The sequence below is a fragment of the Danio aesculapii genome, chromosome 19 (genome assembly GCF_903798145.1).
Source record: "Danio aesculapii chromosome 19, fDanAes4.1, whole genome shotgun sequence".
Taxonomy (NCBI): Eukaryota; Metazoa; Chordata; class Actinopteri; order Cypriniformes; family Danionidae; genus Danio; species Danio aesculapii.
This window is the reverse complement of record NC_079453.1, coordinates 13,508,936-13,581,024: the sequence shown is the minus strand read 5'-3', so window position 1 is coordinate 13,581,024 and position 72,089 is coordinate 13,508,936. Positions and strand designations below refer to the sequence as shown.

General features: G+C 35.0%; 5 protein-coding genes across 7 annotated transcripts in view; 4 read left to right on the top strand and 1 right to left on the bottom strand.

The window, feature by feature from the left end:
- The window catches only part of LOC130246683 (stonustoxin subunit beta), a 13,119-nt gene extending 12,680 nt beyond the window's left edge, over positions 1–439 (bottom strand). Inside the window, exon 1 of one of the 2 annotated variants that reach the window (XM_056479778.1) lies at positions 348–439. The gene's annotated coding sequence lies outside the window, so the exon portion shown is untranslated. The remainder of the gene's footprint in view (positions 1–347) is intronic. The other variant, XM_056479777.1, reaches the window with a different exon arrangement.
- On the top strand, positions 318–5,521 carry paqr7a (progestin and adipoQ receptor family member VII, a). Its single transcript, XM_056479776.1, has 2 exons — positions 318–523; positions 2,904–5,521. The coding sequence occupies exon 2, from the start codon at positions 2,966–2,968 to the stop codon at positions 4,049–4,051; it is 1,086 nt and encodes a 361-aa protein (XP_056335751.1). The 5' UTR covers positions 318–523; positions 2,904–2,965; the 3' UTR covers positions 4,052–5,521.
- A 7,540-nt stretch (positions 5,522–13,061) lies between these two features.
- On the top strand, positions 13,062–21,179 carry sh3bgrl3 (SH3 domain binding glutamate-rich protein like 3). Its single transcript, XM_056480017.1, has 3 exons — positions 13,062–13,203; positions 15,795–15,962; positions 19,252–21,179. The coding sequence occupies exons 1-3, from the start codon at positions 13,159–13,161 to the stop codon at positions 19,315–19,317; spliced, it is 279 nt and encodes a 92-aa protein (XP_056335992.1). The 5' UTR covers positions 13,062–13,158; the 3' UTR covers positions 19,318–21,179.
- Positions 21,180–25,156: 3,977 nt separating this feature from the next.
- On the top strand, positions 25,157–41,726 carry trnau1apa (tRNA selenocysteine 1 associated protein 1a). The gene is made up of 9 exons (XM_056480050.1): positions 25,157–25,358; positions 25,487–25,584; positions 25,665–25,764; positions 25,868–25,917; positions 26,829–26,960; positions 27,039–27,158; positions 32,679–32,847; positions 33,163–33,193; positions 40,298–41,726. Exons 1-9 carry the CDS (start codon positions 25,335–25,337, stop codon positions 40,501–40,503), a joined length of 930 nt encoding a protein of 309 aa, XP_056336025.1. The 5' UTR covers positions 25,157–25,334; the 3' UTR covers positions 40,504–41,726.
- Positions 41,727–42,352: 626 nt separating this feature from the next.
- On the top strand, positions 42,353–58,250 carry stx12 (syntaxin 12). 2 transcript variants are annotated; one of them, XM_056480239.1, is made up of 10 exons: positions 42,353–42,406; positions 45,755–45,932; positions 47,102–47,171; positions 47,261–47,360; positions 50,262–50,399; positions 51,931–51,974; positions 52,068–52,173; positions 53,929–54,001; positions 54,774–54,856; positions 57,286–58,250. In XM_056480239.1, the coding sequence occupies exons 2-10, from the start codon at positions 45,836–45,838 to the stop codon at positions 57,373–57,375; spliced, it is 801 nt and encodes a 266-aa protein (XP_056336214.1). In that variant the 5' UTR covers positions 42,353–42,406; positions 45,755–45,835; the 3' UTR covers positions 57,376–58,250. The 2 variants fall into 2 exon arrangements, with proteins under 2 accessions (XP_056336214.1, XP_056336215.1); XM_056480240.1 differs by having other exon boundaries at positions 42,356–42,411.
- Positions 58,251–72,089: the final 13,839 nt, after the last annotated feature.

The following is a 72,089-nucleotide window of genomic DNA, read 5'->3' as shown; positions in this document are numbered from 1 at the left end:
CGAAGAACGTCGAACTTTCACATATAAAATGCTTTATGAATAATAATGTTTTGAGAGAATACCAAATAGGCTAATATAAACAAATCTCTTTGAGGGAACTTTGCCAGAACGTTACGTTACGTGTTGAAAACCTTTCTACTAGCCTGGTGGAAGGTGATTTCGACAAAAACCCGAATAACGCCTCTTAGTTAAAACTATTAACGTTATTTTCATGCAGGCTAGCCTAGCAATCGAGGCTAACAATCGTCTTCGGGATTTCTATTTTTCGCCTTTTATCGCTTTAGTTTTTTATGTTTTCTCTGTGAACTTCAAAAAGTGTTTGTATCGAAACATATCAGCGAAATTACCTCTGCAACACGACGATACGCTGATGTTCTTCGACAGCTTTCTTATCGCATCCTTCAAGAGGCGTGACTTCAACAGACGAGGGAGAAAACAGCCAGTCGTCACAGAGTATCCAGTTTCCACTCGGAACTTACTTAACGTTACTGTGGCTGTCAGATTTGAGGAGCTCGCCACACAGGTACAAACTAACGTTTTCATAATGTGGTTAGATATAGAAGCTAAGTGGTGCATCTTTTACACTGTTTTGACATCTGATGATGAGCTCTTGTTTGAGCCAATTTAGTTCTTTATTTGACTGTAATTTAGGATATTGAAAGTGAATTATGTAACACCGCTTGTTACAGCACTATCATCCTATTGTTAACACATGAATGAAGGATTAACATGTTTTTTTTTTTATTACAAAAAGTTTTTTGTAGTACTCCATGTCCATCAGTATGGGACACTGAAACTTTATTAACCACATGTTGCTTGTCTAGAGTCATGTCATGTTTTATATATTTGTTTTATATATTGCAATAAAATGCATAATAATCCATAAATGCAAACTTCAAGTTTTGAATTCCATTTTATGATTTTTCTCAGCAACAAGCGAAGAGCTGCAAAAGTCATTGGGTGCAACAGCAATACCGTTAGAGCATTAGGTATTGTGAACTAGCATATCAAAAGGTCGCTGTTAGCTTAAGATACCTGATGTGTAACAAAAATGTGTGAATTTAATATTTTAGTAAAATATTAAAGTGATATTTCACCCAAAACTGTTGTCATTTACTCAACGTTAACTTTTTACATTTTTCTAAATATCTTCTTTTATGCTCAACAGAATAATGGGAGACTCATAAAGGTATGAAACCATATGAGTGTGTGTAAATGTTGAGTAAATCTTCATTTTTGGGTTAACTATCTCATTAAGTCATAAATATTTTTTTCATTGAAAGGATCAGAAAAAAATATTTAGAAATAGATTAATAGAGACAAATTTTTACTTTGTGGTGCGTTTGATCTTCAAAAAAGTACCAAAACGATCATTAGATATAAAACTCGTGATAATTAGCATAAAGCTATACAATATAGGTTAATGTGAGAAACAAACTGAGATGTATGCCTCAGCAATTGTCTTTATCAGCTATTAAAAGTCGATAGCTTGTAGCTATAAAAATGTTTTAAAGTGGCATTATGTGCTGTTTATGTGCATAATGCATAATCATATTTGATGTATGTGTTAAATAAAATGTGATTCAATAATTGATTATTAAATACATATTTAAATATTTTAACATGTAGTCGTGGGTGTCACGGTAGCGCAGTGGGTAGCACGATCACCTCACAGCAAGAAGGTCGCTGGTTCGAGCCCCGGCTGGGTCAGTTGGCATTTCTGTGTGGAGTTTGCATGTTCTCCCCGTGTTGGCGTTGGTTTCCTCAGGGTACTCCGGTTTCCCCCACAGTCCAAAGACATGCTGGATAAGTTGGTGGTTCATTCCACTGTGGCGACCCCTGATAAATAAAGTGACTAAGCCGAAATGAAAATGATTGAATGAATGATATTTAGTCGTGGAGGTGGCACAGTGGCTCAGTGGTTAGCACTGTCGCCTCACAGCTAGAAGGTCACTGGTTCGAGTCTTGGCTGGGCCAGTGGAGTTTGCTTGTTCTCCCCATGTTCACGTGGGTTTCCTCCACAGTCCAAAGACATGTGGTATAGGTGAATTGGGTAACCTAAATTGGCTGCAGTGTGTGTGTGTGTAAATGAGCGTATTTGGGTGTTTCCCAGTACAGGGTTGCGGCTGGAAGGGCATCCACTGTGTAAAACATATGACAGAATAGTTGGTGGTTCATTCTGCTGTGGTGACCCCTGATTAAATGAAAATTTAACTACTGTGCTTTGTAGAAAAACGTTTCACTATTGCCCTGTTAACAGCAGGTATTAAGATGTTGTTATTGTCGTTGTTTATTTTCACATTTACACCTGTCCACTTTTAAATACTTTTTGATTCCTTAAAAGGATTTCTCTCCAACGGTTTAAATTCTGTCTGCCTAATATGCTTCAACAAAATGTCCTGTAATGTGTTTACATCAGTATAGGCGAATATTTGGTCTTTTGTAGCCAGTAAACATTTAGACTTACAAAGCAATTTAATCAATTGTGTTTATAAATGGACAGTTCATCCAAAAAAAAAAAAAAATGTCCTCACCATTTACTCACACTCAAGTAGTTAAACTTAGGAATTTCTTTCTTCTGCTGAACACACACAAAAAAAGAATGAAAAATGTTTCAAACCAGCAACCATTGGCATTCATATTTGAAACAAAAAATACAAAAATCAATGGCTTTTTTCCCAACATTCTTCACTACTTTGTGTTCAACAAAATAAAGAAAACCGAACAGATTTGGAACAAGTGAAAGATAAGTAAAGGACAGATTGTTGGTTTTTTTTTGTGAATTTTTCACAAACTTTCAGCTTCTGTTTACTGTGTCATCTAATTGTAGCCAGATCAACAAATCTTAACACCAGATGTAAACAAAGCCTGACTCATATATGACATTTTTATTGATTTCCCAGATATACAAGCCTGTCCTCAGTTTAGGCCTGGATTAACTTGCATGTAAACTTCAAGAGATCACATGGCCACAATGTTTATGAAGCTTGGCAGACTCTTCTTTAACCTGCAGAAGATGATGCGAGTTCCTCAAATGCTCTCCGAGACCCTACCTTCAATGCCCGAGACCCTGAGCGACAAAGAAGCACCTTGTTTTTTCCGCGAACGCTACATTCACTCTGGCTACCGCGCAGTCCACCAGAAGTGGCGCTACTATTTCCTGTCGCTCTTCCAATGGCACAACGAATCCATAAATGTTTGGACGCACCTACTCGGAGCACTAGTGGTGCTTTTGAGAACTGTCCAATTAACTGAGACGGTAGATTTCATTAACGACATTCATTCCTGGCCACTTCTTATCCTTCTCTTGACGTCAATGGCTTACATGGGCTTTAGCACCGTAGCTCACCTGTTGGCAGCCAAATCAGTGTTCCACCATCATGCTTTTTTTTTCCTTGATTACGTTGGTGTTGCGCTGTATCAATACGGGAGTGCAGTGGTGCACTACTACTATGCAATTGAGGAAAGTTGGCACAAAAATGTGCAAGGAAGTTTCATGCCTATTGCAAGCTTTTTGTGTTGTCTGTCTTGCTTTGGCTGCTGTTACGGGACATATTGCAATTACGCCCTTCCTTCATGGGTACGTAAAGTAGGCCAAGTAGTTCCTTCAGCCTTAGCATATGGTTGGGACACCAGTCCTGTGCTCCATCGTTTGGTCATCTGGTATCTGTCCTGGGTGACAGGAGATTTCAGAAGCAGTCCTGCTCTGCTTTTTCACTTTGGCCAGGTGGCGTTCTTTCTTTCCAGCGCATTTTTCTTCACTCATCCTATTCCTGAGAGCTGGTTTCCGGGTCACTGTGACATTTTAGGTCAGGGTCATCAAGTATTTCACGTTCTGATATTTTTATGTACAGTCTGTCAGATTCAAGCTTCATATTTGGACTACCTCAACCGCAGAGACATCTATGTGAACCTGCATGCTGATGCAGAGGCATCATTCTGTGTTTTGCTGTTTATTTTGACCCTTGTCGTGTCTACTCTAATAGCTTTGTATATACTTGCAAAAGTAAAAAGAGCAGTCAGCAATACTGAAAAGCAAAGGAAAGAGTAATATTTTGACCAGCGTAATAATGGATGATCAACCTTTGGCCACTGAGTGTTACAGTTGTGGGCATTTAGGTTTATTTAGGACCACGTAGTCTTTAGATAACAGTGATTCTGCATGTTTCTGGATCAATATTCTTGTTGGTCTTGGAATAACATTCCTATCAACGATTCAGTTACAGTGTTATGGTTAGGGATCGGGGTATAGCGATATTTGTTTTACAGACATGCTGTTAAAGGACTGAACTTTGAGCATATTCTTAGTATTTAAACTGGTCATCATCTTTGCTAGTATTACTCTTCTTGAAAGTATTTTGAATTCAGGGCTTTTATTTAAAGGGATAGTTTATTGGAAAGGGAACATTCTATTTTCATGGTGTTGTAAACCTGCACTCAAAAAAAAATAACCCATTGGATGAACTCAATTTAATTGAGGGCAGGATGACCATCTAATAAATTTGTTTAACAGCAACTTAAAAAAAAAACTAGTTACACAATTAAATGCAACTGAGTTGGTCCAACATGATTTTATCAAATAAAAGTTTAAATACATTTGTATTTTTATTGAATTTAACCTCAAAGTCTGATAATATCATGTAAGTCTATTATGTGCCGTACATTTCGAAACCTCTTAGTTTTATTCAAATTTTTCCTAACTGAACTAAGAGAGCCATTTCTAAGCTTATTTCATGAGTTCTTATACAGTTGATTGAGACTAATCTCAGAACTAATTTTAGGACAGTTATTGCTCAATGAGCAAAGCAACAAACCGCATTTTTACTAATTAAGCTGCCAACACCTAAAGCATGGGTGCTTCTGCAAGGTGGTAATCTCAAAAGTCAAAACATTACATCAAAATCTTCTAAATCTTCAAACTAAAGTGAACATTAAACTCTAACAAGTCTTTCTATTAACTTTAAACACCTAAGATTACTTTTATTGTCAACATTTCCCTCACTTAATTCAATTCCACGCAAAGCATGCTAGGAACTACAATCCTCTAACTAGGTTGTTGGACCAACAAAATTCCTTCATGTTGTCCCTACACAAAACGCTTTAGTTAACTTAATAGTTTACAAATTTAAGTGGACTGAACGTAAAACAAAGAAATTAGACAAAGAAATTACAAAAATTGTGTTGTTTCAGCTTATTTTTAACAGGTAGTTTGAACAAGCAGCAGTAATCATTTTTGAGTGTGTAACTTTCTTCTATGGAACTTAAAGATATATAGTTTTAAGAATGTTGGTGATCAAATAATTGTGGTTACCACTGATTTTCCACAAAAGAAAGCTTTCATAGAGTTTTAGCTCAACATTAGGGTAAGTAAATACTTACAGGACCTATAATTGCAGAAAAAGTATGTTATTTTCTTCTTTTTTTTGAGATCAATAATTGTCACCAATAAACTATAATGCAGCCAACATACAGTATTTATAAAGTTAATTAAAATGTAAATTATTATTTTCTTAAAAAATGACTATACATTGTAAATTAATGACTACACACTGTTAAATTTTAAGTGGAATTCATTTAAGCTTTTGAGTAATTTCAACTTAAATTACATTATACTGACTTAAAACAGCTTGCATAACTTAAATATTTAAGTTACATTTGTTTAATAATTCATGATTAAAGTGTTGTGGTCCATAACTGACTAAAAAACTAGTCATATCAATTTTTCACATTTAAAAATAATCTAAATTCTGAATAAATAAGTTCTCCGTATATGCTTTGTTAGTATTGGACAAATATTTGGCTGAGATACAACTATTTGAAAAATCTGCTATCTGAGGGTGCAAAAAATTTCTAAATGTAGAGTAATGCACAATATTAATCAAAAATAAACTTGTTTATATATATTTATGGTTAAAAATGTACAAAATATCTTAAAGAAAAATTATCTTAGAAATTTCCAATGATTTTCCTCATAAAAAAGTCTATAATTTGGATTTAAACAATGTCCAAGATCACATATTATTTTTACAGTGTAGTTTTTTACCATGACTTACAAAAACAGCTACTAAAATGCTATTCAGTGTAACAATGGTTTATATACCATACTTTAAGGCATGTTTTGAACAAGAATTATTTGATGATGTATTAAAAGATGTATATGTATTAAAAGTGTATCACAGTGAATCCCTGTGGTTGAGAACGTGGTTGAGAAACCCTGTTTTAAGGTAAAAGGTTTGACAAATTTTCAACAAAATAATTGTAATAATTAAAAAAAAAGAAATTTTGAAATTGTAGACACTACTTGCAAATTAATAGGATTCTGTGTATATTAAATCACTATTATTTGTAATTTAATTTGATTATTTCTATAGAACGTTGATGTATTTTTAATTTTAGTTTAATTTAATTCTAAATTGAAGATTTGGTAAATGCTGAAATGAACACAACATTCATCAAATTGGTTATCAGACAGTGTAAAAAATGACAACCTATTTAAATTTCTGTATCTCTGTCCTTGAACCTCAATGATTTGGATCATGCATATCTGTTGGAGATAACAAACAGGAGCACAGTATTATTAAGATTATACTTTGAATGACCGGTATACTGATTTTCTTTATTGCACTTATCTGTTGTATTATATTATTGCACTTAACTAGAACAAACTAGTGCTTGTACAGTATAAGCTTCTTTTCTTTTTCAGGATATTACAGGGAAATGCAATATAGAAACACATTTATGCTTTCACCATGTCAGCATTTGTAATTGTTTCCAAATATCCTCCTTGGTGTTGCTCTGCTTATGTTTATGTAAAAGGGTGACACCGCAAGTGAGTTTCCCAATTGGGATTCTTAATTAAAGCACTGATATAATATTGTGTGTATAGTGCCTACAGCTGCAAAGAAAAGAAAACATGAACATGCAAATGTTTTGAAAGATAATTGAATTACTGAGGACTTTTGGGAATCCCTGCACTTTTAGAAATGTCCAATGTGTCAATCTGAAGGTATTTCTTCACAGTTGCTTTACAGTGTTGGGTTAGTTTACAACAAAAATAAAATTCATTGTTTTCAAACATCTCTTCTTTCTTTCTTTTTTGAAACCACAAAATCATACATTTTAAAAGTATATCCTGTTTTGCTCACCCATATAATAGTACGCAATGACAAACAAAAAATTTTTCATCATTTTTTCACTTTTAACTTGGGACTGTTAATGCTTTTTGTAAATTACACAGTATTTAACTGTAGTGAGAACTGTATTTTACTGTAGGACTGTTATACAGTATGTTACTGTATCTGTAAAAATATATGTGGTGGGGAAGGCATGATCAAACACCCAAAAGGGGGGGAGAGCATATCATGGTCCAATCATAAATAATCAGTAACACCTGTATTTTCCAGTGATTGGGCCGGAGAGACACCCTCATAAGCGGAGGAGGAGAAGCAGCCGAGGGAGAGGAGAGCCTGACAACAGAGACTCAACACGCACACTCATACACACAAATATTTGTGCTTATTTGATATCGCCGACCCTGTCTTCTTCTTCCCATCAAACAAACTTTACTACAATATACAATACTGTAAATACACATAAAGCAAGATAAGTGGCACTGTAAATGTAAATACAGTATTTTTGCTGCAATTGGTTTACAATTGGTAATTGGCGAACTCTTCCCAGTAACCCAGCAAGCACAGGACGTCAACATGACATCAGATTGACGTTGTACCCCGCATTTTGTTTGGAAATGAAAATCGGGTTGACGTTGGAATCCAACGTCAGGCCGACATCAATGTCCAACATTGCATTTTGGTTACTTTCTAATGCCACCTAAAAACAACAAAATATCAACGTGTAATGATGTTACAGCTTAAAGACGTGTGGACATTACCAATATGACGTCTATCAGATGTTGGATTTTGGTTGCCTGACAAATGAACACCTGTATTTGATGTCAATATGACGTTGGTTTAAGATGTTAGCTCGATGTCAGATGTTGGACGACTTTTGGTCACTTTACAACACAACCTAAAATCAACCAAATATCAACGTCATTTGACATTGTTATTGGACGTCAAAATAGCAGAAGCTGGGGACCTATATCTAACCTAATATTAACGATTTATGATGTGTGTCTGTTGGGAAGTTACTGTAGATTGTTAACACTGTTTCTTTTTTTTCTCTGCTGAACACAAAGGAAGATATTTTTAAGAATGTTAAAAATTGATAGCCATTAATTTCCATAGTAGCTTTTTTGACTAAAATTGCTATAAATGTCAATGATTATCATTACAAAATTCTTCAAAATATCTTCTGTTGTGTTCGAAAACTGATAAAGGTTTGGAACCACTTAAGTGTGAGTAATTTGTGAGTACATTTTTGTTTGTGGGTGAACTATGCCTTTAAGCATTTTAAATAAGACACAAAACTAACAAATAATCCTCCCATTTGACACCATATGGCACATATTCTAAGTGTTTGTTGAAAAACAAACATAATTGCATTTTTTTTTACCCATGACAGGTGGCGCGGTGGCACAGTCACATGAAAAATAAGTGAAAAATAAGAAGGTCGCTGGTTCGAGCCTCGACTGTTTTAGTTGGCATTTCTGTGGAGATTTCATGTTCTACCCCTTGTTCATGTGGGTTTCCTCCAGGTGCTCCGGTTTCCCACACAAGTCCAAAGACTTGCTGTATAGGTAAATTGATGAAGCTATTGACTGTAGTGTATGTGTGTGAATAAGAGTGGATGGGTGTTTCCCAGTGATGGGTTGCAGCTGAAAGGGCATTCGCTGCGTAAAACATATGCTGGATAAGTTGGTGGTTCATTCTGCTGTGGCGACCCCTGATTAATAAAGGGACTGAGATGAAAAGAAAATGAATGAATAAATAACCCAAGACAAAAATACACAACTATAATAAAGCAGCACAATCATACATTCATGAAACTACTAGAACCACAGTTTGCTCCATCAAGTGCACAATTTTGATAAATCGAGTTGAATATGATTATTTTCTCAGATTATAAACATGATAGCATTTGGGAGATAAACACTAACTTATGTTTCTTGTATTTCTCTGTATTCACATTTCTGTTAGCCTTAAATTTCTCACAACTTGTGTTTATCTTAGGACAAGTTATCAAGAACTCATGAATTTAGAGTCTCATGAGCATCATTGCACACAAAGATTAACAGTCAATTAGGATATGCATGAAATTGTACATTAAAGTAAAATTTCATGCAAATCCTAATTTGACTGTTAACCTTTGTTTAAAAATCATGCTGTTTTCTGTAAAAGTAGACAAAAAAGGCATATTTTTAAAAGCATAATTCTGGTTGCTGTTTACTTCCTAAATGGGTGCAAGTTGGACATTCATGAAACTTGAAAAAAAGAGGAAGTAGAAGGCATATGGCGTTATAAGTCATAGTGAGTAAACAAGATGCAGTTTAAATTTCTGGGTGTTAGAAATGTCCATAAACTTTATGACAACTATCCTGGCAGAGAGTAACCAGTAGTTTTTTTTTTTTTTTATGTAAAGCTATGCACGCTTGTGCATCTGTTTTCCTCTGGGTTTTAATTTTGTACATGTCCACACTTTTGCTGTTACTTTAAAAATATATGAATTGTGAAACAATAGCAGTATCCTATGTTGCACAACATTTTATTTCTTTCACAAGTTCTGCTTTCATCTGTATTTTGCAAAGCTCTAAACGCTACACAGCTAGAAAGTTCTGTGAAAGAAAGGCCACCTTGTTTAGAGACGGCGGTCATGTGGTTTGATTAAACACATTAAGCAACGCTACACTGCCCTCTTGTGTTTTCTTTGGAATGATCAATCATTGGTCAGCTTCATAAATAGTTTTGCTAGCACAAATGAGAAAAGGTCAGAAAACAGGCAGAACATGAATGTCCCATGTGTCCCAGCAGGAAACTGTTGACAGTTTCCTGGAAAATGTTTTGATGAAGAAAACTCCACTGACAAAACTCTGATAAACTTTATCTGAGGGAGGAACTTCCTCTACCACAGTTTTTGGGGTATTTGGGTCATTGTATTATTGTGATAAGATTTACAGTGTGTTATTTCAAAACTGTTGCAAACAATTTATTTGTGTTGAATTTAAACAAACAAATTAAATGTAATAATGTTCAACTTAATTTGTTTGTTTAAATTCAGGCCAAATAAATTGTTTACAACCACTTAACGTAAAAAAATTGAGTAAATCCAAGGAATCATCTTTGAATAATTTTTTTCAGGATTAAACAAGATAATTAGACATTTAAAAAAGTGAGCGATTGCTCCATATTTTAAATATCTATAGAGATAGGTTATGTTTTGATCTTCTATTGGTCTCACGCAGTCACGTGATGCAATTGGGTCACAGTTCAGCAAGCTTGATCTTTGCAATGCACTGAACGGCGAAACTTGTCGCGCAATCTTGCACTTCCAGTCTACCACATTCACATGTGTATGAATCTAAGTCTATAGGGCCGCAGCTAAAGTGAAGTAGACCAAAAGATCCTCAAACATCATGCAAAATTCAAAAACAAATGAGACAAAATTATTAAAATCTACCAGTTTGGAAAAGGATATAAAGCCACTACTTTAGTGTTGGGACTGCAGCAAAACACTACACAGGTATCTACACAGTATCTACAAATGACAAAAACATGGAACAGTTGATATGTTTCCACTCACCTATTTTAATGGGGATTTTGGATATGAAAAAAAAATGTGCATAAACTACAATGGAAACACTTTTACCAAACAAATTTGAGTGTGTGCATTAAAAAATTCATGGGCTTTTGTTATAAGAGATCATGTGGTTATACAGACCACATTGTAAAACATCTGAAATGTTGTTTTGGTCATTCTAAAACGCCTTAACCATTTCAGTATTAGAGTTATTACAATATTAATTACCTCCAGAATTATCAAGAGCGCCTGTGCGCCACGTTTCATGCCTTCAAATGCCACCACGCATTCATTGCATGTCGGCATTGTCTTCTGAGGTGCAAGTCATTTATTAAATAAGGAAAAGATTCACACAGCTTTCCCTACTGCAGCAAATTCAGTTTTTATTTTTGATATTCTTCAGGAAGTGGCAATTTGTCCTCTTTGACTCATTTGGTGGAAACAGTGCTTTATTCGCAAATATTTTTATGCAGTTTTAAATTTAATTTACATCTTTGAATGGAGACATAGCTAGTGAAGCCCCTTCACAGGAGTGGCTGGCTGACCATAATTACCCCAAGTGCACAGTCACAACTTATCCAAGAGGTCACAAAAGACCCCACAACAACATTTAAATAACTGCAGGCCTCACTTACCTCATTTAAGGTAAGTGTTCATGACTCCATCATAAAAAAGAGACCGGGGAATGGTTTGAATGGCAGAGTACCAAGACTGAGGAAAAAGAACATAAAGGCTTGCCTCAGTTTTGCCAGAAGACATCCTGATGATAATAATACTCTGTGGACTGATGAGACAAGTTGAGCATTTTGGAAGGTGTGGGGTAAAAGTAACACGACATTTTCAGAAAAAGAACATCAAACCAACAGTAAAATGTGGTCATAGTGTGATAGTCTGGGGCTTTTTTGTTTTGCTGTTTCAAGACCTGAGAGACTGTGATAAATGGAACCATGAATTCTGCTGTGTACTAAAATATCCTGAAGGAGAATGTCCGACCATCTGTTAGTGACCTCGAGCTGAAACGAAATTGGGTTATGCAGCAGGACAATGATTCAAAGCACACCAGCAAGTCCACTTCTTAATGGCTGAAGAAAAACAAAATGAAGACTTTGGAGTGTCCTAGTCAAAGTCCTGACCTGCATCTATTTGAGATGCTGTGACATGACCTTAAAATGTGGTTTGTGCTTAAAAACTCTCTAATGTGGCTGAATTACAGCAATTTTGCAAAGATGAGTGGGCTAAAATTTTTCAACAGAACTGTAACAGGCTCATTGCAAGTTACAGAAAAAGCTTGACTGCAGTTGTTGGTGCTAAGGGTGGCCCAACCAGTTATTAGCTTTAAGATGCAAACACTTTTTCCATACAGGGCTATAGTTTTGTATATTGTTTTCCCTTTATAAAGAAATTCTTCATTTCAAAATTGCATGATGTGTTAACTTGTGCTATCTTTAACTAATATTTAAACTTGTTTGATGATCTGAAACATTAAAGTGACAAAGATGCAAAAAAAAAAAATGAAATCATTAAGGGGCATACACTTTTTCACACCACATACACGGTATATACCGTATTATCTGTATATGTACATCTGGTACATAAAGGTGTATTATGTTAAATATGCTTTCTTACACAATACTTGTATTTTCATCTATATGTGTGTGTAACACAAGCATTTTTACATAATTATTGTTTATTCATATACAGATTGTATTTAAATGTGTATTGTCTTTAAACTATGTCATTGTATCTGCTCTGTATTATGTATATTTGTATCCTGTATATATTGTCTCAATGTGTGGCACTATATTTTGCTGCATCCTGCACCCTATCTTTCATTCATCATCGCACACATGCTGCTGGTGATGTGACAATAAAAGTGATTTGATAAGATATAATATTATGATCATATTTTTGTATATTCAATGAATTTATGGCATCAGTGTGTATTTATGTATAACAGAACACGGGGTGAAATGTATTATTGTTATACATATAAATTATAATTGTTATACATATAACTTAAATAGGCTACGAAAAAGTGTTATACTTAAAAAATAGCCTTTATTGTATATAAGGCTATAAGGCTATGCAAATAAAAAAAATCCTTCCAAGGTGTGCTAAAAATGCATGTAAATAAAAATATATACGTATGTACATGAGGTACACAGAAGACATTGAATGACTCAACATTACGCCTAGTCTAAAGAGTTTTTAAATAAATCTAATTGGATTCGACTGAGAATAAAAAGACACAAATATTTCTTGTGGATGAGTAAATAATAATAATCATATTTTTGGGGGGAGAACTACTCCTTTAATCCTCTTCCCTTTTTTCAGAAATGAGGCGCTGTCTCTTTAAATGAGTGAAAAGCGGGTGTCAGTGGCGAAACAGCGGCTGACTGTTGACCAAGAGAGAACGGGAACTGATCGCTTCAGAAACACAAAGGGACATCGCCATCCAGCACTATGAGCATCAAACTGTATTACACCACCGTCACTGCATCTCGAGAGGTGAGTATAAACCTGTGACGATGTGGATTTAGAAAGTACGCGACGCTTCTGAGGAATGCAGAGTTAAATGCATATGAAATGGAGGATTATAGGCTTGTAGACACACCCAGCAGCGACGTTAACACACACCCAGACACATTTAACCGCTAATGCGATGGAAAGAACGTGCATTAACTCATAAGTAATGTGTTATTGTATCATTCAGACGTTTTAAGCGATTGCAGAACGCGGTTAGTTACTGATTTGTGATTCGTAGAGATGCTGTGGACTCGATGGTGCGCACTGCAATTGTATTTGGAGCGGAAGTCATGTCTGTCTGTGTTGAATGTAGTTAGTTAGGCTTTCACTAATGATGCATGAAATGTAACCTTTTGTGAACTATTTGTTTTGCACGAACGTCTATTTAACGTGGCGGGTTAATAGAAACGTCAGGTATAAATCCTGTCCACATAAAATGTAATATCAGATTGATTGAACTGCTGCATGATGCATTGCTGCACATCGGTTATCAATAACGAGAGTGCGTTATGATTTACGACTAATTTTTGTATTTGGGTAGTCGTGGGCCTACGAATCATGCGAGTAGCTGGAAATTTCGAAAATGTACTATTTTAGTTTGGTTATTAAAGTTTCACACGCCATGAAACAAGCAGTATTTGTGAAATATTAGTTTTCAATTGTTTCCTCCAAGTGGAAAGCAGGTCGCACCTTAAGGAGGCTACCATGTTTGGATCACACGACTAGTCATTCCATAAAGTGTACTTTCAAATTACAAAATGCCTTTAAATACTAGTGTACCTTTTTTATTTGTACATGGTCAAACCTCTAGAAATATGAGATATGGCAATATGTACCAATTACATACATGACATACAAACTCATATTTGGATTTAAAGTATGGCATATATATATATATATATATATATATATATATATATATATATATATATATATATATATATATATATATATATTTTTTTTTTTTTTTTTTTTAAATGTCACTTTAGACAAGTCTTTGGTTTTTAACTAGGTAGATTTTCTTTTACGTCAAAACCAGCTAAATCCATGTCTGCTTTTTTTTTTTTTTTTTTTCAAAAACCTCTAAATCCACCTTTTGGGACAAGACATTGTAATTAGTTGAAAATCACTAAAGATGCAATTCGAAATTATTTTACCAAGCATAAAACACAAACCACCGAAAACTAAAAATACAGAAATCTGTCAAGTAAGTGGCGGTTCATTCCACTGTGATAAACCAGGGAAAAAGCAGAAGGAAAATGAATTAAATCTGTCAAGTGCATTAATCAATAACATTAAATTAGACATTAATTAAATCTTAACAATCTGTTGTCATTTCTGATATTTGGGATTTAGATTTAATGTAAGTAGAGCAATGTAAACATTGTAAACACTTTAAACTAAGCTACGTCCCCCTCAATTTTAGAGACAGACCATTTATAAACAGGTGACTTAGTAAATAATTCTATTAACGTAAACTTTTGGATGTCATACAGCTCACCCCCCACTCATAATCGAGTTCATCCTACTCGATTATGCGCATGTTTTATATGCGCATTTTCAAAATGTATGCACATCTTGGCGTTTCCATCAACCAATTTTTTTTATGCGCATATCCAAAATGAAAAAATAGGTAGATGGAAATAAAGCTTTTGATTCTGCTGTCTTCTTTAGTTTCAAAAACGCAGATTTCTTTACACTTTAAATCAGCATCTTTGAATATCTTTTCTGCTGGAGATACTATTGAAAACAAAAGTGTTAAAAAAATCTTACATATACCATGGAATGATATAACAGAAAAATTTGCCGGTTTTAAAACTTAGAATTTTCCAAACCGTGGTATACCTTGAAAACTGTTTTTGTCCCATGCCTAATACAGTTAAACACATGCACACTCATTGTTGTCCGCTTTTTTTTCCTATATTACAAAAGTTGTATTCATTTAAAATAGCTGTGATACATTCTAATTCCTTCATACATGCACTCGCCAACAGGGATTTCTTGTTTTTGCTCTTTTCAGTAGTTTATTTTCATCCATTTTAAAGCAGGATAATGTTTAATTTATAACATGTAACATGCCCAATTAAGGTATGGTTTCTGCAAGTGGGATCCAGCTTCTTGAATGCACCTTTATCGCATGTTGTTCCATTATTAATCATCAACTTATTGTTTGTAATAAAACCACTCACTGTTTAAAGCGCAAAAGTGCTGCTATTCATGCACCCTGTGATTTGATTTAGTTGCTAAAAGAGATAAGAATGCTTTAACTGTACTATTATAATCCATTTCCTGCATGAGTAAATCAACTTCCCCATTAATGTTCACACATAATCATGCGACTTATTGGGAAGTAGTATAAAGATGCATTTTAATTTTAGCACACTTTTTCATGTGGGATTGTCAGTTATTTTATTGAATAAATGTGCTTTACTATATTTATTTATATTATATTTGAATATGTTGATACTTATTCTATGCATCTTGTGTATATTTTGGTCTCTTCTGAATAATTGTAGTGGTTTGCTTGTAAAAGTACCAACTGCTTCACCCTTACAGTTTTCCTTTTTTCTCAGGTCAAGTCTCAGCAGGCGGAAGTGATGCGTATTCTGGACAGTAAGAGCATCCGGTATGAGCTGATTGACATCTCGGTGGGCGGTGCGATCCGGGATGAGATGAGGAGTAAATCAGGAAACCCTACAGCAATCCCACCTCAGATATTCAATGAAGATCAGTACTGTGGGGTAAGGCTTGCAAAATGGTGTCTTTTGGTTTGAATTGGCTTATAAATAGTTTTCTAAACAAATGATATAATCATTATGTTATATCACTAATGATATAACATAATGATTATGTATAAGTAACTCTAATAACATTCCAATACCCTTGCAGTTTAGTTTTCTGAGATGCTATGATACATTCCTAAACCACTGTGTAAAAGTAACCGTATTTGATTAATTGATAGAGTTAAAATACCAATGTTTAAAGCTTAATACATGTTTTGTCCCTTTGTAATACACTGACAATTGTCTGGTTTCCAAACAAACAGTAGTGATGAGAAAGTCACATGATAAATCATCACAAGCTGAGTAATCGGATACTAATATATAGAAAAACTGTATTTAGCTTTTTTTAAATCACTGTAAATGTAAGGTTAGACCAACATGAAATACAGTTATTCATCATATATATTTAGCAGTGTTAATTTGGTCAATAAAAATGGCTTGACAAACAGAAACTTATCAGGTCTGCTGCACCACTAATGTGACTGAATGCACATGTTTTTATATGCTCATCTAATTCAGTGGTCCCCTAAGTGTAGGTCAGGACCCCTCGAGGGTTGCGGGACAGTGGGGGGGAGAGGATATTCCAAAAATCTAATTCAATTTATTAAACTATCAAAATGACCATGTTTTATCCATAACATACTAAAGAACATAATAGTAACATTATTAACATGTTAATAATAAACATTAAAAAAACATGCAAATAAAAAGCCATTAAACTTTTTGCGACCCCTGGGGTGATTATGTTATACTAAAGACAAAGCAACAGCGTCAGATGCAGCACATTGATTTTATGGCATCAGATTAAACTTTCTGACACCTTAAAAAGAAATTCTGCATTAAAAAGAAATTCAGGCCACAACTGAACATGGAAATGGTCTCCGAGTGGCGTTCCTCAAAATTAATCGGTGAAAAAACTTTGGCCTATTAGTATGTGTGCGCAAGGTTTATATATTTATAAGCACCTCAGAGAATATTAGGGGTCACAAGTCACTGGCATTTTTATATTGGGGGTCACGGGCTGAAAAGTTTGAGAACACCTGATCTAATGAATGAAGAGTGCAGTGCAGTGGATTTTAACAAAAATGAATGTTGGTTAGTTTGAATCTTTTTGACTACATTTATTTGTTTCACTGAGGCCCTGTCCACACAAACATGAGCATTTTCAAAACAACACTTAATTTTCTGCGCAGATTCACAATTTGTTTTTAAACTTGTTTAGATTTCTGAGTGAAATAAAAACTAATGTAATTCAGAGTTTTCTTTTAAAAATGTCCTTCAATTATCAGCCTGCAGTGAACCTTTGGATGTTCGTGGCTGTGAAGGATCCACCAGTTTAACCCTTCATTACCTGGGAAACGAAGGACACATTTGTGGGCTGCATTTGAAGGAGACTTTGAATTTTTTTTTTGTTGTGAGGCAGTGTCATTTTAATGCATCCTTTGGAAGATGCAGCCTCTGAAATGAGACACAGCATCTGGCCAGGGTGAAGATTTTCTGAAACTCTGGTTACAGTGGGCTCGTGTGGACAATACAACAGAGTTTTTTGCCTCATGATGTCAGCATGCGTGCTGTTCTTCCTTCTGATAGGCCAACACAGCTGGGTATACACCAGACGCAAATGAGGCAAATTCCACATTGCGTATTTTGAGATGGTATCCCCCCTCTGTTCTTATGTTTGCATTGACTTTTCTGCAATTTGGTGTGAACACAACATAAAATTGTCATTATCTCTGCCTGCTGGTTTGGTATGTGTTTTTGCATAGTCATGTGGATGGAGATTTTGAAAAAAAAAAAAAAAAAATGAAAGTGGGGAAAACTATGTTTATAAAAATACCTGTGTGTGTGGAGTTACTATGGTAACTACTAATGTTTAATGTTTTAAGGGAAGCACATTTATTTTAAACTGTGATGAAAACTGACTGGAACTGCCTATGCTGAAAACGACTTGCCACAACTTCCAGCCAATCAGAATTAAGTATTTCTGCAGACCATGGAATAAACTAAATTATTCAACAACAAACCAACATTTGATTTCCTTTTAACTTATTATACTTTTTTATGAACAGAAAATGCATCGTAGGGCTGCGCGATTAAAATCTGTATTGATATTTATAGACCGAACACCATTGTCAATAACCATAAAAAAAGTTTTGGTATGAAGGCTATAGTTTTATTAAAATGTAGCTGCTGAGCGCGCACCTTGGAAGGAATGCCAATAAGCTTAGGGTTTAAGTTTGTCATTGCCAATGGAGGCGCACACGTAACACACACATTTTCCCGGTACACCTAGTTAACCGCGATTCATGCAAGTGCAATAACCCACTCTGCTTCAACATTTGCATGGAATATAAACATTTCAGTGATAATGCTAGACTAATGAGCTCAGACAAACACAGCACATGCAAATACTGTAGTGCTCTTTACTTTTTTCATAAACTTGTATCGGCGCTGCAGCAATGGTTTGTCCATTTGTCATCCTCTAAGAAAACGGCCGCCGAGTTACGAGAGACGCCATAGAAGATGATTAAGGAAACCACATGCTTGTGCTTGTCACTTTAGGTCAGAATACCAACACATGCAAAAATGAGTGCTGTATAGCAGCAGTGAAGAGATTGTAAATAAAAAAGATGTAAGGACGTCACCAGAGTGGCTTTTTGGTTTCTTTTATTGTGCATCCCAGTCACCTTCTAAAATATTTTTTAGCTTAGGTAATGTAGAATGTATGGAATGTGGTCAATCACAATTTGTAATGTAGCAGTATGTATTTGAATAATGATTAGTTTCTTTACTTGAAAGCTCAGATTTGATTATTATAATTTGTTTTGTTTACAGGGTTTAAGGTTTACTGTATCATTATTATTCATCTCCTTACAGATGTTGATCTACCTTAAAGGTGCTTTGATTGTTCAGCGTTTTCACTTTACCATTGCACACACTTCATAACATTTTATTTATCAGGTTTAAGAGTCTCTTTAACACTTATGTTTATTTTATTATAAAGAGATCTGACATTTTGTTTAAATATTTTTGTTTTTGACTTTTAAACTATTTGCCTCAGTAATGTTGGTAAATTAAAATGGTGGTTAAATTTAAAAAATCCTAATATTCCTAAATGTGTTTAAAAATTATTCAATAATTATCGATATGGAATGATATGAAACATAATATCTATAATATTTTTTGCAATATTTTTTTGCATCCTATGCATCAATACTCATACAATGCATGTTTAACTGTCTTCCAGAACTACGAGATGTTTACTGAGGCGGTGGAGGGAGACACAGTGGAACAGTTTCTGAAGATTGCATGAGAGCCAAACCTGGTAGCATCAACATCCTCTTCCCTTCCCTGGTCCATGTCCACATTCCCAAAGGCAGGCCTGCCTGTCACCCTCTGCTCCGCTGGCGGTGCCTGCCTTCTCTGTCTCAATGCCATGCCACATGCCAAAAACAATCAACAGAAAAGCACATATTCAACTCTAGACCACCACACTTACCCTCAATCAAACCCACACTCACTCGTTTAATCTTTTGTGCTGTTTGTTTTGATTATCTTAATGATTCCTCTCTTGTGTCCTCTTTGATTCTAATGCTTGAACGCCACTAATTTGTCTTAATCTTGTTTGGATCAGAGCGCTCGGATATGTAGTATTTAGGTCAACTAATCTGGGCAGCAACCTGATGTTTATTCCAGATTGAACTAATCCACAGTCCAAGAAATGCAAGAATCATTTTGTGTCCAGTAATTGCCAATTTGCGTAGATGGCCTTCCCATCTTTAGTACTGATGGATCATTTGGAAATGGTTAAGTATCCTCTGGCTGAAATATATTATGTGTCGTACCTTAAAAACACAGGCTCTAACTTCCAGCATGATGAAAACCAGCTGTGTTGGATTCTTTAAGCACACTGCTTTGTATTGTATGACCTTCAAGACCAATTTCCATTCTACATTCCCAAATTTCAGGGATTGGTAAACGTTCCATTGCGCTAAACTGTGCCAATAAATTTCTGTGCGAGTGAATTTTTCCATATAAACATTTTTTGGTATCCTCTGACAACTTAACATGCGCCTGACTTACTCCAAAATCTAAAAAAACATGTCTTAGACCAATTCTTTTATTATTATTTTCATAATAGTTAAAAATGTCTTTACAATTATCTCCAGTTATGTTGTCATGACTATAGATATTGTTTCATCAGCAGATTATATATTTACATTATACATTTCATTATATTTTTTAATTATTTGTGTACTTACGCGCATTTGTTGTGTAAAAACAACAACTCTAAACCACATATACATACACACACGTACAAACTTTGCATTGTGTGTAGCTCTAATGATAATTTTGCTAAATTGTAATGAAAACAATGTGAAAATGCAAAACAAAATTGTCTTAAAAATATACATCTCATTGAAATAAATACAGCCTGGACACATTGTTGGCTTTTGAAATTTTAAGTTTCTTGAGAGTTAAACCATAATTGACCAAAACCAAGATAACAAATAAGAAGGTAAATAAAGACGTTGAGCAGCTTTACCCAATAAGTTTGCAATACTCCAACACATTCCTGCTGTAACCACAGAATTTCATCTCATTTCATTCTGGTAATGCACTAAACATGGGTTTTTTCGCGATCATCAGTGCATTTCTTACTTGAGCTCTTAGGCAGCTCAGTACTTAAGTTGCGACCACAAAATTAATCTTCTAGTAGCCGAATTACTCTATATGGCATAGCTGGTCCATCAAGCATCGACTGCCATAAATTGAGTTAATTGAAGGTTGTAGCATTGACTTTCCAGCAAGTTATTCTCACGTTGGTCATATTGGTACTTAATTTATGCTGTAAACTTCGCACAGTCTTACAATTCCTGATGTGAGTCGTGGTCCCACATCTTTCTGATTCAGTTCATCTGGCTTCTGTAATGTCTGCTGCTTTCGGTTAGTCTATAGTCACGTTTACAGTAAATGCCACTGTTGTTCTCTGCAGTCAAGATTGAGGATGTGGGACACGCGCGCGCACACACAAACAGCTCATGAAATGATTGTGAATCTTCCACTGTTGTTGTATGTAATGATTTCTTGTGGTCTCTTTGTGCTGTACTGCTTCGCTTTTTGGACCAACGCTCTTTTTGGCCAAAATAAAAGAACGATAATTAGGGAATGAAATGCTGTTGTCTTCCAAGAAGATGGTGAAATTGTGATGTATGGGTTGAATAAAAGTGAAGAAAAAAAACCTTTTATTTTCAATTTTTCATATTGCTGATATGTTTATTTGTTTGGCAGACACTTTTATTCAAACCGTAGGTAAAACACTTTAGAGTTATCAGTATTTTCATTTTAAAATTTAGTTCAAAATCAGTATTTTAATTTCAAAATTTAGTTTAAAATTTGTATTTTTAATTTTTAAATGGTTTAAAATCAGTATTTTAATAAAAAAAATTTGTTTAAAATCAAATGTAGTTTAAATCAGCGACGTCCACTAGCACAACACAACTTATGATAAACTGTGCAAAAATATATTGATTTTATTTTTTTACATCAGAATTTTTTACTCTACTCAAAAACAAAACATCACTTTAATGCTAGCTGATCTTATCAAAATTTGGAAAGTACACTGTAAATCAAACGTAATTATAAAGTGGTATTGGGTCCAAAAGTTTGAAACAAAATGCTTAAATTTAGTTTGTGTCAACAAATACAGTTAGACAGTGTTTAAAATGTTAGACAATGTTCAAAATTTTCATCATTTATGTTATTTATTTATTTTTAACTTCGTTAGCTCACAGGGTTAGAAAAGGTGATGTCTCAAAAACAACAAACTACTGAAGACAGCAAAAAAATTATACAATATGTATTATGCTAATTAGTGCTTATGTGAGGGCGCTCTTTATTTTAAATGAGTACAAAACATTTGTACATAAATGGTGCAGACACTGGACAATAATGAAGATTTAATTTGCACGTGCCAGAAGTTTTTTGGACACAGATGTTTGTTGGCGATCAGATAGTCTTGCCTCAAAGTATACATACAATTTTTACTTTGATTTGGACATCATAATATTTTTCTCAAATAGTATCAGATGCTTTGTAAAAATACAATAGTGTCACATGCAAATACAGCCACAAAATGCAGCATTCCCTTTGGCTATTGTTCTTACTTATATGGTCAAAATGTCATCTGTTTTGTCTAAAGACTTTTGGCCCCTATAGCCTTCCATAAGTTAGCCAACAGTTTTCCAAGATATATAATAAAGTTTGCAGTTAAAATAACTAAAATCATGCTGGGGAACAAGATCATCTTAAATTAAAGTATATGGATGAAGACATATCAGCCGGTGTAATGTCACTGATCTACATTGGAGACTGACTATAAATGAAGGCTCTTTTACTGTTGGACTCTGCTTGATTTGCTTGTACATTGCACATAATCTTTGGACCTGAACCTGCAGTGAGGATATTGACACATGATCTGGGAGCTGAAGTTAATTATTCATCTCCACTATCAGCTCTGAACTCTCACTGAAGCTTGAGTCGACTGACACAGGCCAGCAGGATTAGATTAATTTCAACTTGCCTTAATTACACATTTGTGGATGGTAAATGCTTTAATCCAATGTAAAATTGTACCAGAATTTAAAAGTATGTCTCCAATATTTTACTAAATTTCAGTATGGGCCTACTATATACCAGATTGAATCATCAAGTATGTTGTTTTTCACTGTATTTGTTTACAGTTTTATTTTTTAATCTATAATAAGAAAAATCAATAGCAGCACATGCAGTTTTAGTTTATAGCCAAAGCTGCTGAATTATGTTAAAAATAGAGGACTTTTTTCACAGTATGTTTTGATCCAAAGACAGCCTGAATAATGTCTGGATTGTGCATTAAAGTGATTGTTCACCTCAAAAATTAAAGAATATTGACTATTTACATTGTGGTTGTAAACCTGAGGTTTTTTTTTCTGTTAAACAGATATTTTGAAGAATCTTAGCATTGACTTCCATAAGAAGAACAAATTCTATTGGTGTCAATTGTTGCCATTTTCAAAGTATTTTGCTGTTTGTTTAAGCTACTTATTTAAAATGAGGTGCAACAACACAATTCTTGAGATTTTTTAGGCAACTTTCATGTTCAATACACTTAAATTTAAGTTAACTTCATCAATTTGTGTTGGCACAACATTAATGAATTATGTGGAACCCTGCTTTTTTATTTATTTATTTTTTTTTACAGTGTATCTTCTATGTTAAAAAAAGCAGAAAAAAAGAAACTGAACTGTTCCTTTAATATTCACTCATATTGAAATTTGTCTCCCTCGCGTGGCTGTGAAAAAAAGTTCAACAATTTCCCAGCAGCTGCTTCAAGTTAATGAATTAATCATCATTCATGGATTTGAATCTTTTAGATGCCATAGATGGACTTACAGGATCATCCTCGAGCCAGGTGCCTATTCTACAATAAATGCTGTAATCATTTTTTTTAAATAATTTTTTGTTCTTTAAAACAGATTTCCCAACAGAATATTATCTTTCTTAAAGGGATAGTTCACCCAAAACTGGAAGAAAATTACCTTTTTACTTGCTCCAAACCTGTTTGACGTTTCTTCTGTTAAACATAACATATTTTTAAGAAAACTGGAAAACTGTAACCGTTATATTTGGTTTTTCTATAGGTTCTTTTGTGTTTTGTGTAAGTTTTCATTTTTGGATTATTTCTTATCTCTTTAACTCTAGAGGACAGTGACAATCAGGAGCAGTCCTGAGGTGCTTAGGACCTGGCTGCAAATGAAGTCCTAAATCAAGAACAGGTCATTCCAGTCTGTGCATCCGTCAACAGCTGCAAACCTCACATCTGTTGAGACAAAATCACAGTGATCAATGGTGACATACTGGCAAAACTGAAGTAATTGCTGAAACAACACAATTCTTCTTTGAGTTTTTTAGGACAACTTTATTATTTTATGTTCAATCTACTTAACTAATGAACTAATGTCAATTTAATTCTGTGATGTAATTCCAACACAGATGGACCCCAGCATTTTCTGCAATGAATGCATCATAAACACTGTTCCTTCTAACTTAAATAGACAGTTCACCCAAAGATTTAAAATTTACTCACTATTTGAACACCCTTGAGTGATTATAAACCTTTTTGTGTTTCTTTCTTCTGATGAAAACAAAAGAAGATATTTTGAAGAAAGTTAGAAACCAACCATTGACTTTTCCATAGGCTACTATGGATGTCAGTGGTTACAAGTCTCAAGCTTTCTTCAAAATAGCTTCTAATAAATGTTCAACAGAATAAAAATCTCATGAAGGTTTGGAACCAGGGAGAGTGCTGAATGGTGTATAATTGACCATTTTTGGGTGACTTATTCGTAGGGCCAGACATTTTTTTGCTATCTCTGCTGAGAATTTTGTAACAAATCTGCAGATTTATGCAGAATGGTTTTAGAAGTATCAGAACTAAAAACTTAATGTATAAAAAAAATATATATATATACTTTTAAACCTTTATTTAATGTTTACAATGCAAATCCAATTGGATCCACTTAATTGGTAAACAAAGTCTCTCATGTAATATATTTACTAAAAAACAGAAAATATTACTTTAAAAAGAGTATTGTAAACAAATCATATGAACATTTTAATATTACTATCTTTATATCACAATAATATTAGTGATTAATTTAAAATTAATTTAATAACTGAATAAATATCAATTTACACACATTTACACAAGTTAATACAGACTCAATGATGGGCTGAAAACCTGCGAAAATCTGTGCGCACAGATTCCATGTGGGACTACCTATCCTTTTAAATCTTAGTGAAGGTTTATTTGCAGAGGAAATGGAGATTAAGTGCCCCAATGGCCATTATTTTACTGATAAATATTAGAAAGTTCTCGGGCCAAAGATTTTGTTTACAAGGTCCTGTTGAGTTGAGGGTAAAGCATCCTGTGCTGTTATATCAATATATTCATCAAAACAGAAGTTAAACAATATTTTATTAAGTTCAGGTTTGCCAAGTTAAGGTTGAAAACTGTAATAATTGAGTAATTGTATAGAAAGAAAACTTGATCAAAAGTTAAACCTATTGATGCTGCGTCAGTGCTGTAGGTGGCGCTGTCGGACAACAGGACTTTTTAAACACTCGCACGTGCTGCGAGTCTTAACCTGTTTCGCTTCCTCAAAGAAAAAGTAAGAGAAGCGCGGGTTTGAAATTAATAATCTAACAATTCGACTGTAACGTTACTATAAACAACTCTTTAGAAAACTAACAAAGACTTTCGAATGAACTCGGACACACAAACGAAACATGAACAGCCTCTGGATGGGCAACGTGAGTATTACTTCCCGATATGAGATAGACGTACGTACGTTTTGTATAAAGAATAAATCAGGTATAAATAAATGAACACTTAGCTCTAACAGTAACAGAATGTAAGTTTGTAATGTCTTTGTTGAAAGCTGGAGCCCTACATGGATGAAGATTTCATCTGCAGAGCTTTTGCTCAAATGGGAGAAACAGTTGTGAAAATCAGACTGATCAGAGACAAAATAACAGGGTGAGGAATCATCTGTTTGTCTGTCTGTCTGTCCATCTTCTGTCTGTCAGTTGGTTTCAGGTTGTTCTTGATTCCTTCAGGAAAAATGCAGGATATGGCTTTGTGGAGCTGGCAGATGAAACAGCAGTGGAAAGATGCCTCCGCAAAGTGAATGGAAAACCTTTACCTGGTGCCACTCCTGTAATCATGCACTATATTCTCTATTGAAGTGACACATTCACATGTAAAATATGAGACAACCTTACTTTTAACACATGAACTTAAATTACAATGCCGTTTGCAGCCTAAGAGATTCAAGTTGAGTCGTTCCAATTATGGGAAACAAGGTGAAAGGTGAGAAATTACTATTTTCTTTTCTATGTGTTTACATACCGTATAACTAGCGTGATGTAGTGAATGCTGCAACAATCAAGTATTCAAAAAAAAAAAAAAATCCTGCATGGACAGATAGTACACTGTAAAACCCAAAAAGTTAAGGTAACTCAAACTGTTTGAGGAAACCGATTGCAACAAACCATTTAAGTTCAAAAGCTAATCCTAATGAGTACTGTGAACTTAATCCATTTGAGTAAACGAAGCAATTTGAGCACAGTAAAACTCGATAAATGAAGAGAACCAATTGAGCACTGTAAAACCCATTGAGGCAACTCAAACCCTTTGAGTAAACCGATTGCAACAAACCAAAACTAATCTATATGAGTACTGTGAACTTACTCCATTTAAGTTGAAGTAATGTGGTATTTATTTAACTCATTACCTTCAACACTGAGTTCAAAACTCTTCAAATGAGTAGAATTAACTTTCAGTAAATTGAGTTAACTACACTCATTTCATTTGATGTAATTGACTGTTGGGTTTTACAGTGTAGTAAAGCTATATTTTATATAAATAAGTAACATACAGACTGTATTTTCATAGATATAAAAGTGTTAAAAAGCAGCTACAATGAGAATTCTCACTGTTATTAAATTATGAAAAGCTTACATAGACTCAGATTTAGTACAGTTGTAATTTTAGTACAATGTTTTGTACTTTTTCTATGTATAAGTTCCGAATGCATTAATATTTGCAAATCCAAAGCATAATCATTTCTGCGTAATGGATTAAATCACCCCTGAAAAATCTTGAAGTTTTGTATCTTCGCTCTCAGATACTAATGAGAAATCATTGTGTTAATGAACTGCTATACTGGCAATGTAGTAACTGTTTATTTCTTTACCTTGTCTTTCTGCTGTTTCGTTCAGCTCTACATTCTCCCTCTTTGTGTCGGATCTCACACCGGACGTGGACGATGGGATGTTGTATGAGTTCTTTCATTATCATTTTTCATCGTGCTGCAGTGGGAAGATTGTTTTGGACGGCAATGGACACTCAAAGTGAGAACTAATGAAGAAGCTCTTCTCAGATGTTTTCTTCTTCATATGTTTGCTTCTGCTGATTGTTGTTGTTTGTAGGTGCTGTGGCTTCGTGAGCTTTGAAAGTGAGAGAGAGCAGAAACGAGCTCTGGCTGATCTCCAAGGGGCTGCTGGACTCGGGAAGAAAGCTTTACGCCTCAGCTTGGCTTCAAGTAGAGTGTGAGTATTTGACTGATGGAAAATTACTGTATCTAAAGATGGTTTAAAATAGATAAAAATAGTGGTTTGTGCATTGTGCCAGTGTGCCTCAGGTGTCCTGAGTTCGAATACTGGCTTGTGTGCCTTGTTCGTCGTCTTCTTTTTGCAACCTTTTTGGTCACATATGCGCCCGAAATTTTATCTATGTGATCTCAAAATATATTTGGGAGCATTTGTGCGAGTGCATGAAATTGTTGCGTGTGACCGGTTTTCACTGCAAAACGTTCACCGCATGCGTGGATTTAGGACACATTCAGACAGAATGCATCTTTGCACTTGAAACGCAGCTCTCAGGAACAGTGCTTGCTCCCACAATGCTTGCCCCGCTCTTCTTATTAGCCCACTGCTCTAGAACTGAGCCCGAATGGATTGGTTAAAATCAGCTGTCAATCACTCAGTCAATGCCTTCTGCTTTCAGATGACAGGGAGAGCTACAACCACGAATATGTAAAGCCCTGAAGATGAGAATGAAAACAACACTGACAGATTTTGTACACCATCGCAAAAGGGCTTGCGCTGACTAAGATTAAAATAAATTTCAGACCCTGAAAAGACCGGTACTGCTATTAAAATGACGTATACAAATAATAAGGTACATGTCAAAAGCATCTGTGCAATATCAGACACCATCTGTTAGAACACAGCACAGTTAACGTATCGTTAACAGATTCATTAAAGTCAAGCAGTGCGTGCAGGGTCGGTGAGCGGTCTGTGTATCTTTTGGTCACTCAATTATGTTATAAAAATGTATTTTCTTGTGATAACGGGATTTCATTGAGACATATTTTCCTCACTCATGCATATATATTTTTTTGCTTGTTAGTTTTGATTTAGTGTTGATTTCAAATGCAATAAATTTGTTTATATAAAACTTGTAGTAAAGGTGCTCATAATTGGTGGGTGCGGCAAAATTTTGGCTGGTGCGCCTAAATTTTTAAAGTTAGGAGCACCAGTGCTACCAAGCAAAAAGGTTAATTTCGAGACCTGGTAAGGAATACAGAAATAGACCAAGCAAAGAGAAAAAATGTTAAAAAATTATTTAGTTTAATACATGAATTAAATTCGTCTAATTAAATTTGCCTTTTTTAGATACTCTGACAATGCTTTTGTTACTATTAAACCATCTAGCAATCTCATCATCATTCATTTTCTTTTCGGCTTAGTCCCTTGATTAATCTGCGGTTGCCACAGCGGAATGAACCGCCAACTTATCCAGCTTATGTTTTACGCAGCGGATGCCCTTCCAGCTGCAAATCACTGAGAAACACTCATACACTATGGACAATTTAGCTTACCCAATTCACCTATACCACATGTTTTTGGACTTTTGGGGAAAACTGTAGCACCCAGAGGAAACCCACGCCAACACAGGGAGAACATACAAACTCCACACGGAAATGCCAACTGACTCAGCCGGGGCTCGAACCAGCGACCTTCTTGCTGTGAGGCGATTGTGCTACCCACTGTGCCACCGTGCTGGCATAAACTTGTGTTTATAGTGTTAAAGGGCATCTAGGTTAACCCTTTTTTCAGATTTAATATAAGTGTTTTGCATCTCCAGAATGTGTCTGTAAAGTTTCAGCTCAAAACACCCATCAGATTTTTTATTATACCTTTTGCAAGATTCTATTTTATACATTTTTGCACTAGGGGGCTGTTTAGTCGTACTGCACCTTTACGGCTAGTCCTCCCCGCCCACCGTCTACATGCCTTTCTGCGTGCCTTAATCTCCTCCCTCGGTTGCGTCAGACAACAGGCAGAATTAAAGGAAGCAGATCTCACGTAGCGTTTGTGAGAAATACTACAGTAAGAACTTTACCAATGAGTATTTGTTGTGCAGTTGCATCAATGAGTCACACAAAGTTCACGTGTGCACACGCACACAGACAGACAGAGCGCGTTTAGCTTTGCACTCATTTGCACACAAATGTGACAGGATACAGGTTAATCTCTACTGCTGTATCGATATCTGTTATGTTAATATACAAAATAAACCCGATTTAACGTCCACAAAGCGGGATTGAAGCGTCTTCCTTTATAATTGTTCTGACACACGGCTGTGCTGATGAAGTAAAGCTGAAGTAAATTGCTGTACTTCATTACACACATGCACTGTTTTAAAATATTTTAAACATGTGAAACTTACTCTTGATCACATTTGATGATGATTGATGATCCTAGCAAACTAAGCAGACCCTTTTATTCCCGGTTGCTTTGAGCACGTCTGGTCTTGTTGATATGATTATACACGTGACAACCGGGACATGTTAATACACGCAGCTGTCAATCAATTCGGTGGGCGGGGGGACCGCACTCCTACGTAAAGTTTGCAGTCGGTCTGAAAACAGCTCCAATTGGTCCACCGTTTTTATGTGCTAATTGAAAAAAAAGGACTGGGTGTGTTTATATCACCCCCATATGACGGTCTATACACCGTACCTGCTCATATGTCTGTCCAAACAGCTTGAAAAGTAGATTTTTCACCATAGGTGCCCTTTAAATTTAAATTTCCTGCATTCTTCATTTCCTCCATAGGCTGAGATCTTTCCCTTATTATAACCAGAACAATTAAGAATAACATGCTCGACTGTTTCTGGATTTCCACATATACTGCACATACCTGTATCGTGTTTGCCAATTTTAAATAGTGATTTGTTCAGTGCAGTGTGCCCAATACATAGCCGTGAGATTATATTGTCATCCTTTTTTTTGCCACATACCTGTCTTACCCTTCCTACCTCCATAATTTATTTGATACAATTGTCTTCCCTTTTCTTCCTGAGTCCACATCTTTTGCCGTCTTTTTTACATAAGACTTTTACAGACTTTTTACAGACTTCAAATATATGAGATCGACGATCGCGACTGCTGTAGTTATGCCTGTTGCGTTATTTTTTTGGTATTTATCTTCAGGAAATCACTGAAGGCAACGATATGTTATCATAATGATATAATGTGGTAATAAGATCGTAACTGTACTGTGTATTTACACCGTGGCCATATTCATCTATGTAAACACACAAAAACAACATTAACATTATAGCAGACACTGTAAAAATGCCATTCCCAGACACTAGACTTCTCTGACAGGGTATTCGCTATTATGAATATAATAAAACATGTGCTTGTTTGTTGTAAAAATTTGTAATAATGACAAAAAAAATTCTAATTTGCGCATCTACTGACTTCCGAGTGCAGCCATGCTGTCGTTATAGCTGGTGTATTTTTTTGGAAAATTTCTTACCCATTGGTTTCGAGTGTGGTCCTGAAAAATCTCAGTTTGAAGGGGTATCTACCCCTTCCCCTTAGGCCTACACCCTCAAGCTAAAGAGAATTCCCCTCACGTGAAGGGGAAAGGGCTAAGGGGTAGAAATGGGATTGGGCCTTACTCTAGGGTACTTTGGTGCTTTCTTTGCCAAATTCATCAGCTATTTAATTTCCCACAATCCCCACATGTGCAGGAATCCATAAACAGAATACTTTAACTTCCAAGTGATATATTCTGCACGGAGTCTGGAATATTTCTATAAGAATGTCCTGTCTTGCGAAAGATTTTCCATTTTTTAAAATTAACAAGGTTTGACAAGGCTTGTGGACCTTTTCCAATTCTTTTTCCCTCTTTCACTTCACTTCCTGTCTTGCTACTGTCCTGTCAATAAAACAACCAAAACGGCAAAAATATATCTTTAAAAAAAACTTTTGACTTTTCCAGCTGCATAAAAAAAAAATATTAAACCAAACTAAAAGTATTTAAAAAATGTGTACATTTCTGGGTAAATGACTAAAAAGTTGTTGACTGTTACTGATTATAAAGTATAGGTTGAAATTTGTAGTCAGTAACTTAATCTAAATTCTGACATTTTACATTTGAAAAAAAATTATATAAAGAAATGTTTATTCAGAAAGAATACTAATTAAAATTTTTAATTTACAGTAATTTTTTAATGTTACAAAAGATTTAGATTTTTAATAAATGCAGTTATTTTTTTCAGCTCATCCAAAAATCAAAAATATCTGAACCTTGACATTAGTTAAAAAATATATACAGTGGGGGAAAAAGTATTCAACACATCATGTTTTTTTTTTTGGGAAAGTATTCTACAGGACCTGCTGACACTGAATTCAACGCCAAACAATACAAACGTAAAAATAAAACAAAACAAATCTGAAAACATTGTGTAATAACAATACAATGTCAAAAGGGGTAATGTACTGTACTACTGATACTTTATATAAAAGGCTTTTTTGGTGATGACAGCTCAAAGACTCGCCTCATTTGGAGAATAAAGTCATGTATTGTTCATGTGAAATCTGATCTTTATTTTGTATTTTCTATTGGATTCAAGTCGGTGATTGGCTGGGCCATTCTACAGCTAGATGTTATGTTTGTGAAACTATTTAAGAGTTTCATTGGCTGTGTTTTGGATCATTGTCTTGCTGAAATGTCCACACTGGTTTCACTTTTATCATCCTGGTAATGAATAATGTTGAACTGAAGCAGCTAATATTAATTTACACTGACTAAAAGCAGAGGGTTGCTGACTAACGTCTGAGAAATTTCAGCTTCTGTCTGGGCTTTTACTGCCTTTCTACACCTCCCTTTCTTCATGTGTTCAATACTATTTACCGGTGTCATTTTATTTTATTACACACAACTTCATTTGTAAACTAATTAATATAGTTTTCTTTGCATATATGAATTTATTTGGTTGTTACCAACATCTGGTGAGAATTTCAAGTCAACAGCACCTTTCGAAATAATGTATGTTTTCTGAGAAAATTGGTGATGTGTTGAATGCTTATTTTCCGCCCTACATGAGAACCAAATCAGCATAGTAGCATGATTTGGACACTGAAGACCAGTATTAGGGGTTGAAATTTCAGTTTTAATGATTAAAGGCACAATATGTAATTTTGTTTTAAACGTCACTAGAACAGTGTTATATAGTTTGCTGACTTGTGTACTTGCATTATCCCAGATGTTTCAAGAATGTTCAAATCCAGAGAAATAAGCTATTTTACCTAGTGACACAGACACTGAGACAATGAGAATATCAATGTCTGGTTTAATTATATAGAAAAAAACTCTTTAATGTTTTAAATGCCAAAGATGCTTTAATATGTTGCACGTTTATTAGATTTTATTATTGGCCATGGCTAAATTCCCTCCATCGGCCCTTACCGATCATGGACTCCCAATTGTCCTCATCCACTGAATTGGCTCTATCACTGTCTCTCCACTCCACATATAGATGGTGTGTTTTAACCTCATGATTGTGAAGTGCTTTGGGTGTATGGCGTACACAGTAAATGAACTATATAAATATACATTACATATTAGTTGTATTGGACTGCATAGAGCAGCATTATAACAGAACGTTAAAATGTTTTTAGTATGATAAAACAAAAGTTGAATGACTTCTGCTTCCACTGTGCAATACTGCCATCATGAATATTAATCTAATCTGCCCTCTCTATTAGGAATAAGAAGAAAGAGCCCTCCGAGAACCAAATTTGGCAGTTTCATTCAGACAGCAAGAACGTCTCATATATAAACCAGTACTATTACCCACAGAACCTCAGCTATTCATCTACATATGACTGGAACTACAGTTTGGACTACTCAAATCCATCCCAGAACGTAACACAGGTAGATGTGGTTTCATTTGTTCATTGTTGCCATGCCAACACGGGGAGAACATGCAAACTCCACACAGAAACAGCAACTGTGTTTCGAACCAGCAACCTTCTTGCTGTGAGGCAATCAGGCTACCTACTACGCCACTGTGTTGCTCCTCATGCCAGTTGTGCACAAACAATTCTGTTACATTTTATTTAACACAGATTTAATCTTTTTGAATTTTTTATATTTTTTTTATATTTTAGCAATGCAGGTTTATCAGTTTGAAACATTGAATTTTATTCTTATCCAAGAGTCTAATGAATTTGTTTTTTGTAATTGCAGTGTGAACAGATAGAAGATGATGACCTAGAGTGTAAGTTTTTGGAAATATTTATGTGACATCATTTAATAATGGAAAATATTTAATCTGTTTTGTCTGTTCATGTACATGACAACTGTGTTTTGGTAAGGAATGAGAGGCTTGCATTGGCACAAGGCTGCGTGACTTCGTGTCCCACCAGTGATGATCCACAGCCATATCACACTGCGACATGAGTGTGATGTTGTGTTTAGAAGAATCGCATTAAAAAACAGAATCGCGTATATATAAAAAAAAATCAATTTATATCTGGAGCTGACAGAACAGCGGAAACCGTTACTACTTCCCCAACACCATTTTAGAGCTAGTATTTGAATGATTCTCTAGCGTAATGTCTAAAGTGATGATAAAACGGGTGATTTGCTCACATTTTAAGATCATAAGGCTGAACGACATGAAATGCCATCAGTCTACAGAGATTTCTCAGCATTTCTATGTTGTAATCGGGAGATCACAATAATTAACCCCTAAAAAGCCAAAGCTGCGCAAACACTACCAGATTACTGTTGTGTTTACGATAAGGAAAAACGCTAAACACATGCCATCATTTCTTCTTTCTTTTGACTGAACTAGTCTGCAGTAACGAAAACACAATACATACATTCCTGATATGCGAGTCCCATCTCAAACTCAATAAACTACAATTATATGGTATAAATACAGCACTACAACATACAAAAGAGAGAGATTGACAGATCGACGTTGTTAGAAATTACACTGTTTTTCTCTTCTAAGGGCTTATTATGCAGTCTCTGTCGCTATCTTGTGGCCGTCAACTGTCTTTGCTCAGCTCAGTGACAGGCTAATGGCCACCGACAACCTGTCAGAAATTATAAATATTTAAAATAGCCACTATCCTTATAAATAAAGTGCATAGTTGCATTCTAAACACTACATTCTCACCTAAAAAGCCTTAAAAGTAGAGTTTGTCGTCCAACAGCTGCAAAATTTTTAAAACTGTAGAGTATCTTCTGCTTGTTGCTGTATATGAGCGGAGTAATACTGAAGGGTGAAGAGGCTGGACGAGTGCTGTTATTTGCAGAATATCGCACGGCTTCATCATCTTGCTAATGACATTTGTTTATTAAATATACAAATAAACTTTACAGAGACATTCCACTCAACAAAACCTCTGAATGACACAGTTGGTGTAGGAATTTGTATTTACCGCCAGATGACAAAATCTTTGAAGCATCAATGCAGTTTGTTATAAGAGCCTCAATATTTCAGTAGCTTTGTTCGGGACATCTCTAGTTTAGGGAGCCAGAAAACATTGTAAGTATGTCTGTAGGTAATAATAATAACAGACGAGCACTGTGCTGCTCAAGATACTGTGACATCGCCACCTATTGGCCTGGCATGGACAACACAGCATCTTTTAGAAAAGATTTTTAGTGAAAAAACAAGAATAATTTTGAGCACGTTTCTTTTTTTTGTACATTGTAAATATACCCGTAATGTTTACATTAGAATGTTTACTTTTACTATACTGTTTGTGTTGACTAAATATAAATATACCAAGTATACGTACTCTGTATAAAAAGCTAGACCCCCGTGGGGACCCGGGGTAGAATAGGTCCCTAGCACCCCCTTGCTGATCGTAAAAGGCGACAAATGGGGCGACTTGTTTGCCGTGAGTTGCAACCCGTGTCTGTGGAGAAAGAGATCCTGGTATTTGAGGAATGTGGGTAACTGCGGTTCCCTCAACACCAACACAGTGCTTTGGCTCCAACTTCACATAGACGGGAGGTTGGATGGGCTCAATCCAATCAATCGGCTGGTCAAGACTTACTTTGTAAGACAATGGCTAAAGGGTCAATCGAGGAACGTGAACTTTGTTCTGCTTACTCGAGTATATTACCTCTGTATCCTTGATGCATAACTGGAGGATATCCGCAGCTCTATGCATCCCCTTGTTGGGCTCCGAGGTGGGTGAGGAGCAGAAGTAATGAAACAAATTCTATACAAATATGGCAAACTCAAAAAACCCCAAACGACTTAAATCAGATGACGACTCAGAGAATGGATATACGACTCCTCAAAAAGGTGATACATGGCAAAGATTCATAATTCTAGAATCAACCCAAACGGAAATGCCGCTGACAAAACTATCACCTTTTGCTATACAAAAAGGTATCGCTGGAATTGCAGGAACAGTTAAAGATGTGAAAAAACTCAGATCTGGACAAATACTAGTTGAATGTTTGAAAAAAACTCAAGCGGAAAACTTGATGCGTGCAAATATACTGGCCAATGTACCTATGAAGACTTTCTATCATCCCTCTCTTAACAGTAGTAAAGGAGTAATACGTACGAGAGAGCTGCAAGACATGGATGAGGCAGAGATCCAAATGGAATTGATGCAACAGGGTGTAATTCATGTAAAAAGAATTACAATCAGGAGAGAACAGCAGATTATCAAAACTGGAACCTACATCATGACTTTCAATAAACCACATCTACCAGAAAAGATCCATTTAGGATACCAGAGTGTACCAGTCAATACATTTATTCCAAATCCGTTAAGATGTTTCAACTGTCAAAAATTCGGACATGGTTCTGCAGGATGTAAAAATAAACCATTATGTACAAACTGTGGAGAAGAAGGACATGGACCAAGCTGTAATAAAACAGCAAAATGCAGCAACTGTAAAGCAGACCATCCATCTTCATCAAAAGAGTGCCCTGTATGGATAAAAGAAAAAGAAATTCAGAGAGTTAAATGTACGGAGAAAGTAAGCTATACAGAAGCAAGAAGAAAGATTGAAGAATCCCCAATGTTTAAACTCAAACGATCATATGCATCTGTGGTAAAACCAATCTTGAACTCTATAGAATGCCAAACAGATTTGACTTGGTTAAACAATGATAAACCTCAATGCCTAAACAAAAACCAAAACTTAAATAAAAAGAAAACCCAAAATGCTTCAAACCAGACTCAAATGGATGAAGATCAATGCCAGATAATAGAACCCAATGTTTCATCAAAAGGAAGGAAAACACAAACAACCACTACTGCTCAATCATCAAAGAATAGTTCAAGTAAAAAAAGTCACAAACCAGAAACTCCAAAAGATGTGGAAATGAAAGAGATCCTAACTTCCAGAAGCAGAAGTTTATCCCCAAAATGTAACCACAAAAGTACTGTTCTTGTTTTACCTACCTAAATATGAAGGACTGCATAATCCAGTGGAATTGTAGAGGGTTGAAAGCAAATTTTGCTGAAATGCAACGACTATCAACAATTTTTAACCCTATTGCATTCTGCCTACAAGAGACTCACTTAGAACCAAATAACAAAATAACCTTTAAAAATTACAAAATATTCAATGCATTTGGTAGAAATGTACATAGACCTTCAGGAGGATCAGCTATAGTAGTTAGAAGGGATATAATTCACAGTTATGTAACATTGAATACCAATTTGCAAGCTGTTGCTGTACGCGTAACCCTCCACAAAGTTATTACCTTATGTTCCATTTATATCCCCCCTGATGTTACTATAACCTTACCAGATATGGATAATCTACAACAGCAGATACCATCCCCAGCCATATTCATGGGAGACTTAAACAGCCATAATGCGTTATGGGGAAGAAGCTACAGGAACTCAAAGGGAAAAGTAATTGAGGACTTCATTTTAAAAAATGACCTGTGTATATTAAATGATGGATCATATACATACCTGCACCCAGGACATGGAACTTACACTGCCATTGATATAACACTCTGTCATCCTTTAATAGCTCCAGATTTTTCATGGAAAGTCTGGAATGACTTAAGTGGAAGTGATCATTTTCCATTGATTATTACCTCATTAGGTACTCAAAGACAAAGAACCCCAAGATGGAACCTTAAAAAAGCAAACTGGTGCAGTTTTGAAATACAATGCAGTGAGAAATACAGAGAAATGGATCAAGTAAACCATAATTCAATAGAAGTTTTTACAAATAAACTGATTGAAATTGCAGAAGAAACCATTCCAAAAACATCAGGACACCCATATCGAAGAAATAATCCCTGGTTTGATGACAATTGCAAAAAGGTCATCAAAGAACGGAAAAAGGCAGAAAGAATATTTAACAAACATCCTACGAATGAAAACCTCATTAAATTGAAAATATTAAGATCAAAAGCAAGAAGGACTATTAATGAAATCAAGAAACAGAGCTGGAAACAATACATCTCAAATTTAACATCACAGACGCCAACTAAGAAAATCTGGGATATGATCCGAAAAATGAAGAACAAAGAAGGTGGATCACAAATATGTCACATAAATAATGGTAGCACCCAACTAACTAACGAACAAGAAATTGCCAACAACCTTGCAAAAACCTTTGAAAGAAACTCATCCATAGAAAATTGTCTTCCTCAATTCCAAAGAATACAAAGGCAACAAGAACAAAACCAGATTGACTTTTCCTCTGATAATGCTGAAATGTACAACAAATCCTTTACAATGGAAGAACTACAAAAAGCTTTGAAAAATTCAAAAGACACTGCAGTCGGTCCTGATAAAATCCATTATCAGTTTTTAAAGCACTTACCCTATGATGTGTTGTATCTCCTTTTAAATATTTTTAACTATATATGGACATCTGGAAAGGTACCATCTTGTTGGAAAGAATCTTTAATCATACCAATACCTAAACCAGGTAAAGACCACTCAGATGCCAATAATTATCGCCCTATAGCCCTTACCAGCTGTCTGTGTAAAACAATGGAAAGAATGATAAATGATCGACTTGTATGGTCACTGGAGAAGGACCAAAATATTTGTAATTATCAGTGTGGATTTAGAAGAGGAAGAAGCACAATAGATCATCTTGTAAGACTGGAATCTTATGTGCGAAATGGTTTTATTAAAAAAGAACACACTGTAGCAATATTCTTTGACTTGGAAAAAGCCTATGACACCACTTGGAGATATGGAATTTTAAAAGACTTGTATGAAATGGGTTTTAGAGGACATCTACCTGTTTTTATCTCTAATTTTTTAACAAACAGGTGTTTTCGAGTTCAGATAGGAACAACTCTGTCAAATAAATATATTCAAGAACTTGGTGTGCCACAAGGAAGTATATTATCAGTTACATTATTTAACATCAAAATCAATAGTATTGTAAATGCTATTGGTTTAAATGTATTCTGTAGTCTTTATGTGGACGATTTGTGCATCTGTTACAGAGGAAGAAACATGAATACTATTGAAAGACAATTGCAACTTTGTATTAACAAAATGCACGACTAGTCAGTCAAGAATGGATTTAAGTTCTCCAGATCAAAAACTGTGTGCATGCATTTCTGTCAATTACGTTCTCTTCATCCAGAACCAAGTCTCTTCTTGGAAGAAGAACCTATAAAAATTGTAAAAGAAACTAAATTTCTTGGACTCACCCTGGATAATAAGCTCTCCTTTATTCCACACATCAAACTCCTAAAAACAAAAACCTTAAAAAAAATGGATATCCTTAAAATTCTGACCACAACAAAATGGGGTGCAGATTGTACTACAATGCTTCGTCTTTATAGAACCATGATCAGATCCCAAATGGATTATGGAAGTATAGTGTATGGATCCGCTAGAAAATCCTACATTAAAATGCTGGACACTGTACATCACACGGGACTACGAATCTCATTGGGAGCATTCAGAACATCTCCTATTCAAAGTTTATATATTGAAGCAAAAGAACCATCGCTTGAAAGACGACGTTTAAAATTAGCACTCCAATATACTGTCAAACTGAAATCAAAAAGAGGTAACCCAGCTTATCCTTCAATTTTTCACCCTGAATATTTACAATTGTATGAAGACAGACCCAACTACATCAGTCCTTTTGGAATACGCATGAAACCCCACCTGAAGAATTTGGGTGTTAATATGGAAAAACTTTCATTACCTGATTTGAGCCATATTCCTCCTTGGTGCAACACGAAAATAAGAATCTTATGGAACTTAACCAAACAGAAGAAGTCCTTGACTCACCCAAATGAATACAAACAGGAATTCAAACAAATAACAGACAGCCTCCCTCATCATGAACACGTATACACAGATGGATCAAAAACAGACAAAGGAGTAACAGCAGCAGTGGTGTTTAAAGATGATGTCTTTGGTACTCGGATTCCAGGAGAAAGTTCAATTTACACAGCAGAAGCTTACGCAATAAATATGGCATTAGATCGAATGGAAAGGACACAGCATCGTAACTTTTTAATTTGCACAGATTCCAAATCCTGTCTTCAAGCTCTTGAAGCTTCTAAGTATGATCACCCCATAATGTCCATGATTTTAAAGAAAATGACAACACTAGAAAACCAGAAGTTCAACATTATCTTCTGTTGGATTCCAGGTCATATGGGACTTCGTGGAAATGAACTGGCTGATGAAGCTGCAAAAAAGGCTATCTCCTTGAATGTGACCGAATGTTTAATTCCTCCTGATGATTTGAAACCCACCATCAATTTATACATAAACGAATCATGGCAAAGAGAATGGGACAACTGCATCAACAACAAATTATATGAAATTAACCCGAAAATAAATGAAAGACATTTAGCAAATTATAATTTCGAAACCAGGCATGATCAGACGGTCTATACCAGATGTCGAATTGGACATTCTAGGTTGACACATTCATATTTATTAAATAACGAAGAATCACCTAAATGTAATATCTGCCAGACTGCTCTCACCATCAAACATATTTTGTTGGAATGTAGAAGTTTAAATTCCGTTAGACAGGATTTTTATAAGGAGAGTACTTTGATGGACATTTTTAAAAACGTACCTCCAGGAAGAGTTTTACATTTTTTATCAAAAATAGATCTGAAAAACCATATTTAACTTTGAATAAATTTTTTGTAAATTTTATCTATTTATATTTTATATATTTGTCTAAGTAATTTATTTATTTATTTATTTTTTTATATAATACGAATTTGTTTTTATCATGTAATAGTTTAATGTATATACATTTGGCCACGAAATAGCCATAAGTTGCTGATGTGGCAATAAATATGTAATAAATAAATAAATAAATAAATAAAAAGCTAGACATCATTATAGTGTCTTGTTTTTCTGTGTTGCAGATCCAGACTCTGAGATAAATGTGACTGAGGCAAATGAGACATTTATGGCCCAGAGTGAGGAACTATACAGTGCTCTAATTGGCTGTTTCTTCCAACCTCCTGAATCGTGGGAAGGTGTAACATGTAGTGCCTCAAGCTACCTTCCCGAGCCAATTAATCAATATGAGGAGATGGACTCCTGTTCGACTAACTGGGTGACAACTTAATAAAAAAAAAAAAAAAAAAAAAAAAAAACTTAGGTTGACTTTTTTTTGTAATGAATTTAGCTTATGCAATATGATTTGACATGTTGCTGCTGAAGTAAAAATTAATTTAGGTTTATTTTTATTTTATGTTGCATTTGTTTGATAAGAAAATAAGTTTAGTGAGTGACCAACATAAATGTATTCTTGTTTTGTTTTTTCTATTACATTCGTTGAATTAAATAAAAGCTACATGAAAAACATGTACAATTGCACTAAGAGCAAAAGCTGCTTAAACATGGAGGGTAGTCATACCAAATGTTGTTTAAAGTTCAGTTGATAGAAGTTAATAAAGTATATGCACACAGACTTTTAATTTCAGCCAGCCAGCCTAAGCGTGAACTGCCTTTCCATTATAAAATTGCCACGTTTAAAGTCTGATATCTTTCAAAATAAGAGATCTTTACTGACTGATAGATGTACGATATAGAGTGGGTCCCAGACCGGATTAGAAGCACTGCACTAAATTCCATTTTCCCCACCATGTCTTTAAAATACGAGTTTATTTTACCCCAGTATTTTTAATGGGGTTTCTGTGCTTGGCTGCTGGTACTTACGGTGCTAGCGGTTTTACAGTCTTTCATCTTGTTTTATGCTTAAACAACTAAATGAATGCTTAAGTCTATTTAACTGAATGTATTGTAATTACATTACTACATCAATGCTGTAAAAGGAACCTTATGAAATGGAAAAAGTTACATTAAGCAAGTTCATCTTGGCTGAAAAACACTAGCTGTGCATATACCCCATTGGTAAAGAAAATCAATTCATGAGACTGTTCTTGACAGCAGCATTTTATAACATTTTTAAATGTGTCTAAAACTTTGTTTTTTTTTTTATTTTGTTACCACCATTCTTTTGGTTTTAGTCTTTCTGTGTAAAGCACTGGCTGCTTCTACTCCCTGTGCAAGCAATATACAATATATTCTTTGGATTTATTATGCATGAGTTAAAGTAAAAGTGCAGATTTGTTTTATTCTAGAAAGGTCTGATAACATTTCCACATTTCATATTAAAATAGTCATTTGTAATTATTTTTTATATATTTTTAATTTGGACAGCTGGGCAATATAGCAAATGTTTTCACTTGTTCTGCAATTTTACTGATTTTACACAAATTACATGCATATATCTTTGTTAGTACTGTATTAATAATGCGTTGTCTAAAAATAAAACAAGTCTGATAACATGGCGTCATTTTATTTAGTGAAAAAAATTAAGTGTCATCAGTAATTTAAAGGAAAACGTGTTTTAATCAAACATCTATAGCTTGTTTATCTAGAGAACCTGACATCCTTGATTTTTTTTAATGCAAGAAATTTGTTTACATTTTGAATGGTATTTTTGTAATTATATATTGCCCCATTAACGTTACTACAGTGAACACACACACAAAAAAATAATAATAATAAAAAAAATATATATATAAATATATATAAAATATTTTATTTTTATTTTTTATACAAAATATCAATCGCAAACAATGATATAATGAAACAAAAAGGTAGTTCTATAGTTTTACCATGTTTTCTAAACGTTTATTTGCTCATTTATTTTGAATGGCGTGGACAATGACTAAAACAATTAACATTTTGAATGGTTTTATTGTAATTGTTTACATATTTCAGCATTGACGTTAATTACAGTGAACACAACAAAAGTATTGACAAAGTATCAGTCATAAACTGATTTAATGAAATGAAAAGATAGTTACCATGTTTTAAACATGTTAATTTGTTCATTTATTTTGAATGGCGTGCATTTTTGAGCTGTCGGCTGTCACATGCTCTTGATAGCTCTGCCCCTTAGCGGAAATAGAAAGTGCATCAGAACGGAAGTCCCGAGTAAGGAGCGGCCCCGAGCTCAAGTAAGGTCTATAAATTTATTTGTAAGAATGAAGAATAACAGCGTGATGACTGGGTTGATATATGTTCGCAGTTCATATGAAATACTATATAAATGTCAGACAATGTTACTAGCCGATAGTTTAATGCGGCGTGTTTTGTGTCATTTTTATTTTGTGCTAACACTTAACGGGTGTTGTTTTGTGTTTTAAAGCGATTTTCAGTGCATTGTAGTTTGCTGTTGTACTTTTCGGAAAGCTAGCCTGTTGAGCTTTATTAATTTAAACATACTTCTTTTATTAGTTAACAATAGTTTCCGCTGTATTTTGCATGGTAAGAGTGTTTAGTAAGTTAGCTCAGTAGCTTAGCATTCATTACTCCAGGGTCAGTTGTGACAGTTCCTTTTTATAACTTGTGTTCATTACATTTATCAGAAAAGTTCAAACTCATGTGTACTAATAAACTGACAACCATTAATTGTTAGTACAGTCTCTTTTAGTGCTCTATATAGTACTGTCTAGTTATTTGCCTACGTTATGAAAGTATTTATGGAATAATCTTACGTAAACCACTCTCTATCTGTCGTATATAATCATTTTAGTGCAGGTTTAACTGAAGTGAGTGACGTAAACATGTTGTCACTGTAATATGAGTAAGTAGCTTGACTGTGTTTATGTGTTTTACGCATGTGCGAGACTCAGTTAAGTACTGAATCATTAATCTTTAGCTCACCATCACTGTAAGTGCTCTCGTCAGTGTGCGCTACAGTATATGGTCTTTAAAGTGCACACTCAACCCTATATATTTTTTCTCCACATTCCCTTGATTGGAAGTGTTATCTGAGCTGTTTAGTGCCATGATCATGTGTTTATCTGGTTATCTAATCATCAGAGGACATGTAAGGTGGCATTACACCTGGTATTTAAACTTGAAGTCAAAGGTGTTTGTAATGAGAACAGAAAGTGCAAGTACAATTTTTTTTTTAATTATCGATCAGTATGGTGGTAATATGATGATTATTGATTTTGTATTTGTATACAAAAAAAAAAAAAACTTAATTGATTTGTAATATGGCACTGTTAAATACCAAATAATGTTTCTAATTATGCTGCCCAATATATTCTTTCAGCATCGATGTCACAATGTGATTGTTTCCAATGTTGAGTTTGTATTATAATTTATCATTTGCATGCGTTTTTGATGCCTGGAATTGTAAAATGATGTTAAAAGCATTTAGACATAAGGAATTGTACCACTTGTGACTATTTGTGACTAATTCATTTTATTGAATTCTTTTTTATCATTCAATTACTGTACTTGAATACTATTAGACTCGGGAAATGATAAAATACTTTATTGTTGTTGTATCTTTAAAAAAAAAAAAATCAGATTTATAGATTATGCATGAAAATACTCACAACACATGCAAATACAGAAATGCACTGCAAATATCACAGACCACAACGAAAATGTGTCTGGGAAATTTATAGATTGTTTATTTGATTGTATGGAGATGCCCTCCCACTGCAGAATCGTCCCAATCGATCAAACATTCTAAATTCTTTCCAAATAGAGATATTAAGTCATCTAGTGAAATTGTATTCATATCGCAGTATCTATCGAAAAATAAAAAATAAAAACATCGCAATGCTAGTTTTTTCCAGTATTGTGCAGCCCTATTTCTAATTTAGTTTTTAGTATTTTTATATAGTCAATGTAATTTCAAAAACTTTAATGTAAAATACAATTATTAAATTTTCTTGTTAAAATAACATTAACATTATTTATTTATATCTAAATAAACATATAAAAATACTTTAAATAAGAAAATAAAATTGATTTAGTCTTTTACTATGTAATTTAAACAAATATTTAGGAAAACAATATAATTCAGTTGTTACAGTTTAATTGTAAAATCATGTTGATTTCATTTTTTTAAAAAAGTATTTTTTGTATTAATAATACATTGATAAAATTAATCAGTAGAACATTTAATATGTCCTTTTTTAGAAAACAAAAAAGTACTATATAAACATTAAAAGTATATAGATATTCTTTTGATTTCAAGCAATTAGAAGATCTGCAAGTACACCAAACGCTTATTTTGTGGATCAATAGTTTCTTGGGGGATCGACCACAGCATGTATTCGTTTATATATATTCTGAGAATTTGGTGTTTAACTTAAACTTATGACAATCTGACACTTATCAAGTATGCAGGTGATATGTCATTGCTGGGATGTGTGAGGAAACTCAGTTAATGGATAATTATCTAAATTTTGTCAATTTTATCACAAGTTGGACAACAGAGAATTCCTTGGAGCTTAATATTTGTAAGACGTAAGAAATGTGTTGTGGGACAACCAAAAAAAAACATGTGACCCTTTGCTAATTAATGGGGAGAAAGTTGAACTGGTGAGTTCTTTTAAATATTTTGGTGTGGAATTCTCTTTTGATAAACACTCAGAGAATGTTTTTAAAAAGCCTTAGCAGCGGTTGAGTTTGTTGAGAAAAGAAGTTTTGATATTGAGAAGGACATTTTGATTGCCGAATTTAAATCACGTATTGAGTCTGTCCTTTGGTTATTGTAGCCTGATTTAACTCCCTCTCTGTTAAATGCAAAAATAAACTTTTAAGGTTGGTAAACGTAGCAATTAAAATAATTGGTGACAGACAAACAGCTCTCACTGATTTATTTATAGCAGCAACAAAAAAAAAAAACTCCTCCACTATTGTGGCAGACTTTTCCTATCCTTTACACGGTTCCGTTAAGTTACTTACATCTGGTAGATGGTATAATGTCCCTTCTAGCAAAAACAGGCTAAGTACAAGAAGACATTTATTCCCTCTGCCATTGTTTTTTTTTTTTTTTTTGTGTATTTATGTTTTGTTGTTGAGCCTGTGTCTAAAGAACAGTACAACAGTAAAGTTTAATGAATTGAATGGATATATAAGATAGTAAAAATCTGAAACGCAACAAAATGACCAAAATTTTAATTTAGGAACAAAACGAAAAATAAAACTAATTCAAACTATTAATAAGTTACTATAGTAATAAAATATGCCTGATTACTATTCTAAGATTGCACTAGTAATATTTATGACACTTTAATTTACTATATAGATTTCTATTCTTTAGGAAACATCCCTTATAGCTTGTCTGTTGCTGATAAGAGCTTCCCTTTCTTACATATATTGTGTGCAAGCTGTTCACTCTGAAACTCACAGCACATGCGTTTACTTAAATAGCTGTTTAGTGACTTGACAAATCACACAAAGCCACATTAATGCCACAAAGCCAGAATTCAGTTCTTTCAGTTTTTTTTTTCATGTCTTGTATATCTTCTGACAAAGTGTTTCTCTGCTCTCAGCATTTTCAGGCACTGGTAGGCTTCCTGCTGTAGTTTGCTCCACCCTTTCTCCTGAGACGTCCAACAGATTCTCCTGCAGTCATGTCGTATGGGAGGACAGATCAACGCGCTTCGCCGAAAGACTTCAGCAGCCTCATTCAGACATGCAGCTCCAATATTCAGAAGATCACACAGAACAGTGAGTGTCTGCATCTGCCCTCACATAACTGGTTGCAGATAGCTAATACAAATACTAGACACTATCAGATGGTCACAATAATTATGATTGGCATGGATAAGATGAATAAATTGACATTTTTGATTTGGAGGGTTCTTTTGCTAAAGATACTGTTGCCCTAAAAAATAAATGAAATAGTCATTAAAATTTGCATATACCTTAGGAACGGTATAACAGAACATTTTTGCGTTTTTTTTAAAACTTTTCCAAATCGCAGTAAACCTTGAAACCAGTTATCATCCCATGCCTATTAATATTACAGTTTATATATATATATATATATATATATATATATATATATATATATATATATATTCACATATTTTAAAAACAAAAAATTTATAGAAAATGCTTTAAAAATTTTTAATAATTGTTCACAATTATTGTTGTACAATTCTGTGATGGAAAATATCAATTTTAGGCTAATACTCAGTTACTTAATCCAAAATGGAACCAACCATGTGTAGAATATTATTAAAATGTCTTGATTGTCATTTTGATTTAATTATTTAATAATTCAATTTAATAATTAATACATTCATTTATTTTCTTTTCGGCTTAGTCCCTTTATTCATCAGGGGTCGCCACAGCTTAATGAGCCCTTCCAGCTGCAACCCATCTCTGTGAACAATCTATACACACTCATTCACACACATACACTACAGACAATTTAGCCTACCCAATTCACCTATACCACATGTGGGGGAAACCGGAGCACCCGGAGGAAACCCACGCGAACGCGGGGAGAACATGCAAACTCCACACAGAAACGCCAACTGACCCAGCCGAGGCTCGAACCAGCGACCTTCTTGCTGTGAGGTGACAGCACTACCTACTGCACCACTGCGTCGCCTATAATTATTACAATTATTAAAAACAATTATTAATAAAATTATTTATTAACTGTTAAACTTTATTCTTAATAACATTCATGTTATTTTAGTATCAATTTGTGATGCTTTTTTCCTATACAGAATATTATTTCTTGTTTTTTTTTTTGTTTTTTTTTGTGGCGTAGTACTATGGTTTAGACACTTGGTCATGATATTTACAGTATTATCCATATCTGTTTGCTGTTTTGATTTTACAGATACTGAAATTAGTATGTTTTTATGTTTTTTCTCCATTAGCTGCTCTAATCAAGGGCTTGGTCAACCAACTGGGCACAAAACAAGACACCGGTGGCCTGCGGGAGAGACTGTAAGTGTGTTTCACCCTTGATTTCACCCTTGGCTGTACACTTTTTCTCTTTTGCTCATTCATGCTCAGCATGTGTGATATGTTTACAGTAAGCAGATGCAGCACTACACAAACCAGCTGGCAAAAGAGACCAACAAACACCTGAAGGACCTCGGCTCACTCTCATTGCCCGTCTCCCTCTCCGAACAGGTACTTTTGTAGTCGCAGTTTTAATTCCTAACCTTCAAAGTGTTAACATGAATCAAAAGCAAATAAAACAAGATTGTCAGTTGTAGGTGCTGTTCAAGTTTTTATAACATGTTGTCTAAATCTTCTGCTTAAACATGGCATTACATCTCAGGTGTGCAGTATTTTTTAATAATTCAGTGGACCGGAGACAATTATTCCACAGTCAGGTTTTTGTCCTCAAATCGCTCCTGTGTGTTGGATCTACTCTAAAACTTTTTTTTTTCTCTTTTTGACTGTGTAGTCTGTGAAGTAAATGAGCAATAATAATAATTGACTACCAGCTATTGTATTATTAGCCAGTAATGCATGGGTATGATGCGGCCATGGCATGAAGACCTGACAGGAACTTGTTTTACTTGTTAATTTATCTAAAAATAATTGCACACCTTAGAACGCCCATCAGCCAATCAGAATGAAGCATTCAACAGCCCTGTATCTTATGTTGTCTGAATCTTCTTCTTTAACATGCCATTTCACTTTGGTGTGCATTATCTTTTTAGTCATTCGATGGACTGCAGTATGTTATTTCACTGGTTACCACTAGGGTTGCAAAGGGGTGGAATATTTCTGGTAAATTTCCAAAAAAATTCTCTGAAAATTTGGAAACTTTGTCTTTCTTAAATTTAAGAAATATTCCAAGTTGAAAATCCAAGTTGAGAATTTATTTAAATGACTAAATATAGAAGAATATGTAAAAAATGTATATACAAACTATAAACATTTAGTTCATAAGCTGAAATGCTCACACACGAATATATAGTAAAAAATAACATTATCTTTAGCAACATTAAAGCATAAGTGTTGATTGTTTGCTGTAAAATGAACATTCCACACCCTTCCCCAAATAATATCTAACTTGAAATGATGTAGTATTGGGGTTCAAATACAGAATGTGGCTTTAATATTCTTGTGATATTCAGCAGCTGCAAAATTGGGGGGAATTCCCCCTCAAGTGACTATGGTCATAAATTAATGGGGCTTTCTTAGGTCCCTATCATACACCAGGCGCAATAAGGCACAAGACGTGTTACAGAACACGTTAGTTATGCGCCTATGCAGGTTCAAAGCTTAAGACACACAGGATGTACAGCAATACACACATATCTTTACATATGAAAAAAACAAAGGATTAAAATGTTACAAAAATTATTATTTACTACATAAAAATAAAAACCACTGCCTCCATGTCTTCATGTCAGGGGGCTTTTTACAGTTTATTCATGACAATTTGGATTTGTATAATGTTATTATTATTAGCCATTTTATTTATTATATTTATTATATTATATTTATTATATGCATATTTATATTTGTTTGTCTGACGAGTTTTGGATACATATGCATCACCATATGGGGCTTAAGAATAGAACGTGTGTTTGGATATAACTCAGTTTTTTTGATCACTTTTCGTTATTATTATTCATTTGTTCATTTGCTGAAAAATTAGAACTGCATTTAGAAATAGGTTTGAAACAAATCTTTGCCCTTCACAAACAAAATTAAATATTTAGGCTAATGGATGTCTTCAGTGGAGTGTGTACAACACCGTTTCCTTATCCATGAAAGTAAAGGAGTAAAGTAAAGAGTAAAAGTAAAGTAAAGAGAAAGACAAAACAAGGTGAAAAAGAGGCTGAATTGATAAGGCTCATTCTTATTCCTCATGCTGCATACAGTCTGTTATCTGTTTCCTTGCTAGTGAAACATTCAGTTTTTCCACTTACAAAGTCCGCCATGTAAATAGCAAATGTGCGACGCAACTGACTCTTAAAGGGAATGGGAGATGAGACTCTGATTGGTTTAATGCACGTTATGCTCAAAACACATCCATAACTCATTAAGAGAATAAGCACAACCGTGTTAGACCATGCACTGTGGCGCAAAGCATATTTTTCCATCCTTTATATTAGCAAAAGTGGATTCGGACACGCCCTTAATGCTTTTGCGCCATTCGCTTTAGACTTTTGCAAATAAATTGGTAACACTTTATTTTGATGGTCCATTTGCGTATTAGTAGACTGTCTCCTTAATATCTGTTGATACAGACATTCAACAGACATTTAACTGACTATAAGAAACTTTGCAAGTACATGTCAATTTACACTAACCCTAACCTAACAGTCTACTTATTCTCTTATAATTTAATAAGAATTAGTTGGCATGTAGATGCAATGTTACTTAAATTCAACAAATGGACCATCAAAATAAGGTGTGACCGATACATTTTGGTGCACAAGTGTACAGTACAAGTGCATTTTGATGTTTAAAAAATACAATTTAAGAAAATATCTGTGCATGCAGTGCACATGTGGCTTGAGAAAAATACAGGGTAGAGAATTGCATTAAAACTGGTTGATTTAGCCAGAATTATTCAGTACTATATTTTTTAAAATTACAATTAAGTTCCCTGTCACAGGCTAACCTTCAATTCACCAAATTCGCAGTCTATTACATTAATTCACATATATTCCCATTAATTTATAAGGACAGTTTCCAGCCATGAAAATTTCTGGATTTTTACAACCCTAGTCACCACACCTAGTGACATTTGTCAGGTTTTTGTCCTCAAACTGCTCCTGTCTTTGTTTCTTGCACATTTCTTTATTTTTTATTGTTGTAGTCCGTGAAGTAAGTAAGGAAGGAATGATTGATGATAGGCTGTTAAATTATTAAACCATAATACACACTAAAGGTTATGATGCGGCCACGACATGAAGACCTGTCTGGAACTAGTTTGGCTGTGCATTTATCGGAAAATAATTGCACACTTTAGTATGTTTATTAGCCAATCAGAATCAAGCATTCAACAACCCTGTAGTGTATACAGTTTTTACCAAATGTTTTCTGATTTTTCTTTTTAAACAGAGACAGCAGAAGATCCAGAAGGACCGGCTGATGAATGATTTCTCCGCTGCTCTAAACAACTTTCAGGCCGTGCAGCGTCGAGCCGCGGAGAAAGAGAAGGAGTCAGTGGCCAGAGCTCGAGCGGGGTCTCGTCTTTCTGTAAGATGCACTCCGATGTCCACATTAGTTCTGAATAGGGATGTCATTTTCCACATTCCCATGATCTGCTTAACCGTAATAATTCAAGTATCTCCTTTAGTGGCATATTGGCATACAATACACAAGCATTCTCACCCAATTGAAAATGTTTTACTTTAAATAACGTTCACCCAAAAACTAATATTCTGTCATCCTTTTCTCACCCTCCTCTTTTTTTTCTGTTGAACATAAAAAAGAAAGCAGCTGCCGTTGACTTCCATAGTATTTTTGTCATACTGTGAATGTCGATGGCTTCTGTTTTTCAACATTCTTCAGAATATCTTGTTTTGTGTACAACAGAAGAAAGGCACATTTAGGGCCACCCGAGTGTGAGTAATTGGTGAGGAACTCTCCGTTTAATGACTGATAATTCAATAGAACTGTTTCCCAAAAGTGCATAGGATACAGTACATATTATGGAGGATCTGGAGAACACAAAAAAGGTCCATGTTTACTTGTGAATGCCTATGACATGTTAAAGGCCTAGTTTATTTTAGAATGCATTTCAATAAACTCCCTTCCTCAGTAGTCAGTACACTGGTCAGGTAGTCATTTTAAGTGCTGTCTTAATCGCACAATGCTTCCAGTGCACTAAAAAATTTGCTCCCTTTAAAGTCCCACAATGCTTTGTGGGACTCAGGAGCATCAAAGCTCACTATGCTCCCTTATGCCGAGTTCAGACTGCATCTGTGACGCATCACAGATGTTTTCTCACTGCATGGCTATCTGGGCTAGCATTCAGTTGCTGCTGTGTTTACACTGTAGGATGGATCGGCGACAGGAGGGTTCACAGTGCTTGACTTTATAATAGACAGGAAAACAACGTGAGATCATGTTGTATATCTTTTGTTATTAACTACATAATGAGAAAAAAGCCTTTAGTGGGGTAGAAAATTTAATACTTACTTTGCTCACCAGGCTTTGAAGGGAATTTACAAATTCCCCTAAACTTTTTTCTTTTTCGACCCAGTTGTCAGCAGTTGTCATATTGCTCACATGACACGTCAAACAGACACGGGTGCTCCTGCCAAATTTCTACTAGTTTACCCTCCCATTTCTTTGATCCAAACAGACCGAAAATAAGCGCTTTTAACTTCTCTCCCAATCAACCATTGGCCTGCAGATGCCCATAGTAGTGGATGCTGCTCTCTCATTTGCTGTAGGTGATCGCCGATGTTTTTTTTCAGTCAGAATACATTTCACACGGCATGATTTGAATCGTCAACAGGTTCAGATATTTAGCATGTCAAATATCCCAGAGGTGACTGCATCCCTTTGGCGATTCTCTCAGACAATTTTTCAGTGCCGTTCTGTTTAGTTTTTTTTCTTGGTTGTAAGGCAGCAATTATTTAAGCCTGATTTTCTGTTCATTATAGGCCATGGACATTCAGTTTTTTAGTCAGTGAAAGTTAGGGAAGAGTGGGGAACCCTGATAAAGCAGTTATTTAAAAAAAAAAGTTATATATTATTCTTCTGTTGTGTTTTACTGCAGGCTGACGACGGAGGTCACGATGAGCAGCTGGTCTCCTTTGATAAGTATGTGTCCCATGATCCCTGTTTATGAGCTTCCAGCACTGAGTAAAAGCATTCAAGCTAAAGGCATGTGTTTGTGTGCATGTGTGTGTGCAGTAATGATGATTGGGGCAAGACCACCACTCAGACAGAAGACGTGGCCATAACAGAGGAGGACCTGGAGCTCATTAAAGAAAGAGAAACCGCCATTCAACAACTTGAGGTTTCTTTTTTTCTCTTTTGTTTCTGCCTGCACTGCCTGTTACACTCATTACATTCTCATACATTCTCCTCTTCTTCTTTCTATTATAATTTTTTTGCACATTTCTGTTTCTTTTAGAATGTTGAGATTTAAAAAAAATGTTTAAAAAGTTTCTTTCTTACCAATTCTGCATTTTCTTGATCCAAATTACTGCGAATTACTAAGTATTTTTTTTTTATTTAAAACAGCAATATATTATTTCAAATATTTAACAATGCAGTGTATTTCTATGACCACAAAGCTAACTTTTAGGCATCATTATTCTTTAATATATATTTGTCTTCTTATTAGTAGTGGTATTAATATTAGGATGATTTTCAGAGAGAAGTATTGTAGAATTTTATTTCCTCCTTTCTTTGATAAGTAAAATTTTCACATTTTTTAGAAATGTAGTAAATATACATTCACTGGCCACTTTATTAGGTAAACCTGTCCAGCTGATTATTATCGCAAATTTTTAATCAACCAATCACATGGCAGCAAAAAAGACGATCTGCTGCAGTTCAAACTGAGCATCAGAATGGGGAAGAAGGTGATTTAAGTGACTTTGAACGTAGCATGGTTGTCGGTGCTAGACGGGTTGGTCTGAGTATTTCTTAAACTGCTGATCTACTGGAATTTTCACACACAACTGAAAAAGAGAAAATGTCCAGTGAGTGACAGTTCTGTGCGTGCAAATGCCTTGTTGATGTCAGAGGAGAATGGCCAGACTGGTTTGAGCTGATAGAAAGGCAACAGTAACTCAAATAATCACTCCTTACACCCGAGGTATGCAGAAAAGCATCTCTGAACGCACAACACGTCAAACCTTGTGGTGGATGGACTACAGCAGAAGAAGACCACACTGGGTGTCACAACTGTCAGCTAAGAACTGGAAACTGAGGCTACAATTCACACAGGGTCACCAAAATAGGACAATTGAAGATTGAAAAAACGTTGCCTGGTCTGATGAGTCTCGATTTCTGCTGCTACATTCCGATGGTAGTGTCAGAAAAGGGGTCAACAACATGAAAGCATGGCACCATCCAGCCTTATATCAACGCTTCAGGCTGGTGGTGGTGGTGTAATGGTGTGGGGGATATTTTCTTGCCACTTGGGGCCCATTAGTACCACTTGAGCATCGTGCCAGAGCCTACCCGAGGATTGTTGCTGACCATGTCCATCCCTTTATGACCACAGTGTACCCATCTTCTGAAGGCTACTTCCAGCAGGATAACGCGCCATGTCATAAAGCGCAAATCATCTCAGACTGGTTTTTTGAACATGACAATGAGTTCACTGTACTCAGATGGCCTCCTCTGTCCCCAGACCTTAATCCAATAGAGCACCTTTGGGATATGGTACTCTGAAATAACTCTGTAGCAACTGCTTAATGCTATCAGGTCAATATGGACAAAAATCTATGAGGAATATTTCCAGTACCTTGTTGAGTCTATGCCACAAAAGATTAAGGCAGTTCTGAAGGCAAAAGGGGTCCAACCCAGTACTAGTAAGTTGTACCTAATAAAGTGGCCGGTCAGTGTATATGTTCTTAATTTTACTGACCACTGAACTTCGATATGGTAGTACAGATTGTTACTTAAATTTTTTATTTCACATAAAGGTTGTACTTTTGAACTTCTTATTCAAATGATCGTAAAAAAAAAAACTTGTACTGCTTTCAGCATTGATTATAATGGTCTGTAATTTTTCTAACTGCCTGTGCTGTGATTGCAGTCGGACATTTTGGATGTGAATCAAATTTTCAAGGATCTTGCCGTGATGATCCATGATCAGGGTGAAATGATTGGTAAGTACACTTAAATATGGCACTGCTTGGTGGTTCGTTTAAGCAAACATTCTTATTATTATGTTGTTAAATCAGTCATTTGCAGTCCATTCTTCAGTTTTCAGTTGCTTCAAGCTGAACCAAACTTTAATTTTGATGGCTTGGTGCGAAGAATCTTGAGTTTCTAGGTGTATGTAACAATATGAGGATGATTTAAATGATGGCAAAATCTTTAGGTTATTAGCAGTGTTCAAAATCTTGTGAATTTAAACATTGTGTATCATATTAGGTGCACATTAATGCCTCTATCAACATAATGTACATGTTTTTAGTCAGTTTTTGTTTACTATCTACTACATACACTTTATTGTTAGATTAATAGTTCATACTTTTTTAGCAAGTAAAACATTTTTGTACGGTTAGTAATATAAGATGAACGATTATGTGTACTTATGCTTACTTATTCATACTTTTGATTTATTTAATTGTTTGGTAAAATCATGCTAAAATATAAGCATCAAATCAGATAGATCAGGCTTTTGAGCAGTGATGTACGTCTGTCATCATCATATTGGATTATATGCTTTGTCTCCTATAATCATACTGTAAGACTTAGTTTCTTCTGTAACATATTTTAAGAGTACAGGTTTATTTCAGATTTTTACAGAAAAAAATGTGACAAGTAATTGTTAATTATGAAAACTGAGAGTGCTTAACATGTACTATTGTCTAAGCTTGTAATCTATAAACTAAATGTAAGTAAAAATGCGATTATGACTTGCTGTGATTACAGATAGCATAGAGGCTAATGTGGAGAGTGCAGAAGTGCATGTGGAGAGAGGAGCTGAGCAGCTTCAGAGAGCCGCACAATATCAGGTACAGTAAGAGTTTCAGCATCACACAAACACAGCTATAATGGTTCATACAGTCATTTTTAGACGCAACATATCTGAGTCTTTTAGGTCAGTTTGGGAGCAAAATGTCATATTGTTATGTAAATTAGAGTTTTAAATGGGACTGAGGATTCATAGAATATTTGTTTTTTTTATATCAAAATTTGCAACAATACAGCAGATTCTAAAACATGCATGTAGCATGCATTAATAAAACATGCAAAAAAAGTGTTTTCAGTCTCAAAACAAGTAAAAGTGAGATGCAGCTCTTTTTCTAAGTATATTAGAATGCATCCCCTTTCGTTAATTGTTTTTTGTGCTAATATTTACTATCATAGATTTTTACAAAATTATGTCATACATTTAAACAATAGTTTATATACCAAATCGTGTCATGCATTTTATATACAATGGAGGAAATAAGTATTCAACGCATCACCATTTTTCTCAGAAAACATATTTCTAAAGGTGCTGTTGACTTGAAATTTCCCCTGGATGTTGGTAGCAACCAAAGAAACCCATATATGATTAAGAAAACAAATCTAATTAGTTTACAAATTAGGTTATTTGTAATACAATTAAATGACACAGGAAAAAAGTATTGAACACATGAAGAAAGGGAGGTGTAGAAAGGCAGTGAAAGCCCAGACAGCAGCTGAAATCTCTCAGAAGTTATTCAGCAGCCCTCTGCTCTTAGTCAGTGTAAATTAATATTAGCTGCTTCATCAGGATGATGAAGATGAAACCAAAGTGGATATTTTAGCAAGACAATGATCCAAAACATAGCCAAGGAAACAATGCTTTCAGGAAAAGAAAATCAAGCTGTAGAATGGCGCAGCCAATCACCTGACTTGAATCCAATGGAAAATACAAAATAAAGATCAGTTTGGATGGACAAACCCCATAGAACTATCAAGATTTTTACACTCTACTGAGGTCTGAAAAAACTCACACCTGAGCAGTTCATGTGACTTCATTATTCATATGAGAGGTGTCTTTAAGCTGCCATCAACATCTTTATTAAAATCTGGTGAAAATTTCAAGTCAGCAGCACCTTTAGAAATATGTTTTCTGAGAAAAATGGTGATGTGTTGAACACTTATTTCCCCCACTGTATAGACAGTTGAAGTCAGAATTATTAGCCCCCCTTTGATTTTTTTTATTTTTTTATTTTTCTTTCTTTTTTAAATATTTCCTAAGTGATGTTTAACAGAGCAAGGAAATTTTCACAGTATGTCTGATAATATTTTTTCGTCTGGAGAAAGTTTTATTTGTTTTATTTCAGCTAAAATAAAAGCAGTTTTATGCTTAAGATTAAAAAAATTTGCCCCTTTAAGCTATATTTCTTTTTCAATAGTCTACAGAACAAACCATCGTTACACAATAACTTGCCTAATTACCCTAACCTGTCTAGTTAACCTAATTAACCTAGTTAAGCCATTAAATGTCACTTTAAGCTGTATAGAAGTGTCTTGAAAAATATCTAGTCAAATATTATTTACTGTCATCATGGCAAAGATAAAATAAATATGTTATTAGAAATGAGTTATTAAAACTATTATGTTTAGAAATGTGTTGAAAAAAATCTTCACTCCCTTAAACAGAAATTGGGGGAAAAATAAATGGGGGCTAATAATTCTGACTTCAACTGTATGTGTGTTTATATATCTGTGTGTTTATATATCATTTGATTTCATATTAAGAAGAATAAGTATCACAATACAAAATAAATATAAATTAATATTAATTGAAAACCTTTATGATATGCCACATTTAAAAAAAAAAAACACTTGGTTTTAACCATTTGTCAGCTGGACATTGTAAAAAATGTAAATGGGGAATAATGTAAATCTTATAAATTTTTACATGACTACTTTCCACAAAAGTAAACAGTAGACACAAGACATTGATCTCAATTGTAGTATTTTAACTCTTTATTATTTAATGATAACCTGACAGACACAAAAATGACTTTCTTATATATTTGGTCACAAGATGGTGCCAAAACCTCAAGAACAGTAGCATGCAAGATATCCATTTATATGGATATGAATGTAATCACTTAAAAGACAAGATGATTTGAGGAACCCAGATGAGCCTGTTTTATTAAATTCAGCAGTTGTTTTTTGGGATGAACCTACCTTGGAATGTCATGATTGACCAATCAGAATCAAGTATTCCTGAGAGCCACGCAATAAAACATAAAATGCAGTATGCTTATTAATTCCTTTTACGTTTTAACAAGAATACGTTACATTTGTTATTCGACATATTAAAAAGCCTTGCACTTAATATGCTTACTATTTAAATCAAAACAATTTTGTAGTAGTAATTGGACTCAAAATAGGACTCATTTTTCACCCCCATGCTTTTTAAGTAAAATGACAATGTTTTATTTCTGTCTTTTTGTAGCAAAAGTCCCGTAAGAAGATATGCTTCCTGGCAGTGGGCCTTTCCATAGTGGTGCTCATCATCGGCATTGTCATCTGGAAGCTTTCCTAGTAAAGATTCTTCCTCTGCCCCTTACATTTCTTTAATTTATTTTCTCAATCTCAAACCCAGTGCCATCCACGTGAAGGTCAGATACTCTCAACAGCACCCATAGGGTCCGTCTCTGTTGGTTTGCAGGGTTAGATACACTATGAAGTGGCTAAAACGAATGTAACATTCCCAAGACCTTTAGCATATGATGAAGGCTTATGAGCTCACGGGTGGGGTGGGAAAACAATAATATAAGTGATATAAAAAATTCAATTTTGATTCTTGTGATATATTTCTAGCACTAACACTACTTTACGTTTCTTATTAAAACCGGGTTATTTCATATTGGACAAGTTTGTCGGATTGAGACGAGGTGTAAAAAACGGCGTTTGATGACTAAAAGTGTTTTTCTACATCTAACTGTAATATAACGTTGGCTTTAGATGTCTTGTACATTTCAAATCTATCCAAGTTGTCGAGTCACTCCACATGTTAACGACGAACGCTTAGATGAGCTGCAAATTTAATTGTACAGTTGATGCCATGTTGTTGATTCCGTAGAGCAGTAGAACAGCAAATATGAGGCAGCGATGATACCTAAAGCTTAAACATCTCTGCCCTTCAATTTCAATACTGTTACTGGTGTTGGTTTATTACACAGATGGACATATAGCTGTAAATGTGTTGTATAAGAACTCCTAATCAATATTATGGCTGAACCAGATTTGTATATTACAATAAAGTCTGCACAGTATGTTAAAAAAAAAAAACGATGTAAAAAGAATCGCACCCATACTTTTAGAACTTGCAAAAAAAATGATTGTTTTGTTTTTCTTTTTAAGATTGATTTATATGACTTCTATAAGTACATGAGTAAAGAAACGTGTCTTAATCAACTCTGCCTTTCTGATTTTTGCCTTAAAGTTGTTGGAGCCATATTTAGCAGTGTTGAAATAAGCGCTGTGAATGTGAAATCGTCCGGATATGCTATATATTTGGTTAAGTACACCGCGTCCACTATATCAAAAGCATTCTCTGCAGGCTGTTGATTGGCTTTGGTTGTGTCGGCTAATTAAAGTTTGGGGTTTTATTACCCTCTAGACTTACCTTTTAAAAATAGCTAAATATTAAACTTTGCCAGGCAACTGTCAAGCTCTGGTTATTGCTACGGACGTGAGCCTTCAATTGTGTGGTTTGCAGGGGACAAGATTCTAAGGGATCAGACTTAGTCTAGAATGTTCATAGAACAAGAAACAAAGAAGCTATTGCGTACAAGAACTTAAAACACTTATCAACAACCCAATCTCACGGCAGCAAGGTTTTTCTTCAGAAACACTTAGTTGTTATATACATTACAGACTTTTATGGTTATGAACAGTGTTGGGAGTAATTAGTTACAAACTAACTAGTTACTGTAATTAAATTACTTATCTGCTGAAAAGTAAAGGATTAGTTTTCATTTTTAGGTGATGTAATTACAGTTGCTTATAATATACTTACCTTAAATGCTGGACATATATTCAACAGTTCTATATAAAACAGTTCAGAGAAGCAGAGTAATGTGTATATATATATATATATATATATATATATATATATATATATATATATATATATATATATATATATATATATATATATATATATATATATATATATATATATATATATAATATATATATATATATATATATATATATATATATATATATATATATATATATATATTTATTTATTATTTATTTATTTATTTATTTATTTATTTATTTATTAGTTAAAGTCAGAATTATTAGCTCCCCTTTGAATTTTTTTTTTTCTTTTTTAAATATTTCCCAAATTATGTTCAACAGAGCAAGGAAATTTTCACAGTATGTCTGATAATATTTTTTCTTCTGGAGAAAGTCTTATAAAAGCAGTTTAAATTTTTTTAGAAACCATTTTAAGGTCAATATTATTACCATCTTTATGCTATATATATTTTTTGATAGTCTACAGAGCAAACCATCGTTATACAATAACTTGCCTAATTACCCTAACCTGCCTAGTTAACCTAATTAACCTAGTTAAGCCTTTAAATGTCACTTTAAGCTGTATAGAAGTGTCTTGAAAAATATCTAGTCAAATATTATTTACTGTCATCATGGCAAAGATAAAATAAATTATTAGAAATGAGTTAAAAATATTGTTTAGAAATGTGCTGAAAAAAATATTTTCTCCATTAAACAGAAATAGGGTAAAGAAATAAACAAGGGGGCTAATAATTCTGACTTCAACTGTATATTTAGCTTTCAGTTTAGTTGAATAATAGTGTATTATAAATATATTAGATACTACATGCATACATACAGTTGAAGTCAGAATTATTAGCCCCCCTGAATTATTCGCCCCTGCTTATTTTTTTCCCCAATTTCTGTTAAACGGAGAAAAGATTCAACTCATTTCTAAACATAATATTAGTTTTTCTCCTCTAAGGGTTTATTAAGCTCTCTCTGTCGCCATGTTTTTATTATCTTATATTTATAATACACTATTATTCAACTAAAGAACATTTATCAAGATAATTGCGTATGCTTAAGAAAAAACATAGAGAAATCAGATCATGACATGTGATGCAGTGTAATTGTAAATGATTTTTGTCATTTAGATTTTTTGCATAGTAACTAAACATTTTTAAAAATTCATGTCACTATATGGTATGTCATTAATTTGAAACGTTTTGTGTTTTGATACATATATTGCTTAAAATATAAGTGTTGTTTTTTTTTAAACAAAATTCAAAGATCCTGTTTAAATTCTTAAACATTTAATTTCTACTGTCTGTGCTTTGAGATTTATGTGGATGTTTAGTATTTAGTCAAGTTATTAAATGACTTCTTGAGTAAAGAAGTAACTTTTCAGACAAAGCAATTAATTAGACAAGCAATTTAAACACCGTTGTAATGATGCAATTATTTGTAATTGATTAATTTTTCTTTTTTTTTTTTTAAGTAACTTACCCAACACTGGATAAAAATATTACAGACTCAACAGCAGATGTCAGTGTTAAACAAATGTTAAAGAATTACACATCACTACTGAAGGTATAACCCTAAATCGTGCCGTAGTCTCACATCTCTCTTTTTGTCCTGTACATTGTTTTTTTTTAACTGTAACATACTACACAAGTATAAAAGTAGCAAAGTTAATTGTGACCAATGTGATGGTTTTCAAACTCCTTCCAACAGAATTTAATAAAGGAGTAAATTCAGATAAGTAGAATGGAAAACACATGCATAAGCCTTGCTGCCATTTAACCAAATGACTAACCTTTAATTCTATTCAACATGTTACTCAACATTGGTTTTTCAGAGCCTCTTTGTGAATTCAGAGATCATGATGAATGTGTTGCTCACAGTTTGTGGTTAAGCAGTCACTGTCTAATGCCAAAGGAGCAGCTCACCCTTTGCTGTCAAATGACTGATGCTTATGAAAACACTAACAGTTTTATTATATAAATGTTGCGTGTTGTTCATCCAAGGGTTTTTATTTTGTCAGTGAATAATGATGTTCTCTGCAAACTACGTCTGTGGGTAATTGTCAAATAGGCTGTATGCTATATTTATTTGAAGTCTGTTTTAGAAAATATATAAGGGGTCCCTAACTTTATCAAATTTTTTCAGTTTTCAGTAAAAACTGTAAAATGAAGAAAGCTGACTCTTAATATGCATGTAGCGTGAGAGTGATTTATTTTCATTGTTGGACACTTATCTTCATTTATTTTAAATGAAATTGTGAATATTTATTCATTTAATAGTGGTTCAGAAAAAAAATTCAGAGACAAAAACTTCACAGGGGGCTTTAATCGCATGATCTTGAATGGTCTTTTTAGCTAAATACACTTTTTTGTTGAATTGTTGATTTAAAATTAGCATATAGTGTCACACCAGAGGACATGCTCTTAAGTGACAAAATGTATCAATCCCAATTAGAGCTGGGCCGATAAATGATATTATATTAAATTGCGATAAATGTCAGTATCAATGATAAGCTCTGAACATTTTTACTCCTATATTGATCTAAGAGCCAATCACAGCAGAAATGTGCAACAATGGGAAAAGCAAATTGCCAAAATGGAAACACGCATCATGGTCATTCTGCTTTTACTGAATCTTTTGGACATACAGTAAGCGACTCGCGTCCATCTGCCGCAAAAATATTATAAACGTTCAGAACATATCCCGATGTCCGCCGAAGTTGTTTTTGAAGGAGACAAGCAGACATTATAACTGTGTTTGCCCTGGCTTAGTTCCGCTTGTCAGGTATGAGTTTGGGATACACAGACACACACACACACACACACACACACGAATAAACATTATGAAAACAATATTTTGTTTACTCTTGGCGGTTCACTTATGTTATGTGGTACAATTGCATTCATACCAGAAGTGAACCAGACCAGAGTTCGCATGAACCGTACTCCAGAACACCTCTTTTAGGCGGACTCGGGTATGGTTCACAGGTGCGCACCAGAGTTCAGAAGACATCGTTCACACTAGCTAAACGTACCGAACTCTGACGTCAAACGAACCTGGGTGTGGACGAAAAATGCTATTGTGAAAGCACCCTAAAAGTGTGTTAATATTAGAGATTTTTATTAGAGAATTTTCGGCCACCAAAAATATGTTATGCCATTTAATGAACCCTCTATGTTTTGTGGCTTTAATCATTGTTGGGCTACTCTTTTAAATCTGGAAGCTTTTACAATATATATTCTTATTGTTTAATATGGAAAATAATTAACATAATTGCATTTTTGCCACATCGCCCAGCCCTAATCCCAATGTTTTTAGAAATGTATGGATAAAAATTAATTGTCACTTACTAAAATAGCCAAAAAATTTGACCTGAGAGTTATATTAATGAATTGAACATTTTTCTTTTTAATTTGTAAGAGCTGTAATTCATTGAATTATGCTTGAGATGGTCACACCATAGGGCAGTTTTGAGATCTGGCTCAAAAATGTAAAAGTTCCATGGAAGACAAAGAAACATTTAACCATTTATAGCATTTTCAATGATGACAATACTAGTTATATTCATTTTTATCATGTGTGACAGAAAATGGGACGTCCCGTAAACAACCCACGTACAATTTGATATAGGAGAAATGGGAATACACATTAAAATCAAATCAAATCACTTTTATTGTGACCTCATCAGCAGCACGTGTACTATGATGAGTAAAGGTTAAGTGCTGGCTCCAGACAATAAAGTACAGACAATATACTATTAGCAATGTTGACAATAAATACGTAAAAAACAATAAATATGACAACGATAACAAATACGTAAAGAAAAATTACACGCATATAGATGCAGATAGACAAGTACACAGTCTAAAAGGTGTGCACATAGTTTGACTGCTGGTGGAAAATGATTGTTGGCATTATTGTTTAAGTAAGGATTCGGTTAAAAGCATAGCCAGGTTATTAAAAGACTGGCTTTCTTTGCTTTAATCACGGCCAAGTAAAGGTTTTAATAATGAACATGGCAACACGTTCAAATGAGCAAAGCACAGGGGCTGTGAAGTGGTGTAGCAAAGGGAATTCCTGGCTTACTCACACAGAGCTGTCTGCCGCAGGGAAGACCTTATTCAACCTTGTCTGATATTTCCCATCAGCGATGCTCATGTCCCTCATTTCATGCTCCCCATAGCTGGGCTGCATCCTCAAACGGATCCTGGAAATGGCGTGGGATTCATCAGTCTGGATAATGGGTATGGATACAGTTCAAGACTTTGATATTCAGCTCTCCTCATGTGCATCTGTTGCTTAATCTGTCTCCAAAACTCCAGCTGAGCTGTCACCATGAGCCCAGAGCGCTTGCCTGTTTGATCTTCTTCAATGAGTGCACCAAGAACATCAGGCTTGTCTTTTCTGGAAGTTCAGAACACTGTATTGGAGACTGACTGCTTACTGGAAGATAGTAGTAAAGAGACAAAGGCTGCTTTCTGCTTCACAATTCAGGCTAGGCCAGCTCTGCTTTTAAAATGTGTCTCTCTTCACTTCTGGACAAATGACAATTTTTAACAATCTTCTGAGGGATCTCTTATGCCGAGTCCAAAATCGCCTACTAAAGTAGGCACCATGTTTGAAATATAATTTACTATGCGACCGTTAGAAACGTACACTCTATAATATAAATGTAAGTAGTATGAATGGAATTCGAATGCACTACATCCGCCATTTGTCATCATCACATGACCTATCGTTGTCAGTTGTATTGTTTCTCTCCCATTCATGAATTATCTTGCATTGCATCATGGGAAAGTTCTGCATCTATTAGATGCACACTTTAGAAATCTTGCTGAAAGTAGTAGGTCATCTGGGTACGGTTTTTGAATACTATGAAATCGGACATACAACTTTGCTTGCATACTGTTTTTCACTTACTATACACCACCTGACAAAAGTCTTGTTGTCGATCCCAGTTGTAAAAGCAACAAATAATAACTTGAAGTCTACTGTAGTTGATAATTTGGAAAAGTGGCAGCAGGTAAATTTTTCCGATGAATCATCTGTTGAACTGCATCCCAATCATCCCAAATACTTCAGAAGACCTATAAGAACCCCCATGGACTCAAGATTCTTATAGAAATCAGTCAAGTTTGGGGAAGGAAAAATGATTTGGGGTTACATTCAGTGTGGGGGTGTGTGAGAGATCTGCAGAGTGGATCTCCTTCTCATGTTTCAGCCTCCAAAAATGCACTTCAAATAGACAAAATGACAATTGAGGTGTCAGAAGTTACACAAAATGGTTTATACAGTTTTGAAATATGGATTTTTTTAAACAATGCATAAAAGGAGACCTTTTTTAACTCCCTGTTGCCACATATAGCACTTTCTATTATGAATAATGGGCTTTATTGGACTTCTTTTGGACTGCTGATTAAATACAAGTGAGCAAACTATTGCCATTGTAAAGCTGCAAAAGCTTAAGATTATTAAAATAACTCTGAATTTATTTGTCTAAAATAAAAAAAAGGGATATCTTGAGGGTGAGTAAATCATAATTTTTATTTCTGGGGTGTACTAACGCTTTAACTCCCAAATGCCTTGAATTACTGGTACAGGTTTGTATTCTTAAGGTAGCAGATTCTAGACCTCAAGGGTGTGGTTGGCTAGAAATTTAGCATCTACCTCTAGAAATGATTAGAATGTGTTGGAATTTGTTTTTTTCGGATCCAACCTGACCTACTTTAAGCACAGTGGTTCTGTTTTTAACCGTTGTCAGTTTAGTTTAAGCTGGAGCTTTGAGGTCCTTCTTCAGTTGTGGCTTGAATGTTGAAGCCCTTCCTGTTCATCTGGAGTGAGAGGCACAGTTCTTGCCTGATTCTTTAATTACTAGAGGTATCCTATTACCTCTCTTTGGAGAAAAACGTGCAGATGTGGACCTGGATCCGCTAAATGGTGTGAGTTTTATAGGCCTACAGCATTTCAGCATGACATCACTTCCTAATCTTATTGCTTTTGAGGCCTCATTTGCAGTACTAGGTGTTAAGAACATATCAGCTTTGAGGAAACTAGCATAAAACTGTACATTTACTGATTCAACTTTAGAAACCTGTTCGGAAACAGTTATTGCACGTCTTATTTGTGTTTGGTATGAAATAAACCCCCAACCTCATTAACTGAGCATTTAGCAAGTCTCATTTAACTTGATGATTCTTTACGTCTTTGTCAGCTCCTCACTGTCTGTTGCAATCTTCTGACATCGCACATTCTCTGCCATCTGTATCTGGGCCAGCAGTGCATTCTTGGTTTGCTCTTGGCGTTCTCTCTGTTTAAATGAAGCTAGTGCAGAGACTGACGCTCCAGCTGCACACACCTCCTGCTAGAGCGTTATATAACCAAACCACAAGTGACTGTCAGAAGCTTGGGTTGTTGTCCAGATCTTTCCATTTTAACACTTATGTTTAGTTTCTCCCTTAGCTTTTCGCTGACACACATGCTGGCTAGCAGCATGCATTTTTGCAGCTCTGACAGGTCTAATCACAGTCCCGTTGGAGGGGTGTGTGAGAGGAGAGATGAAAGACTGCAATGGGCCTCTGTTGTCCTCAGAGAGTTCATACATTAGGTGGGACGCCATCTTTCTTCTGTCTAGGATTTTCTCTGGTCCTTTTTTTTATTAAAGCAGTTGAACTCAGTCCGCTTTGCACATTTTGTAAGTTTCTCCTAAGAGTTACATTTGACTGTAAGTGCCCTGCAAAGTGGATATCACAGGATATTCTGGCATGACTCCAGTCTAAAAGAAGAACAGGCTCTATAAGTGAACGAGATGTGACTTTTGTGCAAATGCCATGATTTAAGGTGCAATAGATCTTGCTAATGTTAGTCTGATAAGCCATCCCACATTGCAAATTGCCATCTAAAGCCTCACCTCATGAACGCACACTAGACAACATCATTATAATGCAACATGTAACAGAGAGAGAACTTTATTGTACAACTACTAATTTTGGCTTATTTATAAACTAATTTGGAGAGGAGCGCGTGCTTATTGTTGGGTATTGCCCAATTTAAAATGCCAGTTCTTTATTGATGCTGACCACTTCAGCACTCTGATTAAGGAGTAGGAGTCAGGAGATATTTTTCACCTTTTATTGGGAGCAAGGATGTAGTTTTATGTAATGAGCAATAAGTAAATAATAAAATATCAAACATGAAAAATATTTATGTACTGACACAAAAAATATCCCATTAAAAACAATACAGTATTTGCAGCTCTCCTAAAGTGCAGTCAGCAGACTAATGTATGCTGGATGTAAACAGAATATAAATGAACATAAATGACAAAAGCTGCACTAGATAAATGACATGTGACAGCACAAGGCATAACGAATGTGGAATACAGTGCACTAAATCATAATCAAACACAAACAAGATGTCAATGATGACATCGGGATTAGCCGCGATGCCGATGGTAGCAGCATTTTGACTTACGTTTCACACGGAAACTAATACTCGCGGCTGATCGCGGGTCACTAACAAGATCACGGACTTAATGTCAAACATACAAGGGTAATTACAGACTTACTTGGCAATAACTTTACCCTGCATTCATAATGCCTCACAGATGAAAACCGTGTCTCACTCAGACTCAACATCCCACTTCTCATATATGGTCTCAAATACGCATCTTCCGGAAGTTACATCCTATATTCATAATATAAGCACTTTACAGAACACTCAGTAAATCATGTTACAGCCATAGTATAAAGAATTCAGAACACTTAGGATTGAACATAGCTGGTCCAGCATTAGCTAATACACGGTCCACCAGAATTCCTTACCTTGGTATCTTCGTTTTGAAGTGTCCCTCCTTCCACATCTACTTCTCCTTCCTTTCTAGACAGGACGGCATGGCTGCCCAGTGGTTAGCACTGATGCCTTACAGCAAGAACATCACTGGTTCAAGTTTTTACCAGGCCAGCCGTCGTTTCTGTGTGGAGTTTGCATGTTCTCCACATGCTCGTGTGGATTTCCCCCTGGTTTCCTCCTACAGTCCAAAGACATGATGCAACATAGGTGAATTGAGCAAACCAAATTGGTACTATAGAAGAGCTCTAGCCAGTTTAGCGGAGGCCAGCCAATCAACTGCTATGCAGGTAAACCTCACTCCTCTGACCTCTTACGGTGCTCTAGCAACAGATTTTAGAAACTATGGTCTTTAGCCTCCTTGTTAGAACAGCCAACTCCCATGCAAAGAGCCGCCAGTTCGATCCCAGCTTGGAGCGGGTTGGGTAGTGTAGGACCAGTGGGGTTACTTTGGTGCCGTGACCCAGATAGGAGTGAGGTTTAAGGGGGGTTAGTGTAGTGGAGGCCAGCCAGTAAAGTTCTGTGCAGTTCTGTGTAGAGTGCAGTAAACGCTATTTTGAGAACATGTCAGTCAGAACAAATGTTGCACTCTAGTCCTTCTGGGACATTCCTACTTACAAGTTCACAAATCGTAGTAACAATGTCAGGTGCATTCAAGCCAGTTTAGTTGGCACAAGATGGTGTTGTACCTACTTTTGAAAAATAACAAGGAAAGTCAGCAGGGTTTGTTAACTCTTATAGTAATTGAAGAGCAAAGAATTCGACATTTCGAGAAAGTTTTTACAGTATAGCCATGTTTCCATCCACCTATTTTTATGCACATTTTAGGACCATGATTGGGAAGTGCTGTTTTAAAGTGAGTGATTGGTTGTGGGCAGAGAAGACATTGGTAACACTTTATTTTGATGGTCCATTTGAGTATTAGTAGACTGTCTGCTAAATATCTGCTGATACTGCTCCTTCAACAGACATTTAACTGACTATAAGAAACTTTGCAAGTACATGTCAACTTACACTAACCCCAACCCTAACCCCAACCAAACAGTCTACTTATAATCTAATGAATTAGTTGCAATGTAACTTAAATTTAAGCAATGGACCATCAAAAGTGTGACCAAGGTCTTAAAGCTCAACTAAAGTTGCACAAGTGACAGATCTTATACCACAGCTCTGAAATGTCTTGAATTGAATCCCAGCTACACACCCTTCAACTACATCACCAATGAACAATCTGGAACTAAAGCATAATGCATGGAAATGATGACATGTGCGTGATCTTCAATGTGAATTTGGACAGATGATAGGAAGTGATTTAGAAGTTGGGAAAAGTGGACGCAGTTTATCATAAAGTAGTTGAAAAGCAAAGCAAAATAATTAGAACAACTACACCTAAAGGTCTGATAGCAACAAAAAGTGCAAAACTCGCAAATATGAATGTTTCTCAGCTCTGGTTCTTCAGGTTCATGCTGTTTTCGCACCGTGGTGTAATTACTGTAATTTCAAGATGTCCGCACATCATGTTCTGTTTGGAGTTCTTGGAACATGAAATTAAGTGTTTCTGTGTCAGCATCATCAACGCCTAAATTTGTCTATAGTAGTCCAATGGTACAAGTTGTTGCTCTCCGAACATTTATAATGTCATAATTACGAATTCTACATAGATGTGAACTTTGAAGAAAAATATGTTTTCAGAAATCTCGTTAACATGGTAATTACGACATGACATGAACACACCTCTGCAAGCCTAGTTTCTGCCTGCCTAGTTTTCTCTCTGGTAAAAGCTTCAACTACGGATGGAGTGTTCATACAGTACTCATTCCTGCAGAGTTTAGCTTCAACTTGTCTCAGCTGACCTGTCTGGAAGTTTCTATGCATGGCAAGACCTTGGATGCATCCGAAGGCAACAACATTTCATGTCGGGAAGGCATCAAGGCACATCCCAATCCAAATTCTGCTTCAATTACTGTCCCCAGAGGTTCCTACTTCTGATCATATTTTGAAGGTAATAGATATGTATCCTTCACTGTATTCAATATCCCACAATCCTCTTTCTTTTTCTGAGAGTTGAGCTAAAGAAATAAAATAAAGAGGGCTTTTCACAGTTTCACTTAAGTGTCATTTTTTTGTGTAAATATACATTTTTGACCAACATTTCCCTCTTTTGAAGGCATTTGTAGCAAGAATTCAGTATTGTACTAAGCAAATATTCTCTCTATTTTGCTATAAATGATTAAATCACTATGCTGTGTCAGAAATCAGTCTGAAATTAGTTTTACTAAATGAAGGTGCCTTTGTTAACAAATGCTGCCAACAGAGTCACTGCCAGGCAGCAAGGCAACAAGTCAACAACCCAAGCTTTTACAGCCCTTGGTTCAGATGAGATATGATTAAATGGCAAAACTAAGGGATTGAACACTGCTGCACTATGGGTCGGTGTCTGGTCAGGATTACTAAAGTTCTTTAAAAAGTTGAGATGATGACAATTGCAACTCAATTTTAAGGGCTGGATGAGATTCAATGGGTAAATGATTTAGATTTCAAATGCAAATCTAAAAAGAAAAAGTGCAAACTGTCTACAAACAAAAAGTGTAAAACATTGAGAATTTAAAAAGTTGTTAACCCAAGAATAAGTATGAGAGTAAGAGACAGGCTTCAACTAACTAAATAATTAGGTCTCGTGTGAAAATATTCCCCAAGTCAGAGACAGCGAGAATTTGTTCAACACATTCTTAAACATGGTAGTTTTAATAATTAATTTCTAATAACTTTTTTGTCTTCGCCATTATAACAGTACATAATATTTTACTACACTGTAAAAGCCAAAAAGTGAAGGTAACTCAAACCATTTGAGGAAACTGATTGCAACAAACCATTTAAGTTCAAAAACTAATCTTAATGAGTACTGTGAACTTACTCCATTTGAGTAAATGAAGCAATTTGAGCACACTGAAAAAAGTGTTGCATGCAAAACTGTTGCAAACAATTTATTTGTGTTGAATTTAGACAAATTAATTTGAGCAATGTTCAACTTAATTTGATTGTTTAAATTCAGCCAAAATAAATAGTTTACAACCACTTAACGTAAAAAAATTGAGTAAATCCAAGGAATCATCTTTGCATAATTTTTTTCAGTGTACACTCATTTTATTTGATAAAGTTGCTTGTTGGGGTTTACAGTGTACTTATTAACCCTTTACCGCACAGTGTTGCCATATGGCAACATGATATTTATGTTCATTTTCCTGCCACTGTTTCTTTAAGACCAACTTTTTCATTTTTTGAAAATTTCACTTTTTCACTTTGGTTAAGTGACATGACATGCAGTGTTTTTCTGTGGTGCAATTTCTAACAGATTGGCGTTAATTGTGAGTAGATGCTGAATACAAATGAAAACGTCAATAAAAACAAAGGATCAAATGATGTCAGATCCACAAAAAAAAATCGGAGACATCACCTCCAGTAAGTAATGATGACATATTTACAACTCAAAAACATTTTTATCCAATTAGTTTTTTGTAAATCAATCAAATGTATGTGTTGCCAAATGGCAACACTGCAATAGTGGAATGTGCAATATTGCAATGGGTTAGCTGGCTAGCAAGGTCAGCTGTGATCTTTAAAGTTGTAACAATAACAACATGAATGCTAGCAGTGGTGGAAAGATTACAAAAAATGTATACTCAATTATAAGTACTGTTACATTGCTGAAATTATGCTCAATTACAAGTAAAAGTACTGGTGTTAAAAAGTACTTAAGTAACAGTACAAATTCATAAAAACTACTCAAAGTACAAATGACTTTTTAGCTGGTGGTATTGGTGGAAGATCCAAGCAATAAAACACATTTTACAGAACACGTTTAACGATACTTTAAACACTTTTGAAACCGCGTAAACAGCATTAACTGAACTGTCAGGTGTGGTTTATATACGAATCAAAACCGGCGCACCCAGAGAAAACCCACGCCAACACGGGGAGAAACATGCAAACTCCACACAGAAATGCCAATTGACTCTGCCGGGGCTTGAACCAGTAACCTTTTTGCTGTGAGGCGATAGCGATACCCACTGCGAGACCCCTAAACATTCATTCATTCATTTTCTTTTCAGCTTAGTCCCTTTATTAATTTGGGCTCGCGGAATAAACAGCCAACTTATCCAGTATATGTTTTATCAGCGGATGTCCTTCCAGCTGCAACCCACCACTGGGAAACACCCATACACTCTTAATCACACTCATATACTACGGACTTTTTAGCGTAGACAATACACCTATAGAGCTTGTCTTTGGACTTGTCGGGGAAACTGGGGCACCCGGAGGAAACCCACACGAACACGGGGAAACATGCGAACTCCACACAGAAATGCTAACTGGCCCAGCCAGGATTTAAACCAGCGACCTTCTTGCTGTGAGATCACAGTGCTAACCACCGAGCCACCGTGTTGCCCCAAATAATTCAATAAATATATTTTTGTTACTGTTCCTTAGATGTTTCATCACTATTTTGCATTTTAATTTTTTATTTAAGTATGGTTATCCAGCGCCATACCTGCCCAACACATGTTTGTTTTGTTCTTTCTTGGAATGTTACTGTTATTGGTTTATTTATTGCCTACACATTACACTCTAGTCAAAGTGAACCGGTTGATGATGGTTTCTCACACCCTGTCAAAACACCATAATTGCTTCAGCATTTGGAATCGCTGGGATTTGCAGTATCTGGTGTTTGGGGTTTATTTGGATAAATCGGCCAGAGGCTGTGAGATGGATAGAGCTTCACCGGAGACAGCTGGGCCGCAGACCTGTGCTGTGACTTCAGTGTGTACACAAACACGCTCTCTGTTGTGGAGACTTTCAATATTTTACACTCAATGTACCCTGAATGTGAACACCAATGAAACCTTGAAAAACCTGCGTTATTTCAACTGTTGCAGCAACTGGGAAAACAGGAGGGAGTGAATCAGGTGAACAATGGAACGATTCTGAACATGAATAATTGCAATAGGATACATGCTAATGAAAGGGACCGGTGCTGTCCGTCTACATTAAAAACAAGAACAGCCAACAGCGAAATGAGCAAAGGAAGAATAACAGAACAAAATAGAGTTCGCTGCTCACGCAAGAGAGAAAAGAGATGGGAGTTCCCATTGGGTTGTGTTTACATTCCAGCTGGTTATGTCGTATTTTCCATGAGGTTCACCCGAGGATAATTGGGGGCGCAATGGGTTGCAGATGTTGGTTACACCTTTATCCTATGGGCCCCTGGGTGCCCGCTCCGCTTTTTCACTGGGCTCCACCAAGCTCTAAGCTTCAGAGGGTTTAACTGACATGTCCTTCATCAACTCCCATGCAGTCCATTCTGCAATGTGATGACAT

Bases quoted from the DNA above. Each gene is read 5' to 3' on its own strand.
- paqr7a (XM_056479776.1), top strand. From the start codon at position 2,966: ATGGCCACAATGTTTATGAAGCTTGGCAGACTCTTCTTTAACCTGCAG.
- stx12 (XM_056480239.1), top strand. From the start codon at position 45,836: ATGTCGTATGGGAGGACAGATCAACGCGCTTCGCCGAAAGACTTCAGC. The intron at 47,361-50,261 runs GTACTTTTGTAG...CTTTTTAAACAG, and splicing joins CCGTCTCCCTCTCCGAACAG to AGACAGCAGAAGATCCAGAA. The intron at 54,002-54,773 runs GTAAGTACACTT...CTGTGATTACAG, and splicing joins TGATCAGGGTGAAATGATTG to ATAGCATAGAGGCTAATGTG.
- trnau1apa (XM_056480050.1), top strand. From the start codon at position 25,335: ATGAACAGCCTCTGGATGGGCAAC. The intron at 26,961-27,038 runs GTGAGAACTAAT...TGTTGTTTGTAG, and splicing joins GACGGCAATGGACACTCAAA to GTGCTGTGGCTTCGTGAGCT. The intron at 27,159-32,678 runs GTGAGTATTTGA...CCTCTCTATTAG, and splicing joins AGCTTGGCTTCAAGTAGAGT to GAATAAGAAGAAAGAGCCCT.
- sh3bgrl3 (XM_056480017.1), top strand. From the start codon at position 13,159: ATGAGCATCAAACTGTATTACACCACCGTCACTGCATCTCGAGAG. The intron at 13,204-15,794 runs GTGAGTATAAAC...CTTTTTTCTCAG, and splicing joins CCGTCACTGCATCTCGAGAG to GTCAAGTCTCAGCAGGCGGA. The intron at 15,963-19,251 runs GTAAGGCTTGCA...ACTGTCTTCCAG, and splicing joins ATGAAGATCAGTACTGTGGG to AACTACGAGATGTTTACTGA.